A 72,089-nucleotide genomic window follows, 5' to 3' on the forward strand; every position below is an offset into this window, starting at 1 on the left:
TGGTTTTCATTTTTTATTATTTGTTGTTATTTAGCTTTTTATTCAGAAACTCTCCAGTTTGCATTTTCAGCAATCTGGTTGCTAGGGTCCAAATTACCCTAGCAACCATGCATTGATTTGAATAAGAGACATGATTATAGACAGGGGAGGGTCTGAATAGAAAGATGAGTACTAAAATGTAGCAATAGCAATACATTTGCAGCATTACAGAGCATTTGATTTTAGATGGGGTCAGTGATCCCCATTTGAAAGCTGGAAAGAGTCAGAAGAAGAAAGTGAATAATTAAAAAACTAAATAATGAAGACCAGAAGTTAACTTAAAGGTGAACCACCCCTATAAAGGGGTGTTTCACCTTCCAAACACTTTTTTTCAGTTCAATTGTTTTTAGATTGTTCCCCAGAAATAAAGACTTTTTTCAAATACTTTCAATTATTTATTTTTTTTAACCATTTTTTCAAAATCTAAGTTTAAAGTATAATGTTCGTGTCTCTTGTGTTTGAGTCTGGCAGCTCAGTAATTCAGGTGCAGACTCTGAACTGTGACAATTTTGCAACATTTAGATTATACATTTCTCAGCAGCACCTCTGGAATTTTAGCAACTATTGTATCAATTCCAACAGCTGCCTGTAATGAAACTCAGAGATTCTGCTCAGCAGGGACAAAAATAAGAAATGTATCAACTAAATATATCAATTTAGAACGGTTCACAGGGTCGGCGACCCCCCGAGCTGTTTTAGAAGGAGAAACATGACACTTTACGGTAGGACTACACGGACGTTTGCGGCGTGATCAGACTCACGCTGCAACAAAACGATTGCTACAAATGGCATGCGACGGAAATAAGGTAAGTGAATGCATTGTCGGATGAAGTCGCAGCATTGATCCGACGCTGCACGCTTGAATATTAGAAAAAACAGTCACACATATCAAAATAGAAAGTCATTATTTTGGGTGAACTATCTGAAAACAACTAGGTGTTTGAAGGTGAAAAGCCCCTTTAAGGAGTTTCCTGATTGGTTGCCATGCGTTACTACACTTATGCCCATTGGCTCCTTACATTTCTGTTTGGACAGCATGTGGCACTGTGCACTGGAGCCCACTGTTTGGTACTAGGCAGTGGCGTAACTATATGTTACTGGACCCCGCGGCACATTAATTTTAGGGCCCCAACATATCCAGAGGTTGTCCAGTTTTACCAATATATGTTGAAATTGCTTTTAATTAGGGCATCATGGGGCCCCCTATACCTCCTCCCCCACCCCTGCAGCCGCAGGGTCTGCTTCCTCTATAATTACAACCCTGGTACTAGGGCATGTACTCTATAAGTTTAATAGACAGTTTTGTATGAGTGTGAGTGTGAACTGTTCCAAAATGAAGAAAAACAATGAAAGGAATATTGCTTATATCTATAAAAGTGTTGCTTTGTATGTTCTGAGACTGTCTGTCTGTTACAATGAAGGCTGCCAGGTGATGCTGGGAGTTTTAGTTTAAAAGTGACACAATATCTTACCCCCGCCCAAAAAAAAAACATTCCTCCAATTAAAATGGGTTTGGCCAGAATTGTTGTTTTCTTTCTTTCCTATGCATTTTCTCTTCCCAGATTGGTCACTGTCCTTTTCAGAGGAAAGACATTCCTCAGCCCCTGCCCCCTCCTCCCCGTCATCTTCCCTTGAATCAAAGGTAGAGGAAGGGATCTGCAGAGTGTAGAGTTTCACTTCCGGGCTCCTCCTTTCTCCCAGTCACAGGTAGGGTGCACACCTGGCTGGCAGGTGAGGAGTTAAAGGAGGAGAGCTACTGGGAAGCAACACCCACTCCAGTTTCATCTGAAACTTTCCCAGAAGGACACAAAGGGGAAGTTGCCTTCATGTTCTTGGCTTTAAGTTTTAGGCAGGGAAAGAAAACAATGGACTCCTACTGATTCTGGGATCTGTTTTATAGTGGAGATTTCCTGGCTCATCCACTGATTCTAAGGGGCAGAGCAGCGACCCAAGGACCAAGGGAAAGGAAACACTCCTTCACAGTGCGACCAATGGACCTATTTCTTTGCATATTCCTGGGATTTATTTGGAAATTAAAAGATTATCAAGGAGGCGCAAGTATTTTCTGAACTGAGATAAAAAGAAAGAAAACAGACTCAAACCCCCAGCAGCCTTGCTGATCTAACAATTTCAGGGTGTCTATTTCCCCTTTTGTCTGTGGTTACGTCTCATCTGTAAACCACTTGTACACCATTTCCTCCAGCACAGATATATAGAAACCCCACTTAGTGTGAGCTGAGCACTGGACTCTCTAATTGGCAGAATGGGCCACCTCCAGTCTTTGCTGGCACTTCTCTTTGTAGCAGCACGACTGGTTTGGTCAGACTCCGAAGGGCAGACCTGTCTGGACAACTTTACAAAAGGCTTTTACAACTTTGTGTTGGACCTGGACTATTCTGTGAAAAGTGGGGCAACGTTTCTGTCCTCCCCTCCCTTGCACAGTGGCAGAGACTGTATGATCGCTTGCTGTAGGACCCAAGGGTGTAACCTAGCCCTGGCCCAGGAGACGGACAATGGGGAGGACGTGATCAACTCCTGCTTTCTCATCAACTGCATCTATGAGCAGGAGTTTGTCTGCAAATTCATCAGGAAGCCTGGCTTCGTCAACTTTGTAACCATGGATGTTTATAACAAATATCAAGCGACGATGGAAAAGGAAGGGGGTAAATAATAATCTAGCCTGAGAAAGTGATTTTAAATGTATCCATAGAGGGGCAGTTCACCTTTAAATGATCTGTATTTGCATGTTGTCAAATGACATAATCTAATCCCTGTTGTAGCTGGTCTTTATTTTAGTTTTCAAGCTCCAAAATGAAGGTTCTTTTAAATATTCTTAGCAGGCCCAACCCTATCTTAAAGCTATTCATTGGTTGCTAGGGTTTGTGAATCTAGCGGCATCCAATGACCTCTACAAGTTGTTAACATTAGAAACCGTAGCAATTTAAATGTTAAGTCTCTGAATGAAACAAAAGGGTAACTAATCCCATATGCAACCCAGTTGTGATTGTAAAGTAAAGTACGGCTATCTACATATTCTATGGGGGGGGGGGGGTTGCCCCTTTAATTGAAGGCTTGTCACAAGTTGTGTTTGTGTATGAACCAGGATATTTGCTTTGCAACTTATTTCTACATTGATGTGTTTAAATTGTGATGTTTGATAAGATTTCCCCTAGCAAACTATGGCTTAGCTGCTTCATCGTTATGTAAATCCTCAAAACCGTTGCTGCTTTGCAGTCGTTTGTAAATATCATGTGCGTTACTTTAGGGCTAATGGCACTTCTAGCAATGAAAATTATTTTCCTATGGTACTATTTTCCATGCTAAAAGCAAATTTTAAATATTCTACTGGTTGTTTCATATGATCCTCACAGATATCCCAAATGTAATTCTTGGCATGCAGGCAGAGTTTAACATATCTCCCAACTGTCCCGTTTTTCACAGGACAGTCCCGATTTTGACAGCTCATCCCGCAGTCTCAGATTGTTACTGAAATGTCCTGACCTTTTCTTTGATCTCCTGCACTGAACAGCCAGAAAAAGATACATTTCTAAAACGTACTTAGCTTTTGGCAGAGAGCCCAGAATAAGTGGGGATGCACTTAGATACATTCGTAACAATTTAAGATACACAAAGATACAATTGTAACTATTAAGTTAATCAGGTCTCTTGGGAAAACTGTGAGTTGCAGCTTAAAGGAGAAACAGACCCTTAATAATAAAAAAAAACCCTACCCCGCTACCCTACATAGACCCTCCCTCCCTCCTCCCCCCCCCAGCCTAGCTGCCCCCCTGGGCAAATGCCCCTAACTCTTTTCTTTCCCCTCAGTGCAGATTCTGGCCAGCGGAGTTCATGGGCATCTTCAGCCGATTCGGTAATCTTCAGAATGAGACCGGCGCTCCAGCAATCTTCGTGAGTTTCGGCACAACTGCAACATAATTACTCCAACTGCGCATACTCCGCTTCACCAGTCTCATTCCAAAGATTACTAAAGAGAAGAAGATGGCTGCCGTGAACTTTGCTGGACAAAATCTGCACAGAGGGGTAAGTAAAGAGTTAGGAGCTATTGCTGGGGGGGCAGCTAGGCTGTGGGGGGGAGGGTCTATGTAAGCTAGGGGGGGTATGGGTTTTTTTTATTAAGGGTTTGTTTCTCCTTTAAAGGGCAATTCACCTTCATTAGCAAATCTGTTATAACACCTAAAACCTGACACTAAAACCCCCAGAATTGTGTTCAAACTCTCCATAACCTGCCAAATTTTGTAAAATGGACATGGTAATTAGTGTGTGTGGCCATAAAATGGGTGTGGTCCAAATTTTTCGCAATGCTACAAAGCTTTTTCTCCCTCTCTCTATGTTGGGAAGTATGGTAAACTGGCCAAACATACCCAGATGGGGTTATATAGTGTGGCCTATTTCCATTGATTGGCTGAAATAAAGTAAAGAGAAGCCATAGCTCTACAACTCCTTGTTAATTTAAACTATTCTGTGTGGACCCTGGGCTGATCAGACTACTGTTAAGATTGGGCAGTATGTGGCCTACTTTAGGGCAATGGCGTGTACTTACTTCCATATTTCCACGTTTGACTCACGAGCGCACCGGCAGAGTCGAGGGGCTTAACAATGTAGGGCCTATGTATTCTGCTGTGTAAAACGAAATTATACAGAACAAAGGTGTAAAAAGCTGTGTTAAAGGAGAAGGAAAGGTTCAAACTAAGTAAGCCTTATCAGAAAGGCCAATCTAAATACACCAGTAAACCCCCAAAGTAATGTTCCTCTGAGTCCCCTGTCAAAAGAAACACAGCATTTCTTTCCTTCTATTGGGTACACACGGGCTTCTGTATCAGACTTCCTGCCCACAGCTTAAACCTTATTGCCCTGGGCAAGAGCATGCTCAGTTTGCTCCTCTCCCCCCCCCTCCTCCCTTCTCTACTGTAATCTGAGCCCAGAGCAGGGAGAGACTCAGGCAGGAAGTGATGTCACACCACATTAATACTGCAGCTCCTATCCTAAACAAACAGAGAGTTTCTAGAGCATTTTACTCAGGTATGGTAAAACATTCTACAGAATAAATATAGCATTCTAGCTTGCACTATTGCAGCTAATCTATTGGCAATAAAATGCCTCCGTAGCTTTCCTTCTCCTTTAAATAAATGGAGAATTTAATTTATGCCATGCGAACGCCAGATTTGCCGCCATTATTTTACACTGCTTCTGGTGGAAGTTGCTCAAAGAAAAAGCATGTTAAAGATGGCAGAATTTTTACACCATTTTTTATACAGCAATGCCTGGCGATGTGTGATGAATTATTCCTTAATTGTTTACACCACATAATAAATATGTCCCTAGTGTTTCGTTTGCTGTCCAGCAAGTTGGAAATTGCCATGTGTGCCATTGCCCAAATGGCTTGGAGATTAACATATCATCGAGCTGGTTTATTCATCTCAAGGTAATGAATTTCTACCCCCCATCTTTCCCCACTATATGCAGAAGAGTCTTGCCCATGTTTGGTTCCGGCAGACCTGAGCTAAACCTGGACCTGCTGACCAGTGGCCAATTTGTGAATCTGTATTTAGAGCAATATTTGATTAAATCGGCTTTAGTTGGCAAGTGGTTTAAAGTCTTGTGACATCACAAGGGAACTACTTGTCTTTTTTTTTCCTTTTTTAAATCTAATTATAAGCAACATTACAATATAAAGAAATTGAGTTATTTGCAAATGTAATGCTATTGTAAATCAGCTGAATTTTGCTATGTTATATCAAACAGAACCAGCAGTGCAGAGAATAAAAAGAGACAGACACATTTCATATTTCAGTAGCAGATTTACAAATAATTTATTTCCCTTTTACTGATGATGGGTGTTGTTCTATTGGTTGTTAGAGCTTACAGTATTGAGTAGAGCCTCTCTAATAGATTAAAAGCCATATCATTGCTTAAGCACATTTGTTAGTAACTTTTATCAAGGTGCGGGAATATTTACATAGATAATTTGCCAGTAGTTATAACATGCCCTTTCTCATATGAATGGTACATATTTATAGCTTGATGGTAGCATGCCATACTGGAAAAAATAATTGATAAATTTGTTTATTCTATTTCCCCTTTTCCCCCAGGCTTTTATATGTCGTAATTGATATAAGTGATTGGGCCAGGTTGCTGGTTCCTGCATGCAATGGCATCATTTTGCTTGTGTCTATACATGTGTGTTGTGTAACACACTCTTAGAAAGTATTGGTGCTAAATACCAATTAAAGAGGTGATTCACCTTTAGATTAACTTTTAGTGTGCTATAGATATTCATATTCCGAGACAATTTGCAATTGGTTTTCATTTCTAGATTTTTTTTTTTTTGTGGTTATTAAACTTTTTGTTAAGCAGGTCTCTGATTTGCTATTTCAGCAGTTATCTGGTTGCTAGGGTCTTATTTACCCTAGCAACAAGGCAGTGATTTGAATGAGATCCTGGAATATCAATAGGCAAAGGACTGTATAGGAAGATAAGCAATAAAAATAACATCAACAATAACATTGCAGCATCGGAGACAAATCGTTTTTTGTCTGCCAGGGGCTCCCACCCCATCTGAAAGCTGAGGCACAAAAAAGACACATAATTAGGGCAGAGACAGACAAAGCCTCTGCTTTGGGCGTCTAATCTCCCCATTGGCTTGAATCACAAGGAAATTTGGCCGACTTCGGAATACAAAACGCTCCGAGTGCCATCCTGCCAGCATTTTAGAATCTAGCCAGCAAGGAGGTAGTTCAGGGAGATTAGTCGCCCGAAGAAGAGGCGATTTGTTGTTGTAATCTCCTAAAATCTTCTCATCTGTCTCTGCCGTTAAACATACTATAAAAGATAAATAATGATGACCAGTTGCATAGGAAGGAATGGGATATTCTATAACATAATAATACAATTAAAGTGAACCAACCCTCTTTGGTTTTAGGCTTTTAGGACTACAATAATTACAAAAACAGAGATTTCTACTTGTTTAGCATAGGCATTTAACCTGGCATGCAGTAAAGATCCTTATGGCACTCTGTAAGTGAGACAAATGTTTTTTAAATGCAGGATATTTGCTTTGTCTTGGGCCCAACTGCTGACACACTTGTAGCCTTGCCCTGATCACCCAGTTATCCATATTGCTTTATCCTCAAGAAGCATACCACATCAGGCAGGAGGTCACTGAAGGGGACAACGAACCGACTGCTACTGGAACCTTTGGATTTCGTCTGACCAACAATGCCTAGCATTCCGAATCCGGGGAACTTGCACAAAGAAACACTGAGTGGATCAGAATAACAAGTTCCGTTTATTGAAGGTCAAACATAGTCTTATATAGGTTATAAGTAAAGACGTCCCAATATAGTGACGTATCAGCATAGTTATTAGCATAGTATATGTCTGTAATAGGTATATCCTTCAGGATGGACAAGATAGAAAAGAGACAAATATGTGCATGCACGTTAGCTAAGATATTTTGTCTGAGGCAAGCTGATAATATTGTTTATAGTACATGATGATACTTATGCAAGGTTGTCTAAGAAGAGACAGTACAGGGTCGTACAGAAAAACAAGTACAGAGGCCTACAAGGGTCGGCACCTAGGCATGTTAACCCTTCAGTCACCAGGCAACTTATTTGCCCATGTGCATCTAGCTTTAGCTCTCTTTTAATGAGGTTTCACATAAACATTTCTGTTGTACTCTGGGATTTCCTTAAATATTCATTTGAATGGGTTTGTTTTTGTGGGACTTGACCCAGAAAATATTTTCTATTGCACTGGTAATGGCGGCAATCGTGTCCAGATTTATTTACAGTAGCTTCGCAGGGAGTGACCAGGAGCAGCTTTCAAATCTCAAGCAAAGAAATGTGCTTCCCTGTTTAAAAAAATTGTTTAAAAAGCAACCGTTACAGTTTGACTTCTATAAATGGACATAATTATAGATTATACCTGTTTTTACATGAAGCTTCTGCTTGGTACACTAGAAAGTAGAGTTTGTGGCTGGAGTTGTGGTATCAATTCTGACTGCTTTGCAGCCCATATTGGGGTAGAGGTAGGTGAGCTGGCTCCAAGTTCCTGTTTACTATGACAAATATCTCTGGTGTGGTTATCTACCCTGTGGGCACTTCAAGCTGCATTTCACACACTTCCTGTATTGACAACATGTCTGTACCTGTTAATAATGGTCCCTGATTGAATCTTTGTGGGCTGCCCTTTAGATAGGGCTTAATCTCTACAGTGCGTGCATCACCCTATTATTGCAGTCACCACCTCCCCATCATCATGCTACCCTGTGGCTGTTAGCTAAATGTCACATTTGCCGTCATTTCAATTGGATTTCTGTGTTCTAAGAGATGCCCAGGTGTGCCTATGTTGCTGAGCCTGTACTTGGTCCTGTGGGCAGAGCTATTTGGTATTTGAGCCCAAAAAATAGATGCAGAAGGGATTTGGGTTCTCGCCACTTCTGAAACAGCTGATTTATTTCTACATGCACCAATAGAAGGCAAGAGTAAATTAGATCACGCAATGGTCCAATCTGGGGTTCTCAATAGACCCAAACAGCTGTGTAGTATGTCACAGAGCAAAGGTAAAATGACAGCTTCGGGTCCATTAAGATTCCAGGCCTCGAACAAGATGACTGGGAGGAGGCAATAGACAATGCTAACTCCTGTCTTATCTCACTTAAATATACAAGACAATACACCATCTCTATGTAACTCCCATCCAACTTAGGTAAACGGGACGAAATCCTGACAACTCTTGCCAGCAGCTGACTTCTTCCATTTGATATGGGAATGTCTTCTGGTTCCAGGTCATAGATTACCCGGCAGATAACTTGGACTTCCCACGGGTAATAGCCCCAACTACTTGCCTTCTAGCGATCATTGAGGCCATAATCCCTGCCAAACACACCAGGTTTTTTGAAGTCGTCCGAAGTTTTCTCGTCAGGCAACTACGGGCGACTTCAGAAAATGGATAGCTCTGAAGGCCATCCTGCCGACGATTTACATTTTAGCCGACGGGTAGCCAGGGGAGGCAGTTTGGGGAGATTAGTCGCCCTGAAGAAGAGGAGATTTGTCCCCTGGCGATTAATCGCCCCCAATCTACCTGTGTGCCCTGACCCTTGGGGTTGTAAAGGCGACTTCGGAAAATGAACTGCCGCGTGTGATTAGCGATGGCGTTTTTTCCTTTTAGCCGGAGCAAGAACAGGGAAGGCGTTTGGGGAGATTGGTCGCTGCAAAAACGAGGCGATTAGTCGCCAGGCGACCAAATCTCCCCAAAACGCCCTGTGTGGACTTACCCTTAGGGTATGAGAACAGTTAGTTAACAATGATGTCCCGCTCTTCAAACTCACATACAAAATCAGAGGCTCGCTCGAAAATTTGGTCTGGGGGCCATGGTGTGATATTGATCTCTTCTCTGAAGTAGGCTAGCCTGTGTACTTCCCATACACACAGTAAAAACGCCATTTACCCGATTCAACCTGGAATAAATGGTGACCTAAAGATTAGTGGGCAAAGACCACTTTTATTTGTGTCCATTTAACCCCCTCCCACATGAATTCAAGTGTTGCACTACTTTATGTGTTGACTTGTACTTCATATCTGACTTCACGTAATGCATATGGGTTGTTTTGTTGTGTGCTGTTTGTTTTATATGTTTAAAACAATAAAACTTCCCTTTAAAAAAAAAAATGACAGCTTCGGGGGTGGACATCATCATCATTTATTTATATAGCGCTGTCAAGATACGCAGTGCTTTACTGCAGTTATAGCAAACAGGGAATAAATGGTGGATAACAAACAAGGATTACAGAATACAATACGGTTAGAAGGACCTAGAGATTAGATTTTACAAGTTAAAAGGTTAGGGTACAATTGAGACATTAGGATTATATGAACATTTTGTCATTTTTGATACAACAATGATTAAGGTACATCGAATAAGCCTCTTTAAACAGATGGGTCTTTAAGGAGCGCTTGAAAGTTTGGAAAGAAGGAGAAAGTCTGACAGCCTGTGGCAGAGAGTTCCAGAGAAAAGCAGAAGCCAGAGAGAAGTCTTGTAGACGAGAATGGGCAGAAGTGATCAGATGAGAAGTGAGGCGAAGATCAGAAGCAGAGCGTAGGTTTCGTGAAGGAGTGTATTTGGAGATTAGAGATGAAATATAGGGAGGGGTTTCATTATTAAGGGCCTTAAATGTGAGTGTAAGTAATTTGAATTTGATTCTAGAAGAGATTGGGAGCCAGTGAAGGGACATACATATGGGAGCAGCTGATGTTGAGCGGCGAGCTAGATGAATGAGTCTAGCGGCCACGTTTAGAACAGATTGGAGTTGTGAAAGGTGACTTGTTGGAATACCTGTGAGAAGTAATTTGCAGTAATCAAGGCGGGAGATGATGAGAGACTGAATCTGTGTTTTAGTTGATTCTGAACTGAGATATGGTCGTATTCGAGCAACGTGGCGCAGTTGAATACGGCAAGATTTTGCAAGAGTTTGCATGTGTGGTGAAAAAGACAGATGAGAGTCTAAGATAACTCCTAGGCAGCGTGCCTGTGTGGTGGAATGAAAGGTGGTGTTGTTTACGGTGAGTGATATCTGAAGGACAGGGGAAGATCTTGGAGGAAATATAATGAGTTCTGTTTTAGAAAGGTTCAGTTTCAGGTGGCGCTGTGACATCCAGGAGGAGACAGCAGAGAGACAGTCTGTGACTTGGGAAAGGACAGAATTAGAAAGATCAGGAGTAGACAAGTAGAGTTGGGTGTCATCAGCATAAAGGTGATACTGAAGTCCAAATGACTGAATAAGTTTTCCTAGTGAAGTTGTATAGAGTGAGAACAGCAGGGGGCCAAGAACAGAGCCTTGAGGAACTCCAACAGAGAGTGGGAAAGTAGTAGAGTTAGAGAAGGAAACTTTAAAGGAACGGTCAAACAGATAAGATGTAAACCAACTGTGTCATAGGCTGCAGAGAGATCTAGAAGGATTAGAATGGAGTAGTGACCTTTAGACTTTGCCAATAGAAGATCATTGGTTACTTTGGTGAGTGCAGTTTCAGTCGAGTGTGATGGGCGGAATCCAGATTGCAAGGGGTCGAGGAGGGAGTTGTGAGTGAGATGCTGGATCAGGCTTTTGTAAACAAGCCTTTCTAGTAATTTGGATGCGAATGGAAGAAGGGAGACCGATCGATAGTTAGTGGGAGAGCTGTGATCAAGGGAAGGTTTTTTGAGGATAGGAGTGATTAGTGCTTTTTTGTATAATGATGGAAAGGTACCAGTAGAGAGTGAAAGATTAAATAGGTGGGTAAGTGCATCAGAGATTGGGTGGAGGAGGCGAGAGGGTATGGGGTCAAGGGAGCAGGTGGTGGGTATTGAGCAGGCTAGAAGTTTGCTAACTTCATCTAGAGTTGCAGGGGTGAAGGAGTGAAAAGTAGATGTGAGTGGACTGCACGTTGGCCTGAGATTGTTGTCGGGCGGTATGCTCAGCCTAATGAGATCGACTTTTTCATTAAAGAAATTAGCAAGGTCTTGGGCGGTAACATTAATAGGTGGAGGGGGGCATAGGAGTGAGTTAAATGTGGCAAACAGCTGCTGTGGTTTGGAGGACATAGTAGATATTAGATAAGAGAAGTATTGTTCTTTGGCTAATGATAGAGCTCGGTTATAGCAGGAGAGCATGAATTTGAAGTGGATGAAGTCAGGATCAGTTTGTGACTTTCTCCACCGTCGCTCAGCTGATCTACTACATCTTTCTCGATGCCGCATAGCTCTTTGAGATGTTTATCTATGACAATCTAGAAAGCAACATATAGTTAGATATCCAGATTATTTTCTGCTGTAAATGATGCCACTTCCTATTAAATATTTGGGTGATATTGTTAAATGCATTACAAGCCAGGTTAAATGGCATCATAATAAATTAAGATTATGGTACGGCTCAATATCTGGAGGTTGTACTTCTGTGTTGAAAGCCAGTAATTAATTTGATGTGAAAGAAAGGAATGTGTGAGAGATGAAGCGGGTTACTCAACTAAATGTGAGTCATGGCAGCAGGTGGCCTTACGCCAATGATGTGTGCCCTGCTTATGTGACGAGGAGGAGGGTGAGAAAGCCTTCTGTTTAAATAAAGGTTTGTTGGTTTCAAAATGGTATCAGGAACCTATGGTTTCTCTTATGATTTTTCCACAACTCAGGAACTAAGAGTATTTCTTAATCATTTCCTGTTGAGGTGGACTGACCTGGGATCTACCCTTGAGAGGGATCCTCTGGGGACACCTCCAATGTGATCCGGGCCATTCTTTACACAAAGCGAGTAATGGCAGGTTTTTCTTGTGTTTAGGCTCCATGGAAATGATCAGATTGCCTGTTGTGGCTCTTTGATTGAAGACCATGATTAAAAGAGTAATAATAATAAGGTAAGGAGGGCCCGGCCACGCCACACATCTGACTGACTTCAGGAAGGCATGGACATTTAAGGGGCCCCGGCCACCAATTTTCTCATAATGTGGGGGGGGGGGGGGCCTGGCCACTAACTTTGGCAACCAATTTTTTTTTCTCATGTGGGGTCCTAGCCACCAATATTTTTTAATGGGGGGGACCCTGGCCACAAATGTTTTTCTATGGGGGCCCTGACCACCAATATCTTTTTATTTTTTATTAACATGTGGGAACCCTAGCCACCAATATTTTTTTTTTGTTTTTTTACTGTGTGGTGGGGGGCGGACCTGTAGGTGGGGCTTGCGGCGGCAGCCCAGGGGGCCCAGGAAATGTTGTCGTATGGGGCCCTGCGATTTCTAATGGCAATCCTGAACACAATAGTCGGAACACTAATTCTTGCAGCTCTCTCTAAAGGAGGCCATAGACGCACCCATAATATTGTATGAAATACATTTTCGTACAATATTCAGTGCATGTATGGTGGGAGACAAGTCGACTGATATCCGCCGAAGACTGGATATCAATTGACTCGTTGATCAGGCTGGCCGGGAAATTTTGATTGGGCGCCTTTGAAGGCGCCCAAACATCGGCCACTGAATCGTCAGATTTAAGTAGAATTCTATTGTTTTTACCTGTTTATCTGACAACTCAGCTCTACACGTTCAGTGAGTTTGCGATTGATCCCTTTGCCACTACAACACAAGATACATGATTGCTTACCTTCACTGATACAGTAGGTGTGGTATATAGGAGCCCTGCAGTCTGTACCTGCAGGGTATTTTATTGATGTATAAGTATTGCCTTCAGGCAAGTGAACTGTAATGATCTGTAAACACACAGAACAATGGTCAGTGCACATTCCCTGGCTCTTGGTCTTGTTGTGCCTTGTCCCCTCCCCCCATTCCCTATTCCAAACTGTGACACTGGACACCAAGGGAAGACCAAAAAAGTGGCAGGGGGTATAGCCTATATAATATAGTGTGTTCTGGCTATAACTAGTGGAACTTTTTGTGAGAGTATTCTGTGTGTCTGTGATGCAATGACAGGTCTCTGGTTGGTAGGTGTGTTTGATCTGTTAAAGGGGAACTATTGTGAAAATGAAAATTTAATATAGGCTTCGTCATACTGAAATAAGAAAGTTCTAAATACAATCAGTTAAATATTCTGCATGGTTTCTGAAATAATCAAGTTTATCTTCGCTATTTTTCTCTCAGCATCTGTTTCTCTTCATTCTGTTTTTATGCAGGAGATTAGTGTGAGATATTCATTGACCATTAGATCCAATATATCTTATAGGGGGGCTCCTTTTGCCTAGAAGATGTATTAGAGCTCACTCAAATAACAGATTCCAGAACAAACAACATCTAACAAAATAACTGCCTTTTGCACAAATTATGCATGTAGAGAGACAGGATTTCTGGTGATTTTAATAGAGTGAGCTCTAATAGATCTTCTAGGCAAAAGAGCCCCCCTATAAGATATATTGGATCTAACTGTCAATGAATATCTGACACCCAACTCCTGCATGAAGACAGACTGAAGAGGAACAGATGCTGAGAGAGGGATAATAAAGATAAACTTGATTATTTTAGAAACGGTGCAGAATTTTTAATAGTGTATTTAGAAAGCGTATTATTTCAGTATGAAGCTTATATTATATTTTCATTTTTGCATTAGTTATTACTTTTTGTGTTTTGGACCTAGTTGACCTAGTTTCCAATTTAACTTTGTCCTATTTGTTTCCAGTTTAGATTTGTCCTTTATTTGGCTGGCTCTGGGCTGAGCATGCTGGGAAAATACAAGAGTCCTCTGCACTGAGCATGCTGGGAGCCAGCATTCAACAGCCGCTGGGAAATATGAGTCTAACAATAGCTTTATAATATCTATCCCAGCTGTCTTTGACTTTGTAATTATTTGCAAACATTTCACTTTATGTGTGTGTTTTGCACATCAATGGACAGTGTACAGGTTGTTTATAAATGTTAGACAGGTGAGTGAAAACACAGCATTAAACAGAAATATGCCCTTAAATTCTTCGCATAACAAACAAGTCACTGGGTGTCCCCCCCCCCCCCTCAGTTCTGCCTCGAAGGTAACATGTAGGGAATGTTGTAACAAGTGAGAGATTTGCACTAGGTCTTGCAACTCATAGGAACCAATGAGATGTTTGCTTTCAAACAACAGACCAGTGAACACTACCTTCTAATTCTGGTTGTTACGGGTTACTAGAACTGGGACAGACACTGGACCTGTGATTACATTGCGGCCCGTAGTTGCATAGCAATATATTCAACAAACCGGTTGTGGGTGGTCAGAACCACAGGCAAAGCTACAGTAAGCTGAATCTATGCAGCCTATCAGGTGCTTGCGGTGTGTTGGGAGGAGAGCCTGCTGCATGTTACTGCTGACTTAGTATGGCTGTATGGCACCCGTTTAGGTCCATTTCTATATGCAGAAGTTAGACATTGAAATTGCAGGGATTGGGAAAGGGTTAGGTCTGTAATTTTAGGACAAATACTTTACCTGTATCTGATGCTTTCATGTTTCAATATACAATGGCATAACTACTACCAAGTAGGCATGGGTGCTGGATGTCCACCAGGTCCTCCCCCTCCAAAAGCTTGGACAGCCTTCTTTGACGCATGTGCAGATTCGCTCGTGATGAGATGCCATTGCATCTCCTGTGGGCCCCAAGGGTATGTGGGCCCAGGTGCAGTTGCTCCCCTGGTAGTTATGCCACTGTCAAGATATTTGCAAGTGCAGATACAACTTGGCTAGAGCCCTCTACTATTTTTGTGAATCAAGAGGCCATTACAATTTGACTAAATCCGGTTTGTGGTTTTCCTTTATACATTAATCAGGTGAATCTATCTCTATTATTAAAGGTCTGACTGGTTGGAATGGAAATCTGTGGTGGTGCCATGTAGCACCTATATTCATAGATCTACCCCCTGTTTGAAAAACTTTTATAGGCAGTGGAGTTCCACGCTATCATTGAGCCCCCATGCAAAACATCTTTAGAGGGGCCCAGGTTGCACATAGTCTTCTGCGCTTTTTACATCCTGCGTCATCACAGCAACTGGATGCCATGGTTTCTCTGTCTGCTTGGTGAAAGCTCCCTTTATTGTGCATGCACCACTTCTTGTCAGGGCTACTGTACTTGGTCTTGAGTCTTGGTCGCAAATTTACTAAAGGGCAAAGTGCCCGTCACTAGCAAGAATTCGCCATAAATCCAATCGCCAATTTACTATCAGGCGTAGAGGACAATTGCTAGAGAGAGAGAGAGAGTACGCTGCTAACAAAGTTTCTCACTTTTATGCCAGACTAGCTTTTGCTCAGGCGAATGAGTTAGTTACATAGTTACATAGTTAAATTGGGTTGAAAAAAGACAAAGTCCATCAAGTTCAACCCGTCCAAATGAAAACCCAGCATCCATACACACACCCCTCCCTACTTTCACATAAATTCTATATATCCATACCTATACTAACTATAGAGTTTAGTATCACAATAGGCTTTGATATTATCTGTCCAAGAAATCATCCAAGCCATTCTTAAAGGCATTAACTGAATCAGCATCACAACATCACCCGGCAGTGCATTCCACAACCTCACTGTCCTGACTGTGAAGAACCCCCTACGTTGCTTCAAATGAAAGTTCTTTTCTTCTAGTCTAAAGGGGAGGCCTCTGGTACGGTGATCCACTTTATGGGTAAAAAGGTCCCCTGCTATTTGTCTATAATGTACTTGTAATGTGTAATCATGTCCCCTCGCAAGCACCTTTTTTCCAGAGAAAACAACCCCAACCTTGACAGTCTACCCTCATAATGTAAGTCTTCCATCCCTCTAACCAATTTAGTTGCACTTAGTCTCTGTACTCTCTCCAGCTCATTTATATCCCTCTTAAGGACTGGAGTCCAAAACTGCACTGCATACTCCAGATGAGGCCTTACCAGGGACCTATAAAGAGGCATAATTATGTTTTCATCCCTTGAGTTAATGCCCTTTTTTATGCAAGAACTTTATTTGCTTTAGTAGCCACAGAATGACACTGCCCAGAATTCGACAACTTGTTATCTACAAAAACCCCTAGATCCTTCTCATTTAAGGAAACTCCCAACACACTGCCATTTAGTGTATAACTTGCATTTATATTATTTTTGCCGAAGTGCATAACCTGCATTGATCAACATTGAACCTCATTTTCCAGTTTGCTACCCAGTTTTCCAATTTAGACAAATCACTCTGCAAAGTGGCAGCATCCTGCATGGAACCTATAGTTCTGCACAATTTAGTATCATCTGCAAAAATAGAAACAGTACTTTCAATGGCCACCTCCAGGTCATTAATAACCAAGTTGAAAAGCAAGGGACCTAGTACAGAGCCCTGCGGTACTCCACTAACAACACTGGTCCAATTAGAAAATGTTCCATTTACCACCACTCTTTGTAGTCTATCTAGCCAGTTCTCTATCCAGGTACAAATACTATGTTCCAGGCCAACATTCCTTAATTTAACCAGTAACCTTTTGTGTGGCACTGTATCAAATGCTTTAACAAAGTCTAAGTAAATCACATCCACTGCCATCCCAGAATAACTGATAAGATGAAGCAACATCCTCCTCAAGCTTTTGTCAGTGACATCATATCCTGTATGCTGAAAAGTCGTAAAAAGTTATAACTCTGGCTTTTTTTAATATTTTAATTTAAAAAAAAAAGGTTAACGTTTTAAAGTTAAAAGTTTAAAAAAAAAAAAAAAAAAAAAAATATATATATATATATATATATATATATATATATATATATATATATATATATATATATTTAACTAATAAAGACCTATATATGACCTATATGTAACCCGCCCTATTTAAATTGACCTAAGCGTGATTGTGTTAACAAAGTTTCGCTAGGCAGACGTCTGACAAAGTGGTGTGAAGTGTGGCGGAGCCTTTCCGAGGCGAAAATTTGCCCTTTAGTGAATTTCCCCCTTGGTCTGTGCAAGAGTAACAGTGGCAATTTTTAACTAATAGACTCACTTTTATGTTTTAGTTTTTTTTTTTAAAGTATTGTGCTGCCACTGTGCCACAAGTAAACTTTCAAAATAAGGCATTTTATGAGTACTGCTGAACTTATTGGAGATATGTTTTTCTACTGAATCCTGATGTTTAACTGACCTTTCTTGTCCTTTAATAAGAGATACTAGTGCGTACTCAATCTGCGTAATAAATTCTATTGTGTTTATGGAAAACTCTAAAATGATTGAAAACAAAGAGATACTAGTGAGAAAACTAGTAGAAACTAGTAACTTAGCAAGGAAATGGAAACTACACTATAGCAGTTTTAAAATAAGCATTATTTGATTATATCATATCATTAATATTTGATATTATTACTAGGGATGCACCGAATCCAGGATTCGGTTCGGGATTCGGCCTTTTTCAGCAGGATTCGGATTCAGCCAAATCCTTCTGCCCGGCTGAACCGAATCCAAATCCTAATTTGCATATGCAAATTAGGGGCAGGGAGGGAAATTGCGTGACTTTTTGTCAGAAAACAAGGAAGTAAAAAATGTTTTCCCCTCCCCACCCCTAATTTTCATATGCAAATTATTGCATATGCAAATTAGGGTTCGGATTCAGTTCGGTATTCAGCTGAATTTTTCGTGAAGGATTCGGGGGTTCGGCCGAATCCAAAAAGGTGGATTCGGTGCATCCCTAATTATAACTTGCTCTAGTTTTACATGAAATAATTAAGAAAAGTGCATTTTGGGTTGATCGTATCCCCAGAATTCTAATGTTTGGTAATCAACTTGTTATGTTGCAGGTCATGACTTCTGATTATTATAATTTTTTAAGACATATAAAAAGTGAAAATTAAAAAATAAAATGTAAAGTTGCCTTTCCGGACCTTTGGCCTCTTTAACTGAAAACAATCCTAGAAAGTGCAGAAAATAATCCAAAGGGTATTCTTGGTATTTTATATTGGAATGGGACCCACAAAGATCCCCAGTTCCTTGCTTTTCTATACAGTCTACAATTGCAGATGAAGTAATGTGTGAACATGAATATAATTGGAATGTATTGTAGTTTGCATTTACCTTGCCGCCCTAATGTACAACTGTGTGGGATATGTTGGCAGGAGAATAATAACTCCATTGTGTTCCTGTTGTTTTGTCTCTAGAGGACGATCCTCCTCCTATTGCAAGGGCAGGCCCTGATGTTAAAACCCAACCTTTACAGACAGTTTTCTTGACTGGCATTGAGAGCTTTGATAGGGAGGAGATTGTCAGCTATGAATGGAGCCTTCTTCATGGAGACCCTTCTGTGGTTTATGGGGTAAGTTTTGAGTGGCATTTGTGACCCTGCTTAAAAGGATTGGTAACATCAAAATAAAGTTATTAGTTTGCCCTCACGTGCTATTTTTCTATCCTGTACATTTAAAAATCTTTTCTGGACAGCCACAGTACTTTCTTTTTTTTTTTTTTTTTAGTTTAGTTATGTTTGACACTACTGTATGCAGTCATCTTTATATCTTGTTAATTCAGTTCATTCGGTTCACTAACCCACATATGTATGAACTGATTCCAAATGTCCTACCAGAAAAGCGAATAGCATAGGAGATAGCAATAATAGTCTCTAGGGACTGTGGGATCACAGGTATAGTAGGTAGCGATGGTGTCTATAGTAACAGTGCGGATAATAGTCTTTAGGGACTGTGGCTGTGGGATAGCAGGTATAGTAGGGAGAGATGGTGCCTATAGTAACAGTGGGGATAATAGTCTCTGGGAAGGGACCGTGACTGTGGGATAGCAGGTATAGTAGGGAGAGATGGTGCCTATAGTAACAGTGGGGATAATAGTCTCTGAGAATGGACCGTGACTGTGGGATACCAGGTATAGTAGGGAGAGATGGTGCCTATAGTAACAGTGGGGATAATAGTCTCTGGGAAGGGACCGTGACTGTGGGATACCAGGTATAGTAGGGAGAGATGGTGCCTAAAGTAGCAGCTGGATAATCGTCTCTGGGAAGGGACTGTGACTGTGGGATAGCAGGTATAGTAGGGAGAGATGGTGCCTATAGTAACAGTGGATAATAGTCTCTGGGAAGGGACTGTGACTGTGGGATAGCAGGTATAGTAGGGAGAGATGGTGTCTATAGTAACAAGTGGGATAATAGTCTCTGGGAAGGGACTGTGGGATAGCAGGTATAGTAGGGAGAGATGGTGCCTATAGTAGCAGTGGGATAATAGTCTCTGGGAAGGGAGTGTGACTGTGGGATAGCAGGTATAGTAGGGAGAGATGGTGCCTATAGTAGCAGTGGGATAATAGTCTCTGGGAAGGGACTGTGGGATAGCAGGTATAGTAGGGAGAGGTGGTCTCTATAGTAATAGTGGAGATTAGTGATGGGCGAATCTCTCCCGTTGCACCTCGCCGAAAAATTTGACAATTCCGATGCTGGCAACAATTCTCCCATTAAAGTCAATAGGCGCCTAGAATTGTCGCCGGTGAAGTTTTTTGCGGCAATGTAGCAAATCTATTCCCTGGCAGCGAAGCGAGTAAATTCGCAGCGAATTCGTTCCTGTTGAATAAATTCGCCCATCACTAGTGGGGATAATAGTCTCTGGGAAAGAACTGTGACTGTGGGATAGCAGGTATAGTAGAGAGAGAGGTGGTGCCTATAATAACGGTGGGGATAATAGTCTCTGGGAAGGGAGTGTGACTGTGGGATAGCAGGTATAGTAGGGAGAGATGGTGTCTATAGTAACAGTGGGATAATAATCTCTGGGAAGGGAGTGTGACTGTGGGATAGCAGGTATAGTAGAGAGAGGTGGTGCCTATAGTAGCATTGGGATAATAGTCTCTGGGAAGGGACTATGGCTGTGGGATAGCAGGTATAGTAGAGAGAGAGATGGTGCCTATAGTAGCAATCTGAATATTACCCTAAATCTCACTTTAACTGACTCTTAGCCTGAACTTGAGAAAGCTCTGTTTTAAGAGAATTTCTTAATGCCATCTGTGTTACTGTTACTGTAGGAGATACCAGCAGAAGATTCACAAGCAGATGTGTCACATTCCATAGAGGTCACAAACCTGTACCCTGGACAGTATACGTTCCAGTTGGTTGTCACAGACAACGCAAACCAGCAGAGCTCCACTACTGTCACCATCACAGTACTGTCAAAGCAAGAGACAGAGGGTGAGTGTGATCCTGGTTTCAATCTGGGAGAGGAAAATGTTTTCTCATAACTAGAGATAATGATCCCATACCATGAGTAATTCAGAGAACAGGGTGAGGTAGGGTCAGATGACAATATTAAGGAATGCAATGGGTATGGAACAGGGATTGTCACCATTCACTTTTGGATGTGGGCTTTAGGATGTGGGATTGGCGGTTTCTTAGCACCCTAAGCTGGCCCTATTGATTTCTGCCTGATGTGACCACTTACTGAGCTATATCAGGCTGATCTGATCATGGAACTGTAGGCCAACTATTGGATCATACAGAGGCACTCCTGAAGGCCAAGTTTGCATCTTATATCAAACTGTGTATGGCCACCTTTTGGTGCCAGAACATAAATGGATGGCACCTTGTGGCAGATGAATACCTCTTGATGGAGGGTAGTACCCGACTTAAGCTTGCAGGTGCCCAATGCAAACCTGTCTGCTCATCTCCTCAGATAGACTCAAAACCCTTCCACTCTGTGCATGACTCAAACATTGTATTCCCTTAACTTAGAGTTGGGCCGAAACTTAGAGTTGGGCTGAAACTAGGGAAGGCAGAAGTGTGTGCCCAACACCTTCTTACAATTGTGCATGCTTTTCTGCCCACCATTATTTCTGGCCCTGATGGAGGGCAGGTCTCTGTTGAGGATATTAAGTAATTGATCCTTTTCACCTTTGCCATGTCTTCTGTTTTGTTTCAGAACACTGCTTCGCTCCATACAAAGTGGGCCGATGTCGGGGTTCCTTTACTCGCTGGTATTATAATCCAGAGGCAAATGAATGCTTGGAATTTATATACGGAGGTTGCAAACCAAACAAGAATAACTACCTCAGAATAGAGGATTGCCGGCAAACCTGCATGAATAATTCGGCTGAGACACCTTTAACAGGAGGTATAATGGTCAGGGGGTCAGTTATAGTTAGCTAATAAAGAATTTGCAGTGGTACCCAGAGCACTGTTATGTAAACGCTTACACTCCCCAGCACTTGTATATAGTTATTGTCCATGAATGGAATGGAAACTAGTTCTTACATGGTAAATTTTAGAAAACTGCTTTACCAACATACAAATTTGTAGTATTGTGTCCCTGTCAAATCACAGATGGGGCATAGAACTGATACAGGCTGGAAGGCATTTAACACTTCTTTATAGTTAGGGCACAGTGGATAATAAGCCCAGGAGCACCAATAGTGTGGCAGAGGGGGGCCCTGAAAAAGCAAAGGATCATTCACTGGTCACATAAAGGAATGGAGAGTAGTGATGGGACCCATGGATCAGGCAGTTTTGGGTCGACTTCTGCACAAAGTTTGCTGGCTGCAGAAGGGTATGGGGTATGGGGTGGATGCAGGCTTAAGTGCACAACCTCCTAGTGCCCAAATTCCCCCAAATGTGCTCCTTTTTATATACTGGCGCAAACATGCCCTGACCCTTTCTGTGACATCAAAGCGGGGAGGGTCCAGTGCAGTTATATAAATAGGAGCTCACAGTGGGTTCTTGGGGGTCTAGGGTAGTTTGCGTGAAATCCTCAACCTGCACATCACTAATGGGGAGTGGACAGGGTTTGGGTGGATCTCAAAGAAGGGGCATTTATTTTCAAGGAGGCCCCCAAAAAAAACCCTAAAATCTTCAGGTTTGATGGTACTTTTATACTACTGTCATGAATCTTATGGCCGATGGAACTAGGTTGTAAATAATAATTTGCATTCAGTCTGTCCTATTTTATTGGCAGACAATCCAATACTTAATGGAAGAATTAAATCCCTGCTTTTCCTTTCTTTATACAGAACATTCTGGCAAGTCTGGCAGACGACTGCATCCAGGTATGTTCTATGAACCATTACAAACCCATTTTGTGGGTTTTTTTTGTGCATATTTTGAAACATATGTTTATGTCCAGCATTTGGTTAGATCACTGTCTAGTCCGATCCTTGTTCATAGCCATAACAATTGATAATATGTCAGCTCCATGTTATAGTGTTGGAATGGGATTGGAGATTTTAGATAGATTTTAGAATTAGAGATCTTTAAATGGCAAATCGACCCCAACATAAATATTTGCCTAATACATTTCCAATGTTTTTAAAAATTTTCAGTGCTTTTAAAGATTAAATTGCTATTGAAAGCAGCATTTGCTTAACCCCTGGTTGTTCTTTTAAACAATGTTGCAAATATCTTAGTTCCCCGCAAAATACAGGAGTGTCATCTTTTAAATTGTTTTAATTGATATCTACAGGTGTATTAAAACCCCTGAACTGTAGGAAAATTAAAGCTTAAAGGGGATGTAAAGGCAAAAAAATGAAATCGCATTTTTACTTTCTTTGATTTAAAAAAGAAATCTACAGTATCTCCAATATAATTTAATAAAAAATGTGTACTGTTTTTATAATAAACCCAGGGCCGCTTTTGTCATGAGGCAAGGTGAGACCCTTGCCTCAGGTGGCAGCGAGCGACCAGTTACAAGGAGCGGCAAAAAGCTGCCTCTTGTAACTTTAAGAGCTGAACTTCCATTGAGCTTAATGCACTAGCGATACTGCCCCCTTAGACCCGCTCCAAGCGCGGAGCGGGAGAGGAGGGTGGCGGCATCTTTTCTGCACAATGGTACAGTAATATTATATTACATGGTAGTACATCCCACCCCATAGTGAGGTAACAGAGCTACAGTTTCCAGTTAAATTGCATTCAAGGCAGTTAATGCACACATGGGGCAGACGTTGACCAAATTGTTGTGTGACAGGGGCAGACTCATAAGCCTCTTGTTGTAGTAAGGTTTCGTGACATGGAAACATTGCAGTTGTTGCTGAACTACTACTGCCCATTCGCTCAAGACCATGGGTAGCCTTTTGTCTTTGTTCTTAACATTTGTGTTTCATCTCCCTACAGTGTGTGATGGACACTGCTCTCCCAATCAGTTCCAGTGTGCCCAAGGCTGCTGCATTGATGCCACTTTGGAATGCGATGAGCACCAAGACTGCCCAGATAATTCAGACGAACAGTTTTGTGAAAATTGTAAGTGCAAAGCGACGCTCAACAGGGAAAATGAAAGAGCAGGAGTGCCCACACTAATTAGAGGTCTACTTTTAGTGATGTTGTCCCATTATGAACATTGTTAGCAATCTGTTCCTTTGAAAATATTCCTTAAATATTATATCGAAAGAAGCTATTGTATATCACTATATTTCAGAAACAACTATTTTATATGTAACCTTAACAGAATACATATCTGAATGAAAATCATCAAAAGAGGAGGGTGATATAGACAAATTGTTTGTTGACAGTGTCTTGAGATCTACTGACCACCAGCTAAAGGTCTTCTGGTAGATCCTAATGTACCTTTTGGACACCCCTGGGCTAAAGTGTATGAGAGACACCCATTTCCTGTGGTGCTATAAATAGCATTTCTCTGTATGGGTGGAAGGAATTAGTATTATCTAGATAGGAGACATTGTCATTAGAACAGATTTCACCCAGGTCACCCAGTGGAGCCCATCCTCCCCAAATACAGATGCCCATTAACCCAGAATAAATACCTGCATTCTTATTTGGCTGATTCATTTTGCCTTTTCCCAACTATAAGACCAAATGAAAAATATGAAATGATGACAGAAGGACATGTTTTCCAATGTTATTGATATTCTAATGATTTTTACTGTGTCCACTTTGGATTTTGGCCAATCCTTCTATTGATACGTTATGCCGTCCTGTAATATTACAATTGGCTTCCCAAAAATATGGAAGCCAGTAATATGGCACAAACCACTAAAAAACTAATTGCTGCAGTGTAGTTGTTGTCTTGCATTAAAGAGCCCAAATATAATTCCATGTTAATTTATTAAAGGGTTTGTATGAACATGTTTTGGTGTTGGGCTGTATTTTAGTTAACTAAAGGGGATCTGTCATTTTCTGAAAGCTTATGTATTAAAATGTTATTGTAGATACAATATTGTTTTTTAGATTATTGGTTGCAGAACTAGGTCTCACCAGTTTGCAGGGGTCAGTTCTTTCCATAGTGCTCCATATTATAGGGCCACAAATGATTTGCACATAGATAAGACCAGGAAATCAAAAAAGACAAACCTTATCTGTTGTATGGGATTTTTATGAGTTGATAAAACCCTATAAGATGCAGGATATATATTCTGTCTATAAATAGAAAGTAAAGGCTGAGACTTAACCTGCTGTGTTCTTAAATCATCATTTTTGAATTTCGATATATATTGTTCCGATGACAGGGAGGTACCATTTTGCTTGTAGGACAAATAAGTAAAGCCTAAAGTTCTCCATGGGACTATTATAATAACACCGTCCAACCTACAAACATGATGTATGAGATAATGAATTCTATGCTGTAAAGTGATAGGACAGTGTTGCCTTTCTAGAAAGGCATTTCCACAATGTACTGTGAATAATAAAAGGGCAACTAAACCCTGCACACTGATAGTGACAAGTGTGGTTTTATACATATACACCATTTACATTATCTACAGATTATATTGTGTATTTTGCATACATTTCTCAATTGTTGGGTTATTGATTTATATATTTTTAATTCTGTTTCCATCAGATGATAAAGGTTTTAAGAAGCTGCAAACATTTGATATTCCCAACAATAAAGGTAGGTGCTCACAACTTTTAAAATTTGCCCAGTGTTGATAAATGAGACCCGGTGTATCTGTAGCAACTGTGCTTTAAAATATGGATGGAACATTTCTTAAAGGGGGAGATACAGGTGTTCTAGTCAATACCAGATTTCACACATTGCTGTGAAACTCCTGGGTGCCATTCTAAGCTTTGTTGGAGGTCAGAAGATGTTGTCCTGTTGGCTGCTGGAGCAAAAACATTTTATTCTTATGCATTTAGACAAAATTACTGAGGCTACCCGGCTATATCTGTTTTGTATATTTATAGAAAATCTACATAAAGGAATAACCATAATTTCTCCTGTCCGATTTCAGTCCGCTGTGTTGACATGCCAGATACAGGTCCCTGTCGGGCCTCTTTCACTCGGTTCTACTATGACCCTAGAGTTCGGAAATGCTTGAGGTTTACTTATGGCGGCTGTGCTGGGAATGACAACAAATTTCACAGAGAATCTGATTGCATGCGGTATTGTGAAGGTGTTTCTGGTGAGTTTTATACAGCGATTTTTGATAGTCTGGTGTATGAGAAGTGTATTCAAATAAAGAACTCACTGGAGCGCATGGACTAATGCCGGTGGTTGGGATAATCGGAATGGGTGACCTTGTGTCAGCTGGAAAGACCTACTGGTAAATAAAGTATTAGGGAGGTTATTGTACAATCCCCTTATATATTTATACATAGTTATCATATCCCCCCTTAAACGCCTCTTCTCCAGCATGAACATCCCCAATTTGGCCAGCCTTTCCTCATAGCTAAGATTTTCCATACCTTTTACCAGCTTAGTTACCCTTCTCTGTACCCTCTCTAATACAATAATGTCCTGTTTGAGTGATGGAGAACAAAACTGTACAGCATATTCTAGATGGGGCCTTACAAGTGCTCTATACAGTGGAAGAATGACCCCCCTCCTCCCTTGACTCTATGCCCCTTTTCATACAGCTCAAGACCTTATTTGCCCTTGATGCTGCTGACTGGCATTGCTTGCTACAGCCAAGTTTATCATCTACAAGGACTCCAAGGTCCTTTTCCATAATGGATATGCCTACTGCAGTCCCATTAAGGGTATAAGTGACTTGCATATTTTTACATCCCAGGTGCACGACTTTACATTTATCGACACTGAATCAACACTATAATCTAGTGATTATAGAGAATTTTCCATTAACATCCACCTTCTGTACCCAATCCTGTTGCTTTCCATTTTTAATTTTCAACCATTTTTCTACAATTGAAGTTTTAATCTCTCTCTCTCTCTCTCTCTCTCTCTCTCTCTCTCTCTCTCTCTCTCTCTCTCTCTCTCTCTCTCTCTCTCTCTCTCTCTCTCTCTCTCTCTCTCTCTCTCTCTCTCTCTCTCTCTCTCTCTCTCTCTTTCTCTTTCTCTTTCTCTTTCTTTCTTTCTTTCTTTCTTTTTTCTCTCTCTCTCTCTTTCTTTTTTTTCTCTCTCTCTCTTTCTTTTTTCTCTCTCTCTCTCTCTTTCTTTTTTCTCTCTCTCTCTCTCTTTCTTTTTTCTCTCTCTCTCTCTTTCTTTCTTTCTTTTCTCTCTCTCTCTTTCTTTTTTCTCTCTCTCTCTCTCTCTCTCTTTCTTTCTTTCTTTCTTTTCTCTCTCTCTCTTTCTTTTCTCTCTCTCTCTCTCTCTCTCTCTCTCTCTCTCTCTCTCTCTCTCTCTCTCTCTCTCTCTCTCTCTCTCATATATTAGTCCAGGTTCCTAATCTGCAGGATTAACTGATACATTTTTCAGCAGCATCTCTGCAATGTTACCAACTACTGTATGAATTGTAGAAATTATGCCAAAATATTATTATTATTGCAAATTGCCAATATTATTATGACAAAATATTTTAGTAATATACCCCTAAACTGCTGTAATAAAAGGTGGAGTTTACTTCCACTTGGATTTTCTTTAACAGCTTCACTTACAAAATGCTTTGCAATAGCAGCAGAGAAGGGGCGACAGGCAGCCTGCATTCCTGTGTGCACTGAACTGGAAGTTATGTTGACAATGAGGACCTTCAGCACTGAAGCTTTTAATCAGTATCTACAGTTTAAAATTATGTTCACAATATTTAACAACAATACAACCAAAGCAGTCCGAAGGAAAACAAACATATTTGAACTGCAGACGCTAAAGAAAAGCTTGTCCTCCACTATGAAAGTTACAGTCCCTGACTCTCTCATGGAGCTGCTTTAGGGAAACATGAAAAGGAAAACTTTTAAACATCAATATTAGAAAAAAAGGAACAAAACAAAAATAAACAGCAATTTAAAAAAATGATTTCTTTCTGGCAAACTATCTTATACCAGCTAAACTGAACATGTCCTTTAATATACAGTGCCCTGAGTAAGTTTACACCAACTAATTTTTTTGTGTTTTGATCCCTTTTATAGAATTTGTAAACCTTAAAAACAAATGAATGTAACATTTATCAGGATGTCTTCTAAGCATTTTGCAATTTACATTAATTTTCAAAGCAATTATATGGTTTCTAAACAATGAATGAACTTTGTCACAAGAGCACTAGCTGCTGGTCATTTCTTCCGGCAGTATAATCAGGGAGAATGTTTCCAAGGCACATAACTGCTCTTATGTTGTTCTTTGTAAGAAACAGATCAGAGATCTTAAAGGGGTTGTTCACCTTCCAACACTTTCAGTTCAGTTAGTTTCAGATCACCAGAAATACAGAATTTTTTCAATTCCTTTCTATATTCTGTTTTTCTTATACTGAAGTTATAAATTCATTTTTTTTTTACCTTCTTCTGTTCTGAAGCAGCTCTGGAGGGGGGTCACTGATCTAAATTGATACAATTAGTTGATACATTTCTTAAGTAGTATATTTATTAACACCAGCCCAGTCGACCGTGGTTGTTTAGCTCTGATAAAATTCTTTGTTAAAAATAACTCGTGTCTTCAATTTCAGGTCTTGGCTCACTCCAATGATGTCAGGCTACACCCCTTTGCTTAGAACATGTCCCACCTTGTTTATTGTGACACCATCATACATGATTAATTTCATTAAATCTTTTTTTTTTTTTATTTAGAGCAAGACATTTTTGGGAGAAGATTAGGAGACACTGAAGCCCAAAAGGAAGGTTCAGGTGAGCTCATTACTTTTCTAAAATTACAATTTAAGGAGAACTTATTTTCAACAAAGAAGGAGGGTAGAAATGCTGTAACATATATACCAGAACACAGGTTCAGAAGTCTTCTGGGGTTCAACACTGAAGACTGGGAGATTCTGTCCCCCCCATGTTTAAATCTGTGCTACCATTGGCAACAAATATCCCCAGAATGTTTTCCCACCTGAAATAAAGTAAATCCCTGAGCAACTTTAGGCAACCTCAAAAAATTGAAGTGTCGTGTGTTTTCCTATTGCCGATTTATTTTATTACCAGTGGGAAAGCATGTAGGGGAAATTTGTCACCTGAGGTAGCGCAGACTTAAACGCAGGTGAGAAACCTCCCCTGTGTGCCAGAACCCTTAGGGAACATGGCACCTTTGAGCTACACATGTAGTACATAGTTACATATTTAAATCAGGTTGAAAAAAGACAAAGTCCATCAAGTTCAACCCCTCCAAATGAAAACCTAGCATCCATACTAGGGATGCACCGAATCCAGGATTCGGTTTGGGATTCGGCCAGGATTCGGCCTTTTTTAGCAGGATTCAGATTCGGCCGAATCCTTCTGCCCAGCCGAACCAAATCCGAATCCTAATTTGCATATGCAAATTAGGGGCGGGAGGGAAATTGCATGACTTTTTGTCAGAAAACAAGGAAGTAAAAAATGTTTTCCCCTTACCACCCCTAATTTGCATATGCAAATTAGGGTTCGGATTTGGTTCGGTATTCGGCCGGATCTTTCACGAAGGATTCGGGGGTTCGGCCGAATCCAAAAAAGTGGATTCGGTGCATCCCTAATCCATACACATACCCCTCCCTACTCTCACATAAATTCTATATACCCATACCTATACTAACTATAGAGTTTAGTATCACAATAGCCTTTGATATTATGTCTGTCCAAGAAATCATCCAAGCCATTCTTAAAGGCATTAACTGAATCAGCCATCACAACATCACCCGGCAGTGCATTCCACAACCTCACTGTCCTGACTGTGAAGAACCCCCTACGTTGCTTCAAATGAAAGTTCTTTTCCTCTAGTCTGAAGGGGTGGCCTCTGGTACGGTGATCCACTTTAGGGGTAAAAAGATCCCCTGCTATTTGTCTATAATGTCCTCTAATGTACTTGTAAAGTGTAATCATGTCCCCTCGCAAGCACCTTTTTTCCAGAGAAAACAACCCCAACCTTGACAGTCTACCAACATAATTAAGTCTTCCGTCCCTCTAACCAATTTAGTTGCACTTAGTCTCTGCACTCTCTCCAGCTCATTTATATTCCTCTTAAGGACTGGAGTCCAAAACTGCACTGCATACTCCAGATGAGGCCTCACCAGGGACCTATAAAGAGACATAATTATGTTTTCATCCCTTGAGTTAATGCCCTTTTTTATGCAAGACAGAACTTTATTTGCTTTAGTAGCCACAGAATGACACTGCCCAGAATTAGACAACTTGTTATCTACAAAAACCCCAAGATCCTTATGGTATCAAATAGCTTGCACCATGTAGCAGGGCTCTGAGCATGTGCCATGTCCTTGAATTGGTATAGAGGGTATTGAATGGTAGAGAGACCCAGAAGGTAAGTTCTAGCTGCACTTGTGGGGCTCTGCCACGTGAGATATAGAGCTGCTGGCTTATGGGGGTAATACAGTGGCCCATAACAGTAATAAAGGCAATATTAATTGGGGCATCAGAATTGCAGGATATTTGTTCAAGAATATATTAATTTCCTAATGAAATGCCTTGTGCATGATTCAGGCTCCGGAGAAGTGGCAGCAGCAGTTTTTCTGGGGATCTGTATCCTGGTCGTTGTGGCTATAATCGGTTACTGCGTCATCAAGAGGAGAAAGAGCAGGCGCCAACCAGTTGCCAACACCTCCACTCTTTTAACCACTGAAGATACAGAGCATTTGGTGTATAACCGGACCACCAAGCCGGTGTAACCCAGTATGGGCCTTCCCTTGTGAAGTGAATTCTGCCCTAAATCCAATATACTGTCATATCTCACAGATCACAGACTGATTTTGGGACATTTCCCCTTTAGGTTTACTGGTACCAGCCAACTGGGTCACCTTTAACAATTATAAGAAGATTCTGAAGGGGTTTAACTGGCAATGGACTGACATCTTTAACAGGTTATTTAAGAGGGACACTATAGCTTTCTTTTTTCCTTTAAATATTTGTAGATAAGTGTTGCATTGTCGTTGAACTTTTTTTTTATTCTTTGTTTTTTATTTTTACGTTCTCTCCGTAGATGCCAAATACCAGTCCTGAGCAGGAATCTGGATTTTAATAAACTGGCGTTTTATTATGAGTTAAATCACTGTAAAAATACAGATAGAAAAGTTGTATTATACAGTCAAGGTCCTACTTCTAGTCGTCCATGGTTACATTTTGTACAAGATTTATCACCCTGCCCCATCCCCAGATTTTTAATGAATTTTCTGCACAGCCATCTTTAATGGGCTACAGATTGAAAGATATGGCCACTGTAGGGCCGGTAGATCAAACCAAAGTTACAGATTTATGAAAAATAACCTTGGTCGCTCAGTCATTCAGCCACTAAAGGGCAGCAAAAACATATTTACCCCCAAATCTCAATCCTAATGATCTTCAAGTTGGGTTTCAGACATCACATAGAGGAGCCATCCCCACAGTTTGGGAACCACTGCTTTAGACTGTGATGGAAAAGGGCTAATCCGCTCCCAAGCAGATGTACTAGAGAAGGAATATTTTCTGCACACACTTTTACTCTCTTTGATGACGTAGGTCAGATCTCACCAATATTTATAATTACATATATGCAGAGGAGGGATGTTCCCTTTACAATCTATGCTATGCCCTAACAATCTGTTTTATTATAGGCGATAAATGGAATCTATTCACTCAGTAGAAAGGTATATTTTCCATTTAATATTGTTCTACAGTGAAGGCATTGTACATTCAGTAACTGACCTCGTGCTACCAAAGCATGGTCTATGGAATTGTATATTGTGTGATCTTATAATATACATTTGTTTTTTTTATTAATCTCCACCCCCCCTCCCTTTTTTTTTTTTTTTCTTTTGCTGTGCCACCCATATCAAATAAATGAAATGAAGTATGGTTTTTATCATTTATTGCCCCTGTACATTGATTTGTGGCAGCACAAAGTATATGTCTGTAAATAACTGAATTCAGAAGGAAAGAAAAACACCATGCATTCCACTTATTTTCTATTCGATTGTTGTTTCTTTCAAAAATAAATAAAATGCACCTTTGAAAAAAAATATTTATACATATGCTTTTGGGATCCACCAGGGGTAACACCAGGGGTGATGTGATTATTATGATCTTTACACAGTGTGGTTTACATCACTAAAAAAACAAATGGGCCCCATGGACCCGGACACATAGGGGCAAATTCACAAACCTCCGAAAATTAGCCATTGACGGCTTCGCTCACAGCGCAACACTTCGCCAGGCCTAGTTTCATCAGAACAACGCTAATTCACTAAAATCTGATGTTGTGTCCAGGGGGCGCCGAACGCTGGCGAAGTTGCGCTAGCATTACTGCGCCAGGCAAAGCGAAGTTGCGTTAGCATTGCCTAATTTGCATATGGCAGGTTCTATAGTCGCATATGTTGTAGCAAATACATTACATTACACAAGCCCAGGGAACCTAAATAAAATAAAATAGAGTTGTTATATTGCCCTACACATAAGGCCAGTGTATAGTTTATGTGCCATATGTTAGGAAATGTAGGGGGAAGCCTGTTACCCAAAAAAAAAAAATGTACTCTCTTTTTCAGCCTATCACCCTGAAAAAGGAAAAGACTCTAGCGTTTTTTGGGACATAGAAACATTTTCAACAAAGTCCTATCTACTCTATTGCACTTCGCCTGGTCTGAGGTGGCAAAGGCAAGTCTGGCGCAAGAGGTAACGTTCAGTAAAATCCGCATCTTCGTGAATTTGCGTAGTTACGTCCATTCGCCAGAGCGCAAACTCGCCAGGCTTTAGGGAGCGAAGTACCGCTAGGGTCTATCTCCTTCGCTAGCGACGTTACGCCAGTTACGACCGTTAGTATATTGGCAAAGTACTGAAATGACGTCACTGGTGAATTTTCGCCTGCTTTAGTCACTTCGCCCTTTAGTAAATATTCCCCATAGCTGGTTGGTGTGTTAGAGCACAAGGGGGACCAGATTGTGGCAGGTAGTAATCAGCAGCAGTTCTCATCAGTGGGCCCTTTAGTTGGGTTTTCTAGAGGGTCCTAGATGAGATAAGTCTGACACTATCTTTATCATTCAGTAAAACATTACAAGCGGGAGGCGTCTTAGATTTAGGAATAGTTCAGTGTGAAAATAAAAACTGGGTAAATAGATAGGCTGTGCAAAATAAAAAAAATTCTAATATAGTTAGTTAGCCAAAAATGTAATATATAAAGGCTGGAGTGAACAGATGTCTAATAAAACAGCCAGAATCCAACTTCCTGCTTTTCAGCTCTATAACTCTGAGTTAGTCAGTGACTTGAAGGGGGGCCACATGGTACATTTCTGTTCAGTGAGTTTGTAATTGACCCTCAGCATTCAGCTCAGATTCAAAAGCAACAGATATGACCCATGTGCCCCCCCCCTCAAGTCTCTGATTGGTTACTGCCTGGTAGCCAGGGTAACCAGTCAGTGTAAACCAAGAGAGCTGAAAACAGGAAGTAGTGTTCAGACTGACATGTTATACATCAAATCACTCCAGCCTTTATACATTACATTTTTGGCTAACTAACTATATTAGAAACATGTTTTATTTTGCACAGCCTATCTATTTACCCAGTTTTTATTTTTATACTGAACAATTCCTTTAACTATTTGCTGCTATGGAGTTATTTGTTCCAGCGCAAAAACAATTGGCCCAATCCTTTTCCTCCAATGTGATATACACTGGGGATAAATGTTTTAGACAGGTGATAGAGCTCAGTGTTATTGCTGAACATGGCGGAGCTCTATCACTTCACAGGATAGAATGGTGTTGACATTCTGAAGAAGTAAACAACTTTGAGGCAATAAACTTTTCTGACCGTTTTTGAAAAATGGCAAAATAAATCAAACTGCTGCAAATCCTTCTGTATTTCCCCAGTTTCATCAAATATAAATCTGCCCCAAGCTCACAAATGTGGGTTCTACTTTAAGGGGCAGATTTATCAAGGGTCGAATTCGAAATTCTAATTTTCGAGTTTTTTTTTATGGTCAAAAATGTCATTTGACTAGGAAGTTATTCAAATTCAATTCGACTTTTTTAAAAATAAAAAAAAATCAAATTCGACCCTTGATAAATGCGCCTCTAATTGTGTAATAATTTTGGATTTTTACCTGTAGTTTTCAGGAATGTTACTTCTTGCCATACCTAAACTGCCATTGTCTTAGGCTGGTCACCACAGCCATATTGCATTATAATCTCTTTACTAGAATATAGTCTTGGGGGGCCCCCATGCACATTTCTGCAATTGGGCAAATCCTCATAAAACCACGCCAGAATAGGTAATATGTAAAGTTCCGCAGTAAAACTCCAGATCTAGCGGCTCTTTTCTTGCCTTTTTTTTTCTCTTGATCTGCTTAGTCTTCTGTGAACCTATTTCAGATGCCTGCGACTGTACCTTTTATTAAAGGTATAGGTTAAATTTACGTTTGCACAAAGGCAGAAATAAATGTGAGCAATGTGGTACTCCTTTAAATTCAAAAATGTGGAGCCACAGAACACAAAGCAAAATGATTTCAATCAAACAATAAAAAAAAGAAATAAAAGACAATTATAATAATGTTGGGCACCGCTTTAAAAAATATTGCATCTTCTTTCTGGTAGGAAAATGCAACATAACGCATTTTGTGGCACACAGGACAGATTTACACATTGGGCACCCTTAAGCTGGGACCACTCGTCGCTCTCCACTTCCCCTTTGTTGGTTCACCTTTAAGATAATTATTAGTATATTATATGCAGGGCAGCCATCAGGGGGGGGCAGGGGGAGAGTTGTAGGGGGCCCGAGGGTAAGGGGGGCCCCGGAAGCACCACACTTACTTGATTAGCTGGGCCCCCCATCTTTCTGAGAGCTGCTGACTTCGGGAAGGCATGGACATTTAAGGGGCCCTGGCCACCAATTTTCTTATAATGTGTGTGTGGGGGGGCCTGGCCACCAATTTTGGCCACCAATTTTTTTTTCTCACGTGGGGTCCTAGCCACCAATATTTTTTAATGGGGGGGGGCCTGGTCACAAATGTTTTTTTTATGGGGGGCCCTAGCCGCCAATATTTTTTTGTTTTTTACTGTGTGGTGGGGGGCGGACCTGTGGGGTGGGGAGGGCGGACCTGTGGGGTGGGGCTTGCGATGGGCGCAGCCCAGGGGTCCCAGGAAATTTTGTCGTATGGGGCCCTACGATTTCTGATGGCGGTCCTGGTTATTGGAGTGGCATGCTGCCCAGCCTCATCTGAATGGGAACAAATAAAAAGTAGCAATAACAATATATTTTTAGCCTTACAGAGCATTTGTTTTTCGCAGAGGGTCAGCGACCACCATTCGAAAGCAATTAATTAAAAAACTTTTAAAAATAAATGATGAGTAATTGAACAGTTGCTTAGAATTAGCTATTGTATAACGTAAAGTTAACTTAAAGGTGAAGCACCCCATTAAGAGCCACCCCTTGGCACCAAATGATTTATGGTGCACACAACCATTATATTGTCATATCATATTTTTTCTAGTTAAGGGGCTGAATCAAACCATGATTTTAAACACTAGAATTTAGCAAAATCGATGACTTACCTTTTAAAACCCTGTGTCCGGTGCGCAAAGCTCAGAACTTTAGCTAAGGGATCGTGTTACGTGGTGTCCCGTGCTCCTTTAGGGATACTTATTATTTGGTGGTGACACGCTAAGATTCTGGGGGAGATTAGTTGCCCAGCGTCAGATCTCTTCTCAGGGAGACTAATCTTCCCGAAAAGCCTTCCTGCCAGGTAGAATCGCCGGCGGGATGGCATTTAGAGCACTTATTTTTCCAAATTCCCAAAAGTTGCCTCACGGGGAAACTTTGGGTGACTTTAGAAAATGAAGCATTCCAAGTGCCATCCCGCCGGCAATTTACATTCTAGCCAACGGGAAGGCTTTTCAGGGAGATTAGTCGCCCTAAAAAGAGGAGATTTGGCTCCCCGGCGGTGTCACGTGCTGTCCCTTTCTTTATCAAAGTGGTTCACTATAGAGTCCTGCATCAGGACATATTGGGGAAAGATCCACAAGTTTGGTGATAAAAGGAGCTGCTCTAATGCAATCTATTAATAATAATTTATTAATACATTTATAAATAAATAATCAATGTATAACGAGTGACTTATTTTTCAAATGATCTGGCAACCTTCATTTTTACAAATTTTACATTTTAAAGCCCTTTAGATTGTGATCAGGGCCCTCTGATCCCAAATGGATTATATAAGCCTTGTTTGTTAAATGATTCTTTAGAAATGTATGGAAAGTTCTGTGTAACATATTGGTGCTATATCAGTATATGATGATGATAGATAATGATCTGCAGAACCAAACCACCGAGTCAGATGTGTGCAAAATTCAGAAGTGGCCACTAGGTGGTGATATAACCTCTAAAAACTGAAAGTTGAAGGGCTATCACAGGGCACTTCGTTGATTGGGGTGTAAGAAGCATTGCATGTACCGCTGATTTCATTTTTTTACAAAGGTACAGGGTCTCTTACCATCTCTGCTCGATGGGTGTTCCAATGTGCACCCACTACACTAGGTGAACACAATGCTATCACCTCCATGCCAAAGAGTTGGAAGGATCTGCACACACAGATGACTTGGCACTAATCCCCTTGTGCTCCCACAGTCCCTATTTATTTAGGGGATCAGGAAAACCAAAAAAAAAAAATATTATTAAAATATAAATCTTAATAAAAATATTAACATGTTATTGAAATATGAATATACAGTATCATATTTAAATATTAACATTTTATACAATTCACTGTATATTCTCTACATTTGTAGAGTTTCCATAAAGTACAGAGCTTGGTTATTATGACCTCTGTAGGCAGAGACAATTCTCAGTATTGGCCATAGCCGGGTATTTCTGACGCGCACACACAAGTAACACCATGTGCCGTTGCCCTAAAGACAATGTCAGGCTGAGCTGCATTTTGAAATCTATAAAATACCCCAGTTTAACCTAACGTGAGAATTGCCTTTCAAGATGACAAATGGCTCCAGCTGACATTATCCTTTAAATTACTTCACTCTGATGATTATTTCAAACAGTACCATGTACTTGATGGTAACTAAGCTGCATGATTCCAATACGGGCGGCCAACAATCCTGTTGGGTTTATTTAATGTTTAATTGATTTCTTGGTAAACGTAATGTATGGTGATCCAAATTACAGAAAGACTACTTATCCAGAACACTATTTTACTGTTAGGGGCTTGCACACACAAAATAAATTACCGTAGAACCCCATTTTACGTTTTTGAGGGGAGCAGCAAAAAAATTATGTAAAATCCGGGGAAATGTAAAATCAGGGAAATGTGTAAAAGTAACTTTTTCTTCAAGTACTGAAAGGATATAAGCACAGGAGTCGGTTTTACTTTGAGATACAATATTTACTGTGTTAATAACAAGGGTTAAGCATTGCAGCGTTAATGTTACACTATGGGGGGGGGGGTGTACAAGGCCTCTCTGTCAGTCACATACACAACCTAAAGCAATAAGTGATTGGTGCAGGACTGTATAAGGGGCAGACTAATTGGAATTGACCATTTACAGGCAGAACCATGGCAAAATATACGTTTAGTATTTTAAACCTCTTTATTTCACAAATAATAACATTCATAGAGAAAAAAAGCAATTTTTGGGAACATCAGGACAAAATGTTGATAAAATCCAGGAAAACATTACTTAAAATCGCCTGCAACCATTGAAATGCATTATAAATTGGTGGGACCACAAATAAAAAATTAAAAATGCAGGAAATCAGGGGACTTAAAATCAAGGTTTCACTGAATATACCAACTCAGGTGGTATTATAAAATAAATCTCTTTATAGAGAATTCATTAGTAATACAAACAATGTGGTCTATACAATGAATTGTACATAAAAAATGTCAAATCAATAGTAATGTTTGAATACATACAACCAAATCGTAACCAGAATAACAAGAAATACAAGGAAGCAGACACCCTTGCCAGAGAATGGGAATTACCCCAACATTTCAGCGTAAAGCCTTTCTCAAGGGGAATTCTTATCCAGAACACCCCTGCTCCCAAGCATTCTGGATAACAGGTCCCATACCTGGCTCTGGTAAATCATAACAGAATCTGTGTAGACAATGACTTTAATTAGCCAACCCAAATACAAATTTCACCCTCTGTCTGTGTTGAACCCACATGTTCTGGAAAGGAATAAATCACCAGACACAGGAGTAGGTTGGATTTCACCAATACTATAACTAGTGAAGAAAGATAACACAGAAAGGAATGTTTTCCCCCAAAAAAGTGGCAACCCTACGTGTGGGCAGTCAGCTCTTTTATTAGAAAAGTCACAAAGCGGGAATCAAGCTGTTTGGAAGGAAATGACAACTTCCTAAACTTCCTCACAAAGCCACCTACATGCTAAAAGCTCTCTTAATAGACTTTTCTGTTTAACAGCTCTATATCCTTAAACCTCTATCGTTATCCACTAATTTTATTAGAGAGTTTCACACTCTTTAATGCTTTGTTGACCTTTGAGAAGTGTTTCACCAGCATCCAAACACTTTTGATTGCTGTGAATGAAAAAGGATATGTAAACCCTGAAAATAGCTCCATGTAAAATTCTGAGTGTTCTAAGCACTTTTGCAAGTTACATAATTTTTTGTTTTCAAAATATGGGCAATTTTAGATACAGGTATGGGACCTGTTTTCCAGAATGTTCAGGACCTGGGGTTTTCCGATAACAAATCTGTAACATACTTGTCAGATGGGAAGCTTAGAAGCCATGAGTATACTCAGATGCACAGGGCACCCCTGTGGATTCCGGTGTTCCCCAACGCCCTCACCCCCCAGGCTTTCTGCTGCGGAATCTACAAGGAGTAGTGCGTAAATAGTAACAAGTCCTAAATGAGGTACCGGCAAGGATTAAGCGAGGAGTAGTCGAAGATCAGGCGAAAAGGTTCAAGGCATGCGGCAGGAGTCAAAAATCAGGCAGGAGTAAAAACAACAGGAATTCAAACACAGTATAACGCTTATGCAGGATCTGTAAACAGAAGCCAGCTCTCTTTTAAGCAGAGATGCCGCATGATGACGTCATGACTCTCCATGACGTTCGCGGACGTTGGACACCTGCGACGACCGAGTCCGTGCATCAGATGCGCATGCGCAGTGGGACCTGAAAATGGATGCGCCGAAAGGTAAGGGAAGGCGCTGATCTCCCGGTGCGTCTTACAAAATTTTTCCATAATTTGGATCTCCATACCTTAAGTCTACTAGACAGTCATGTAAACATGAAATAAACCCTACTATCCAGAATACTTGGGACCTGGGGGTTAAATAAACCCAATAGGCTGTTTTTTGCTTCCAATAAGGATTCATGATATCTTAGTTGGGATCAAGTACAAGGTACTGTAGAAAAATAACATAATTTTTTTAAAAAAATCTGGATTATTTGAATGAAATGAATCCAGGTTTCTGGATAACGGATCCCATCCCATATTAGATATATAGTTATCATATAGGATCCGTAAGAGAATACCTGTTACACACCGGGCCCACAAGGGATTTCTCCAAGTACCACTGTTGCTGTATTTTGCTGTATCAACTCATCCTGATTAGACATTAGTTGCTCTGATGGCTGGTCCAAGGCCCAACACACAACCTCCCATGTGGTTAGTCTTACTTCAATTACAAAGAGACTGGATCACTTTTATAAATACAGTTTCTCTTCCGTTTATTTTCCATTTTGGATTAAATAGGTTATACACGGTGCCTTTCAAAAGGATTCATACCCATCACCAGTTATGAATACTACACTGAAACATTAATAAAAATGGTATAGTTGCCTACAGGGTTGTGTATCCATGGGGGGGGGGATACATGGTAGTTATCAGATACATTCTGAAGAATCCCATTGTATACTACAGAGCTTATCTGTTATCTGCTGTGTATCCTGTACCTTTTCTCCTTTATCAGCTTTGAATGACTGCCCCCATGACTACACAGCAGCTTGTTTATATAAACTATAGAAAATATTCTGAAGCAAACACCCCACTTTTTCAAGGCAACACTACATTATATTTTCATTAATTGAATACACTATCATTTATGTGTGTTACTGTTCCTTCAAACTACCACTTCTTATAGCCAGAAAAGCCCTCTGAGATTTTCGATCTCTTTCTCAAGCAGAACAACCTCAAATAAAGTCTTCCTTCTGAACATATTCTCTTTGTCTGTACAGTTGGAAGAACAGACCACTGGGTGATGCTGTTGTTACAAAATTCATCAGATTAGCAATTTATAGATCTGAAATGAATAGAAAAATCATAATTGGTGTACATTTTGCTTTGTTTTATGTCCTAAGTTTCCCTGACACTTTTGCTATGAACACTATGGACAACTTGTCCTACATGCAATTGTTTTTGCAATATGAAAACCCCTTATTTCTTAATTCTTTCTTTTCTTTAAGGTCAGGGCACAAGGCAGATTCGGGGAGATCAGTCGCCTGGCGACAAATCTTCTCTTCTTCGGGGGGACTAATCTCCCCAAACTGCCTCCCTTCCTTCGCACCGGCGATTTACATTTTAGCCAGTGGGAAGGCAGGAGAGGCAGTTCAGAGAGATTAGTCGCCCGAAGAAGAAGATATTTGTTGCCGGGCGACTAATATCCCCTAATTTGACTGTGTGCCCTGACCCTAAGCATAACTAGTCATTTAATATTACAGTGGTATCTATGTACAATATTTGTTTTTCTCCCTACTATAGACAATAACCCCCAATCTATACATAGAGGGGTTCATACTTACCCTAGAGATGCAGGAGTGCTAAGGGATGCAAGAATGTTGTTTAAAAATTCTCCCAGTATTCTGTGATCCCTGCTTCATTTATTATGATAATGTTAAAAATGTTATGTTTCACATTTTGTTATGTTTTGTGTTTTGTTTCAGGTTTTGCGTCATGTTTCATATTGTGTTTCCTGTTTTGTATTTCGCTTTATTCTTTACATTTTGTTTTATGACCTAGAAACATTACAACCTAAACGGCTGAAAGTGTTATATAACAACAGCGACAGGTGCTGGTCAGTTGGGTTGACTTTCTACAGTCAGGGAAAATAATTAAAAATTCAGGGAAATGAGCAAGTGAAGAGGCGGCACAGTTCCTTTTCATGTCGACGGCGACGGGGGGCCGGAGGGGGCCTTGAGGCAGCGGCCCCAGTGGGCCCCCCAGTCCAAACCTGTACTTGATCCAGACTAAGATATAATTAACCTTTATTGAAGGCAAAACAATCCTATTTGATTTACTCTGAGGAAGTGCTCAAGGTATAGGCATAAAACGCGCTAGTCTGCACACCCATTGCTGAGTTACAATTATTATGCGTGCTTCAATAAAGCCAAGTTGCTATTAATTTGACTGCTCTCCAAGAATGTTTAGATCAGCACTTACAAGCGAGTGAGACTGTGTAGTTATTTAATGTTTAAATGATTTTTTTTAGCAGACTTGGATCCAAATTATGGAAAGACCCCTTATCAGGAAAACTCCAGCTCCCGAACATTCAGGATAACAGGTCCCATACCTGTGCAATAAAACTGGGATGAACCAAAGGGGCTGCCAGGTGGTAGTGGGGTTTGTAGTTATACAGTACTAGAAGGGCTGCAGGTTACCAACCAGGGGCGTAACTACAGAGTAAGCAGACCCTGCGGCTGCAGGGGGGCCAGGAGGTTTAGGGGCCCCATGAGGCCCTAATTTGTATACAATTTCAGTAAATATTGGTAAAACATCTAGACATTTTGGGGGCCTGAAAAAGGATTTTCTGTGTAATATCTAGTTACGCTATTGTCACTAACTCTACACTAGACCTGCTCATACAATGACATATTTTTCCATAGCAATGACAAATGGAAATATTGTGACTCCCCGTCAGTGTGCTGCGGTTTTCTGGCGCCAGGTATAGCAAGTCAACTGGTCTGCACTGGAGTCTGTCTCTTGTACTTCTTTGTACCTGTAACTTTGCTCAAGTCTGGGGTGCAATGTATTCTTAGCAATGAGTCATGCGTTTCAGCTTTGTTTTTCTCCCTGTCAGTGTTTGTAACTCCTTTGTTTTGTACAGGCCTTCACATGGGACACGGCTTTTGTTCCTTCTGGCCCATAACATTACAGCATGAGTACAGTTCTACACTTCACTGCTTATGGCTTTGTAACATTCCTCAATACGGGTCATTTAAATGTTGCGGGACTAAATACAAAACTTGTAGCTACTTCCATTTTCAGCAGCAGACTTGCGGCTATTTGGCTTAATTGGGGGAAATAGGGAAAAAAAGCATTTTCCTGTGATTAATGATGTAGTTTGCCTATAACTTAAATTGTGCTATGATATACACAATGATATCCTCAGGCAATTTGCAATTGGTGATCATTTTTTATTTGTTATGGTTTACAGTTAACCCTAGCAACCAGGCAGTGGTTTGAACAAGAGACAGGAATATGAATAGAAAAGGGTCTGCACAGAAAGATAATACAAAGTAACAATAACAGTAAAATTGTAGCCCAGGGTCGGACTGGGGGGTCTGGGGCCCACTGCCCCCCGGGCCCCCTTCTCCCTCCTTCATTTCATCTTGTTGAGGCCACTATCAGGGCTGGGGGGTAAGGGTGCAGCACCCAGAGCGGGGAAATTTCCCGGTGCCCCACTGGCCCAGTCCGACCCTGTTGTAGCCTCACACAGCAATAGTTTTTGTCTGCCAGGGTCTAAAACTATAAAAAAATAAACAATGAAAATAAATTTCAAGGTTGCTAGGAATAGGGCATTCTATAACATACTAAAATTTAACTTAAAGGTGAACTACCCCTTTAAGCAGGATTGCATCAAGTAATATGTTTTCAGGAGTTTTTTCAGTTGTCGTACAGATATACTGCGGGTAACACATCTCCTTGTTTGCCAGTGCCTTATATGACAGGTGCCTTGTTTATCTCATATTGTTTGGGAATATTAAGCACAAATTCCACAAGGGGCACAGTTAAGGTGGCCATACACGGGCAGATAAAGCGGCCGATATTGGTCCTTTAGACCAATTTATCTGCCCATGTATGGGGGCTTCCCACGGGTCTTCCAAATCGATATATCTGGTCACAATATTGATCGGGAAGGTTTCATTTTTCCACCAACCGACCCGTCGGAGCTCATTGCTCTTCGTTGTAATCCGATCGTTCGGCCCTAGGGCCAGATGTTCGGATTACCCCAATATGGCCCTGCTGTTGGTGGGCATATCGGGGAAAGATCCGCTCGTTTGGCAATGTCGCCAGACAAGCGGATTTCCTTATGTATGGCCATCTTAACACCTGATATTGGACTCCCCGTCTGGCTATCCCATGCTTCCCAAGCGGTAGGGTTAGATCCTTTGTTGGGGCAGAGCAGTGGCTGCAGGCTCTAGTCTGACAGTCAGGATAAGGATACCTGGGACAGTTTTGGGTCACTGGTGCAGGGTGACTGTAATCACAAATTATTATGTATGTTTTTTAAGATAACCTGGGCATATTTATCAAACAGTGAAACTAGGGTTCACCACATTTTCCACTGATCCACTGCTCACTTGTATATGATTTTTAGAGACATGTTTATAAAGAGCTGAAACCAGAATGAGCATAAATCAACATACTGACAGCTCTGCACAGTCACCACCCATCAGAATACAGATAAATATACAGCAACTCCACCGTCACCCATGCAGATCAGCATACTAACCCAGACCTACACAAACATATACACCTTGCTACCTACTTACCTATTGTGACACACTCCCACTTTCATTCACAAGTATATAAATGCCCTAATCCTCCCACATAAAGAACAAGGAAATACAATGATTTTAGAATAAACTGATACTGATATACTGTGCAAACTTCCTTGTTGCTTCACCTGGCTCCAACTGCTCTGAGCAGAGGTTAACTATTTCTTCAATAAGCTTTTGTACCAAGCAGCTCCAGACTGAGATTTAAAATAGCTCCTGCCTTTTTAAGTACTCAGGGGCCCAATAAATAGTGACTGTCTACGACTTCTTACAGCAGCCCCTCTGACATTTGCCAGAACCCACAGATTGTTGCCTGCCATTAGACTTAAGGTGGCCATTCACATAGAGATCTGCTTGTTTGGTGATTTAGCCAAATGAGCGGATCTCTCCACAATATGCCCACATTGAGGTGGGCGATATCGGGCTGATCCAATCGTGGGCCCTAGGGCCCAACAATCAGATCATAATTTATGGATTACAGACAGACAGATGCGGCCCGCGTTCTGACGAGATTTTTAAGAGATTGGATCTTCATATCTTAAGTCTACTAGAAAATCATTAAATAAACCCAAATAGGCTGCTTTTTGCTTTCAATAAGGATTAATTATATCTTAGTTGGGATCAAGTACAAGCTACTGATGTTTAATTATTAAAGAGAAAAAGGAAATCTACTGTGGGGGCTGTTCCGTTTCCTCTGGATCAGAATTCTGATTCTGATTTGAATTCAGATTCTGTCAGATGACTAGCGAAATGTCTACAAATAAAAAGGAAAAACACAGCAAGTCCAGTTGATTTGACTTATTACTATAGATATAGCATGACCTGCATGAATGAGAACCTTCACAGACATATTTACCCAATTTACTATGTAGCAATCTAATTGTGACACAACAATTTCCTAGAGGCTGTAGGGAAACAGATGACTCTAAACAGCTGCTAGTGAGTAAATCAGGTCAGGCGGCACTTGCTGAAGGGTCTAAGTCTCACCTTGTGCAGCTGAATACACTATTCTGCCATTCTTATTGCTCCTACCTTGACCTTACGTGGCCCATGCAGCAGCTGCAGCGCAACACTCACACCCCCAGATGCTGCACAACATCAGACTCCAAACTCCATCCCAACCACCTGTCTCACTGCCTAATTGTTTCCTAATTCACTATTCCTGCCTAACAGACAGGGGACTATGTAGCACCTCAAAAAAAGGAAATGGGAATATAGTATAGACATCAATAGACATCATGTATTTTCTATTTATTTGCAGCAGGATCTCTAAATCTGAGACATTCATCTGTGTCTGAAGCAATGCATACTATTGAGAAATTTATATTTAGGTTACATGATCTGCCCACTGAAATACAATGAATATTTACTAGTCATTTCGCTTCCTCCCTGTCATAAAACCCTATTAAATAGATAAAGAAACTGGCCTGTTTTTTTTTTATTATAATTTTTATAATTAAATGAATTTGTTTACACCCACACATTTCCCATTGCTTATAAATCTCGAAACAATGAATACTGATTAACACTGGTTTGGAATAAAAAAAACAATATAATAACCACAAGTGTAGTGGTCTAAGTGCAATCACTATATATTTTACCCACCCCCCGCCAATTCCAGAGTAATAGCAGTTGCCAGGGGGTGATGCACCCAGCTTAATTGGGGCAATACATAAAAACCAACACATTTGTGTTGCACTTTGATATACATTAGATGCAATTGCACTACAAATTGTATAAGTCCAGTTAGTGTAATTATCAGTGTATAAAGTACAGAATGATATTTCATGACATTTTGCAACTTGTTTTCATTTTTATTTGTGGTTTTTGAATTATTTCGCTTTTTATTCAGCTGCTCTCCAGTTTGCAATTTCAGCAACCTCCAAATTACCTTAGCAACCATTGATTTGCATAAGAGAATGGAATATGAATAGGAGAGGGTCTGACTAGAAAGATGAGTAATAAAAAGTAGCAATAACGATTAGTATCTAAACCCTATGCGGTTACATAGGATGTTTCCATCTCAATCTAAAGCTTGCTTTAGAAATTGCAGAGGGAAGGAACAATGGCTCATATACTTTATGGTGGCAATGCTCTCAAGTGCAAAGGTACTGGTCAAGAATTTATGGAATGATTGACTCTATCACTCACATCCATATTTGAAAGGATCCCTTTATTTATTTAATCAATGGATACCTAACATTAACGGTAAATCTAGAAAACGAATTACATTTATATTTACAGCAGCCAAACAGTTGATTGCAAAATCGTGGCGGACTTTGTTCCTTTCAATTTAAGAATTAAAAGCTTGCATAACAGAAACAATGATAAGTGAAAAACTGACCTCCCTCTTATCAGGGATCCACAAATTGTTTTTACAAATATGGCAACCCTGGGCATCCCAGACCACCACCCATGGACTAGATATGTCCTTTGTCTCAGCGTAATGTCGATAGCAACTTCTGTACATAAAGTGAGAAACTAATAGGAAACATGATACTGAAAATGGAGGAGGATTGGAAAGGGAAAAACGTACTCATCTCCAATTTGGTTACTCATCTCCATGACCAAAACTATGAACAATTGTTATCAGATAAAAATCGTTCCTTAGTTGAATAACTGTTTACATAAATAGAGAATGTTAGACATGGGAAAAGAAGGATGGTCAAACAAATGAAGTTTAAAGTTGGTTTATGTTTGATTTGTATAAAAGAAACCACCAAGCCCGCATTGCATACCTTAAAGGAGACATAAAGTCTAAGAAAGACAGAATATGGTTACAAATATTGTGTGTTAAATACTGACTATATAGCGCACTGAGATGCTGTTGAGAAGCCAAGCATAAAAGTTGATACTAGAGGGCTGATTTTCAGTTCAGATGCAGAATGGACAGGTTTCTATACTGCCATGTAACGTGGATCTGAATTGTATTGTGAATCTAAATTGTGTATAAATATTATATTTTCTTTTGACCCCTGAGCTCAGGTAACTGATAGAAGCCTAGGGCAGGTGCTAATAAAAAATAAGCAGAAGAGAAGATGGGGAGAATCTTTGGAGACACGATCATCACTGCTAAAGGGCTTTGGTGGCCTTGGGACTTGTAACCATGCCTAAAATATAAGGTGCAACATGTCTAGCCTTATTCTTTGTTGAGCTTTGATTGTCCTAGACTTTTTTTGGAAGATTCTGCTTTGAGACAACTCATTTTGCAGTCTGCTGCTGAAAGTATCAATGAAGCTTAAAGAAATCATCTTGGACTAACATTAAAGCTTTTTTCCATGCCAAAATGTCATCTTTTTGTTTCACAGCAGCGGCGCCTAATGGAGGTGTATTTCCAGGCCATTGCCAAGCTAGCTACTTTCCTTTGGTATAGCACCGATTCATGCAAGTGAGTGCTAAGTGTAAAAGAGGCAATTTCCCATGTAGATTAAAGTCATGGGTAGACTGTGTTTTAATTTCGCTGATGCAGAAAGGACTTGCAGTGGAACATATACATGGGCTGTTAGGGATCAAAAGAATTACACGGCTTTTGTTGTTTTAAAGCTGCGGTTTACAATAGTCAGAAAACCATGTAAAATTATAGCAAGTCATTGGGGTTTCCTTTCCCAGAATCATCTTAGCTACGGTAAACATGATGAGTAGAGATGTTTCTGTGTGTAGAGATAGACAGTTCTCAGACACAATGCAAATGAGACCTTCCAGCTCTGTCCAACTCCTTATGCAGGTTGGTTATGGAAATTCACTTGCTTGAGGGAACCAGGAGGTGTCACTACATTATGTTACAGGTTGCAAGATATTATGTGCCCATCTGAGGCAGTTGCTAAGAGTCTAGATCCAAAAGGAAGAGTGTGAGGATCTCCAATAATCAAGAACAAATTTTGTTATTATATTTGGGGCTGGTGGGTGTAGTTAGGAAAGTGGAGTTTGGTGTAGCCGGTCACTTTAACATTGCACGTGGCATGGTACCATATACGTTGCTGCATTTGTGATTTTCTCATTTAGACTTTTTAAATCAACATATTGGGGAAAGACAGTGATATAGGCTAAGTCAGTGATCCCCAACCCCTTGGATGTTGCTCTCAGTGGCCTCAAAGCAGGTGGTTATTTTTGAATTCCAGGCTTGGAGACAAGTTTTAGTTGCATAAAACCAGATGTACTGCCAAACAGAGTCTCCTGTAGGCTTCCAGTCCACATAGGGACAAACAAATAAACAATCACAGCCCTTGTTTGGCACCCCAAGAACATTTTTCATGCTTGTGTTGCTCCCCAACTCTTTTTACATTTGAATGTGGCCTACGGATGAAATAGCATGGGGAACCCAGGGCTAAGTAATGCTGGAAAAGGCTAAATTCAGGACATTTCTGGATTCCCCACTTTAATAAGTCTGACTCTAATTATTAAATTTGTGTGAGTTTGTTTAAAACCTTGGAGTACCTAAACAGTTCCAGAGCCTATAAGACTGTAGAGACATCTCAGCTCACAAAGATTTTTTGCAAGTCGCCAAATAATATACCTCCCCGCCCCCATATCCAGTAGCAGTAACAGGCCAGTCACCACCTTCCTGTAATGAGCACCCAAATTAAGTTAAGCCCCGCCACATTGAAGGCCTAAAATATACCTCAATTACAATAGTGTAACTACACAGCACTGGGCCGCCTAGCAAAAAAGATCTTCTAAGGGGTCCGGTGCTCACCGCAACCTGTACCCACTCCGCGTTTGCTCACACGGTAGGGGGTGGGAGGAATTTATCCTATAGCTAAAGAGAAAGCAGACCTGGTCTGGGCCCCCTGTTCTCAGGACTGTAGGGTCTGCTTGTACTACTGTTAAGCACGGCCCAGCATTGTGCAGAGCTGGGAGTGTGATCAGGAGCATTGCCATCAGCATAACAGGGCATAGTTAAGATGAAAAGGGGCATAAACAAAATACACCTGAAACCCAACATCACTGAGTTGGTGTCTCTGGCTGTTTGATTCAGCTCTTACTGATACCAGTCTCCATTCAGCAGAACAGTTCAGGCTTATTGGTCCATGTATGGGGCCCTCAGAAAAGTCTGCCCAACCAAAAAACGGCCAGATATCTATTGGAAAATTCTGACCGGTTGTTCACCCTGGCTACCCTGATATTAGTCAAGGGGATTTCGTTTTTATGAACCAAAGCCTACATTTTCCTTTACAACTCAAGGCACACCCTTGGAACAATGAAAAGAACATTTCTACAAAGAGTTAACTTTTTTTTGCAAGCAGCAAAGGATTACTTAAGTTTTTTTGTGAATGGTCCGTACAGATTGACACAGACAAGCAGCCTTGGCAATGTTTTGAGCTGTCACTGCAGTCCTTTCAGAAAGAATTATCTGCACAGCACTGGCCAAACCCACCAACGTAAAGTCAACAGTACCAAAGAAATAATACCAGTTACACAAGCACTTGTTCAAACATCTTCCACTGTTAAGTGCCCCAGTAACCAACTCCTTGCAGATAATTCAACAAAAAAGACTAACAGCTAATCACTTTGGTTTTATCGGAAGACAATAGTTCACCTCTTTATCTCACCGGTATCCTTGAGTCTGTGTGGGTTATGGCCTATATGAGTTTGTGTTTTGATAGCATTGTTTGAACCAGCTTTTTAAAAAGCAATTAACCTGTAATAAAAAAAAAAAAAGAAAAATATTCACTGAGTTTTCAGATCTGGACAGATCTCTTATAGATCATTTCACAGCAGAGACATATGTGAGCAGTTTTTTTATTGTTATGGTTATAGCAATTGTCCATACCTGTGAGCTAAATAATGTACAGGCAATAAACATCATCCAACCACAGTATAGGTCATTTTGAAGAATCTCATTAAGATAGCTATCATGCAATAATTGCAACATTTAGGAGCTGAAAGGGAACAGGTATTGCTATATAGCCAGTCAGAGCATAAACATGGCTGTACAAAGGAGACATTTTAGAACTTGGTACAATGGAAACACTGATATCCTGTGCATTTGGAGGGATTGCAAGGGTAGTTAAAGTGAGTTCATTTTTGGCCACCATAACATACAGAAGGACTGCAATTTGCTTACTAGAATTAGATGTTACTACTGGCACTGAAGCAAAACCATTGTAGACTCCCACCTAGTCTCTGAACACTAGGGGAAGATGATCTGCTGTGCACCCAGACAGGTCCGGACTGAGAATTAAAATAGGCCCTGGCATTTCAGGTACACAGAGGCCCAATCAGCCGACATAGAGGCCCAAACAGCCCCCACCAGCCCACTAAATACTGACTTTCTATGGCACCTTATAGCAGCCCCTCTGGCATTTGCCAGAACCCACAGATTGCCAGTCCGGTCCTGCACCCAGATATACTGAAATTGGGCATCACTCAGGAATCCCTCTAGAGCCAATGAGCTCCCGGCCATTCAATAATTCCTGGGTCTGCTGCCTCCCTTATTACATTCCTGTAATCTATAAAAATGACCTGCTTCATACACTTCTGTTAACTGGGTCAGCTAGTACCACGAAATTCCCTGGTGGGCCTAGAACCTAGTGTGTCCCAGGCTAGAAGAATTCCCATTAGCCCATCTTAATATCCAACGTGTTGAGCCTATATAAAAACTTTTTTACAATTTGTCACAATCTATATCTCATTGATGTTACAATGGGCCCAGGGTGTCAATCTTTTCCATGGGCCCTAAGATACTCTCGGTTCTTCAACCATAGGCTGGCACAAACCTGATACTCACATGCAAGTTGATGCCATTAAAAAGTGAATTTATTTAAAGAAGAAACAACTCAAAAAAGTAGCTTTATGCATTTCATGCCTTGTGGCCACTTGGTTGTAGGTAGGGTTGCCACCTGGCCGGTATTTTACCGGCCTGGCCGGCAAAAATGATGGTTGAGCCCAATGTTATTAATAGGGAAAAAAGATAAATATATAGGAAGGCCGGTATTTTTTTCTGGAAAAGGTGGCAACCCTAGTTGTAGGCTAGGAGACCCAGTCCTACACTGGCTGCTAAGTACTCAGTAGATATTCATCCGTATTGTCTGTGTAGAGAAATGAAATATTAGTGCAAAATGTCTTTGCTGACTTTAGTAGCCTTGATCTACAGTAAGTTGAAGTAAGTAGTGGTTCTCATGTACAAGAGGAATTCAAATTCATGGAGCCAGCTTAATAGGATTGTTTAACACAAAAATATTTGGCCATTCTTGACTGTGTTAGCAACCCAGATGTGCCCAAAATGATTTCATTCCAACCTGTTGGTTGATGAAGATATCAATAATATAATGTGAGTGCACCTCCTGGGATGGTCCACCACTCCCAAAATTCACAATCTTCTAGATAGAACAGCAAGTTTTAGCTTTACAACCTCAATATATATCTTTATCTTTATATAGATCAAACGATTTATATAATATCTATATAATACACAAAAACCATGAATATCTTGTAAATTGTAGCCTTATAAACGGCAAGTTCTGATGTCATCAGTTATAAACGGTGAGTTCTGATGTCATTTCTGTCACATGACTCACTGAAACTTGTGTATTTTAATAAATAAAGTACCCCCAGTTACAAAATATGAGGATATTAGAAGTTACCTCGGAGTTCCATAACCTGTATAAGGTCATGAAACTCCTCGGTAACTTGTAAAATCCTTATATTTTACAAGAGGGGGTACTTTATTCACTATACAAAGTTATTCAGGTGCTGTCTCATCTGAAAGATGACTGAATGTGGTCCACGGTGCACTTTGGCATATGTATATGCATACATATTGAATTACATATGAGACATGGGAGCAGGGAATGTGCATTCATTAATTGGCCAAATCAGTTGCACTTCCATTGTATTTAAACACATTTTAACTTAGCCTTTGGGTGCTCCAACAACCCCCCTTTGTTTGTATATCCATTTATCTTTATTGATTTCTGGCGAAAGGGTGCCTTTCCTAATATTGATTACAACAACCTACACATCTGTGCATCACCTAACCCTCTAACTACACTCACCTATGTGACACACTAGCTGTCAGTCTATGTAGATATATTACTCACCAACCTCAGGTTTCTATTATCTTTGCTGTTTGAAATATTGACAGTGATCAGAAGGAAAACTGAAAACAGAATGTCCAGGTCAATCCTAAAGCACCCAGGTGGCCAGCCTAAGGCATCCAGAGGAGTAACTGAAAAGCTTGCCAGAAGGTGAAGGACCTTCTTACAATATTTGTAATTTCCTTTACTGTACGAATGAATTCAACGCTGCTTATGTTTTTAACTCTTCATTTAATTGCCACTAAAAAGAATTTAATTTGAAGCTTTCCAGGAATGAGACTTATATGCGTAGTAAGAATAGCAAAACAGAGAGCTCAAACACAAGTGCAAGTCTGCAAAAAATGCTTGCACATTTACAAAATCCATGCAACTGACTTGTATCTAGTAAATCACACCCTCGTGGTGTCATGCATTTCAGAGCTATTGACCAATTCACATGCAAATCTGCATCCACATTGGTAAATCACATGCAAGTTGGGTCAGCTGCTCAGTGGTGTAACTATAGAGGAAGCAGAGCCGCAGTTGTGAGGGGACCCAGGGAACGGGGGGGGGGGGTGATGCTCGTCCATGGGGTCTGCTTCCTCTATAGTTGTTAGAGACCACCCTCCCCAGCTGTTCACTTACCTACCCTAGCATGAGTGGGTGGGAAGTGGGGGATGCAAGTAGGCAGGTGGATGAGGGGAGGTCCGGGTCGGGGCTGCTGTGAACGCTGGGCAGCTCCAAAGATTTTTTTTTGTGAGGGGGTCGGAGCATTCTTATTACACTGCTGCAACTGCTATTATGCCAAATTTCTGCGGGCAAAATAAAATTGCATTGTGGGTAAAAAACATATTGCATTTGTAAATGATTCGTTTGGTCTGATTTGGTCTTTACTAAGTCGACTATGCAAAGTCAGGGACTAATATAGACTGACTGCAAATTATTTTGTTTTGTGATTTTTAGGGTGTTTAAATCCTGAATTTTTGGCATGCTAAATTATTTGTGCGTTTAATGTATAAAGCTCTTGCGGTTTTGCCAGTTGTAGCAGTTACATTGGTGCAATATCAACTAAATGATCAACACAACCAAGTGGCCATGAAAGAGGGGAATGTGAGGCAAGGCACAAACTGCAAAAAATGGGGGCACACTGCCTCTCTTTCAGTCTTTTAGGCAGTGATTCTGCCATAGGTCATCCATTTCTCATTAGACACCATGAGCACTCTTTTCCTAGAGAGCCTGTGGGGCACTGTCCTTGACATTGGTCTTATATATACTTCTAGTTGCTTATAATCCTGTGACAGGGTAGGTGGAACCTGCAAACACAGGTGACACCCACCTTTATACTCCCTGGCATCCTACCTATGTTTTCTAGAGAGTAGGTTCAATAAACTAGGATATCAGAGAGGTCCTCACTAGCTTGATAAGGTTTTGCTTAAGAGTATCCACTTTGTCAATCCACATTACCATTTTATATAAAAATATGGCCACCAGAGGGCACTGTTCCATTTGAGTTGCTGCAGGGTTGTTACAAGGATCAGAACAATGTTTTACTAAGTATTTATGAGAAAGAAATCCATTGTAGACTAAGCATATACAGCTCAGTGATCCAGTTGGTCTGTGATGATTGGTGCTTGATGAGAGCAAACCTATAAATGCAAAGAAGCTTGCTTGTGAAATCAACTGGCTGCAGTCCAGTGTGCTATGCTCACCATTGCAAGTAGCCAATCAAAAAGAACCAGATCAGGGTATCAGCTGTGACTTTCTAGGGCAGGGGTCCCCACAGTTTTTTACCCGTGAGTTACATTCAACTGTAAAAAGAGTTGGGAGCAACACAAGCATGAAAAAGGTCCCTGTGGTGTCAAATAAGGGCTGTGATTGGTTATTTGGTAGCCCCTGTATGGACTCTGTTTGGCAGCGCACCTGGTTTTTATACAACCAAATCTTGCCTCCAAGCCACTGGCAGCAACAGCCAAGGGGTTGGTGAGTAACATGTTGCTCATGAGCCAATGGTTGGGGATCACTGATCTAGGGGCTCACCTGCTGAACCAACCCCTGGCTTCCAGCATCAGCCATTAACATATTCCTTCAATATGGTTTCTGTTTGCTGTAAGCTGCAGTCTTCCTATACTGGGCATGTGACATTGTCCTAAAGCAGTTGAAATTCTGAAAAATATACTTATATACTTTGCATGCTGATCATGCACCAGTGTGTGATCACAGAAAAATAACACGTGATTACAGAGAAGTAGACTAAGAAAGTTCCCAGAATAATAGACTTAAATGTTATTTTGTTTGCAAGCCTTGTACATCTACTTCTGCTTGGTTTGTGGAGGACAAACAATCGGAGTTTGAAACCAATAACACAAAACCCAAAACAGGGCTGTTTTCATTAAACAAAGTGAAACACACATGAAAACACATAATTGAAAGTGACTCGGGCTAAAGGTACACAGGGCAGTGTGACCACAACTGGACTGGAAACATCAGCAGTCAGGCAGTGGGTATATGTTGGGGTCCCTGGTCTAGGTCCTTCATTTCTGAGGGTTTTGGGCAGTGGTGCAATTAGATGTTACTGAGGCCCACAGCAAATTAATTTCAGGTCCCCAACATATCTAGAGGTTGTCCTGTTTTACCAATATATGTTGAAATTACTCTTTATTTGGGACTCAGTGGGCCCCCCATACCTCCTGGGCTCACCTGCAGTCGCATGTTCTGTTTTTGGCACTGGGAAGTATCATGGAGCAGGGGGCTCAGTGATCAGATGACTTTTTAGCAAGTGAGGGAATACAGGGTTATGGAAGATAGCTCATAGTACAAGTTGATCCAGGGACTAGTCCGATTGGCCTTTTGACGTCAGGAAGGAATTTTTTCCCCCTCTGAGGCAAATTGTAGGCACTTCAGATGGGATTTTTGCCTTCCTCTGGATCAACTGGCAGTTAGGCAGGTTAGCTATAGACTTAAAAGGTTGAACTTGATGGTCATGTGTCTTTTTTCATCCTAACCTTACTATGTTAAATGACTAGTGCATTTTTTTGCGGTTTGTTTGAAGCAATATTTACTGCAATGATGGGAGATATCAGGGGTTATTTACTAAGTGCAGGGTGCAAAGTGCAAAATCTGACATTGTTTTGCATTCTTGCACCACCCGGCCCTTGTCTGAATTTCCATAATGAGTGCATTGACCCAGCTTCGGACTAGTATTCAACATAGGTCCAGGCATTCCAAGTACACAGAGGCCCAAACACCCCCACCAGCCGACTAAATAGTATGGCTTCTTACAGTAGCCCCTTTGGCATTTGCCAGAACTCACAGATTGCCAGTCTGGCCTGCAGTGACCTGCTTAGCCCCCGATACAGTTCTGCCTGAGTTTGGCAGTGCTGTATTCATGAGTGAGGGATATGGAGAAACATGTCGGTGCCCTCTCCCCATCAGTCCCCTAGTTTGCAAGTCATATTGTGTCTGGGTCATCGGGTCACCATGCCACACAATAATACCGTGAATAATGGTATGCCTCAGAGACAGTCACAGGAACAGAGAGACAGGTGACATCACAGCGTTAGTCACCTTTAGAGATAATGTTTCACAACTTTCTTCTCAGGCCTGAATGGAAGAAGTGATGGCGGGGACAAAACAGGCTCAGCAGGTTGCAAGACGTGACACAACATGCGCATAAGGGAAAGCTTCCCATGGTTTCTTCCAGCCTCCCCTCCTCCTGCCCTGTGTCTTCTCCCCTGTTCTCACACCCTGCCTCTCAGCTCGCACCCATCTGTGGAAATGACAAACTGGTCTCACAATACAGGAGTCACAAAGTTCCTCGAGTCCTCTGTTTAATGTCTGATATGTGAAATAGTCACAGAGATAAAGTCCATGATGCGAGGCAGCCTTGCAGACACCTTTTACTAGGCTTTACATTGGTGCTAAAAGGGCCATTATCATTTCGTATTTAGAATTAGTGCATAGGGGTTGCGGAAAATGATCACTTTATGCTCGGTAATAAATTCAGGGAAGCGTTATATGGGGTTATGTAATAGAAAGTGTGGTACAGGTCTAGTCACCTTTACCAACCTATCAGCAGATGGCATTTACTGGTCAGCCGTTTAAAAGCAAACATGTTATTAATGGTTATTGTATTATTGGTTGATATGAGTTACTGCCTGGGATAGAGAGGGAGCAATACATTGTAAAATAGCAACATAGTAAGTTAGGTTGACAAAAGATTATTGTGCATCAAGTTCAACCTTTTATAGCTAAGTGAAACCTGCCTAACAGCTAGTTGCTCCCAGGGGAAGGGAAAACAACATTTTGAAGCCTCTCTAATTTGCCTCAGTGGGAGAAATAATTCCTTCCTGAATTCAAGATGGCAATCAGTCCCTAGTTCCAATTTTCAATAACCCTGGATTTTCCCACTTGCTAAAAAGCCATCCAACCCCTTCTTAAATCTATCTAATGTATCAGCCTGTACCACTGATTCAGTGAGAGAATTCCACATCTTCACAGCTCTCACTGTAAAAAAATTGTTTCCAAATATTAATATGGGATAGAAGATGATATAGGAAGGATCTATATATATATTAAAAGGTAATTATTATCTTAATGAAGAAGAAAAGTATGGAAGGTCTATAAGGGACAAGTGAAAATGATAAAAGTGGTATAGCACATATTTGTGGGCCAAACTCCATACTAAGAATTCTATAGATTCTTGGGTTGGGTGCCATTTAAATCAATTATAAGGGCCTAAGCAGCTCACGGGCCTCTTGGTGGACAATTTTGTGGTAGATGATCATATCTCATAGGGATCACCGTGACACATCTTGTACAGAGGAAATTTAACAAAAACGTTTCAGAGATGGACAAATGAATTAAGGGGATGGGCATCAGAGTTGACATGATCAACATGGTCAAATAGAGGCAAATTACAAGTATTATGTACATTATTATGTTTCATTTTTATTCTTAAGCTGGTGTTAGTAACATAATTTAGACCACGCTGAGTTGTGGGGGTCATTAATATTGACACATACAGTATGTACATCATATACACATGACTCAATGTCAAAGTATGTTCTCCACACCTTAAAGGACAATGCAAGAGAAAATCAATGGGGGTGTTAATTTGTTACTCATTCCCCAAACGGTTATAATAATTATATCCATCCCAGGACTCATACTGTTGAGTGTGCCATGGCCATTCTACCTCTTATTCCCAATGCTCCTCTGCATTGCTCTGGGCAAGCAATTGTTGCTTCCAGGGGCGTAACTAAAGAGGAAGCAGACCCTGCGCCTGCAGGGGGGCCCAGGAGGTATAGGGGCCCCACGAGGCCCTAATTCATATACCGTTTCAATAAATATTGGTAAAACAAAGTCAACTGCTGAAAATTTGGGGGGCCTGAAAAATAATTTGCTGTGGGGCCCAGTAATATCTAGTTACGCCACTGGTTGAATCAAAGCCCAGGCCTATCTAGTAACCCATAACAACCAACCAGCAGTTAGCATTTACTAGTTACCTGTTTGAAAACAAACATCTGATTGGTAGCTCTGGGTTACTAGACCCTGGTGCAACTTATTTCAGGAGGAATAGCAGAAATATGCTATGTGGCAATATGTGCAAATGCTCACCCTAGAGCAGCTTTTATCATACCTCCCAACTGTCCGTTTTTCGTGGGACAGTCACTTTTTTGACAGCTCGACCCGCCGGTCCTGGATTGTTACTGAAATGTCCAGACTTTCTCTTTGATCTCCTGCACTGAACAGCCAGAAGAAGATACAACATTTCTAAACTTGATTGATTTTTTTGGCAGAGAGCCCAGAATATGTGGCAGGTGCACTTTGATACATTTGTTACAATTTAAAAATAAGCAAACAAGAAACAATTGTAATTATTTAAGATAAGCAAGTCTCTTGGGGAAACTGAGACTTGCAGCTAAAAGGGCCATTCCCCTTCATTAGCAAAACTGTAATAACACATAAAACCTGACCCTAAACCCCCCAGAAATGTGTTCAAACTTTCCATCACAAATTTTGTAAAACGAACATGGTAATTAGGGTGTGTGGCCATAACATTTAATCTTCCAACTGTTGTGAATGACAATTCCCTGTATCCTCAATCAGATAAAATGTCCCAAATGGTGTTATAATTATTTGTATTTTCTTCTTCCTATCCAAATACAAATCATTCATTTTCTGTTTTAGATCTTGGGCCCTTACAATAAATGACTGCAGAAGATGATGTTCCTGATGTCATCCCTGCAAGCCTGACCCCCACTTCCCACTTTTAGTATTTTATTAAATGGCTAATTCTAAGAATATTTTCAACTGACCTTGATTTTTGCTTTTTTATAGTTTTTTTTAATTATTTGCCTTCTTCTTCTGAATCTTTCCAGCTTTCAAATGGGGGTCACTGACTCCATCTAAGGCTACAAATGTATTGTTATTGCTACTTTTTATTACTCATATTTCTATTCAGGCCTCTCCTATTCATATTCCAAACTCTTATTCAAATCAATGCATGGTTGCTAGGGGAATTTGGATTCTAGCAACCAGATTGCTCAACCTGCAAATTGGAGAACTGCTGAATAAAAGGCTAAATAACTCAAAAATCATGATGAACCATGCAAATAAAACCCAATTGCAAATTATCTCAGAATATCACTCTCTACAGTCTACATCCTACTAAAAGTTCATTTAAAGGTAAACAACACCTTTAAGTCTCCCCTCTGGCTGGACTCTCCCCTGTCCCTGCATGATGTCAGCCTTGACTAACAGACTGCTACCAGTACACATGTACCCTCCCTTATTTATGAGAGTCTAATCTACAAGATGGAAATGCTATCTACTTCCTTCCAGCCATATTTGTCACTAGTATGTAACATACAGAATTGTTCAAGTTCACTGGTTTCAGTTGGTTCATTTCCATGTGACTCAACCCAAACTAGACTGAGGCTGGTCTCAGTCTGGTAAACAACATGGAACAGTTACTTACCAATTAGAAGTCATTCATGTGATTAAAGGAGAAGGAAAGTCATTTAGCACTTGGGGGTGCCAAATGTTAGACACCCCCAAGTGACTGTATTTAGTTACCTGAAACCCCGAGCCGTTGCTCCTATCAGCAGAAAACTGCACCGGCCTGGGGTTATTCCAGCAAGCACCATGGATGGAACCTCTTCCGGCTTCTTCTTTCTAAATACATTCACTTGGGGTGCCTAACATTTGGCACCCCAAGTGTAAAATGACTTTCCTTCTCCTTTAACCCAAGATGCCTCTGTTTACCACTTCCCCACCCAAACATTAATGCTGTGGCTGTGGCACGGAGAAGCTGGCACTCAGTTTACATGGCCAAAGTTCTTACACAGGGTGACCCTGAAACTTTGCACTGTGTTGGCTATTAACATCAGATCCAATGACAACTCTCAATTGGAAATGACCTATGGTGATGCGCAGTGTTTCAGTAAATATCAGTAATTTAACACCTTGTGTGCAATGAACCTCCATTCGGGTTATCTGTCCGAAATTAGATACAGTAGAAAACAGGTATAGCAAATGGAGCATAAGTAATATGAAAGTGAAGCAGCCTGAGGCTTCAGCCAATGATCACAGCAGTCTCCACTGAATTCATTAAACTGACACCTGCAATAATGCACCTTTTTAAATTGCACGCAAATCTGTCTATATCGCAATTTTAGCAATTCCCTGGTAATTGTGCTGAATGCAGATATCAAGTGCAGGGGTGCATCTCCACTCAAAACCACCATTGTGAGGGTTCTCAAGCAGAAAAACAAGTTGACATCTCCACTTCTACACAGTTCCCATTTGGCAGTTGACACTGTGGCTTTATTTATTATTAGTCGTAATTTTATTAATTGACATTGAAGATAAACATCACCGGTGATCTTGTACATAGCCACCAATCAGATCTTTGCATTTGTTTTCTAACTGGTAGGTGACTGTTAATTTCTGATTGGTGGCTATGGACTCTCCATTGTTAACAAATACTCCCCGTATGTGTGACATTAGCCTTAGGTTTAGGACACACAGGGCCAGGGGTATTTCACCCAATAATGCCTGGAGCAGCTGCAACAACACAGCCCTGGATCAGGGTGCTTCTCCAGTGTAGAGAGCACAATTGCACTAGAAGACTTGAAATTCAGGTTAAATAGATTTATGGCTCCTATTTCCTGGGGGGACTTTCACCCTGTCTTTTTTGGTAATAAGGGTATGGGGCCAGTTATCCAGAATGCTCCATATCCAGAATGCTCGGGACCTGGGGTTTTCCCGTATAATCTGTCTTTCTATGATTTATACTTATGTCTACTAAAAAATAATTTAAACATAAATTAAACCCAATAGGATTGTTTTGTCCCCAATGAGGATTAATTATATTTTAGTTAGGAGCAAGTACAAGGTTCTGTTTTATTATTACAGAGTACAAGCTAATAATTTCTAAACATTTGAAATATTTGATTAAGATGAAGTCTACTGGAGATGGCCTTCAGAGCTTTCTGGATAATGGATTTCCCGATAATGGACCCTATACCTGTATTGATCTTTAATCCATGTTGTTATATCCATATTGTTCAGGTCTATATTTCCAAACATGGTGTTCCTAATTATATATATGGGAATCTAGCATTCTGGTGGAATAATTTCATTTTTAATGGACTATTAGTTAAACGGGTTTCTGAATAACAGATCCCATACCTGCAGTTACCCGGAAATGAATCTGTACACTTTTTTCCAGCTGACAAGTACTGGAAATATGTGGCGGGAATTCCAGTTTTTTTGCCCTATATTTTGGGGCTTCTTAAAGGAGAACTAACCCCTAAAAATTAATATGGCTAAAATGGTCTTATTTTATATATTGAACTTATTGCACCAACATAAAGTTTCAGCTTGTCAATAGCAGTAATGATCCAGGACTTGTCACAGGGGGTCACCATCTTGGAAAGTGTCTGTGACATTCACATGCTCAGTGGGCTCTGAGCAGCTGTTGAGAAGCTAAGCTTAGGGGTCGTCACTAATTATCAAGCAGAAAATGAGGTTGGTCTGTAATATAAGCTAATGCTACAAGGCTGATTATTAAATTATGATGCTAATTGCACTGGTTTCTGGCCATGTAGTAATTATCTGTATTAATTACAAATCAGCCTTCAATTGACATTTCTATTCTATGTGTACTGTATATTGTGAGTGGGTCCCTAAACTCAGTAAGTGACAGCAGCACAGAGCATGTGCAGTGAATCATCAGAAAAGAAGATGGGGAGCTACTAGGGCATCTTTGGAGACACAGATCTTTACTGCTAAAGGGTTGTGGTTGCCTTGGGCTGGCACAGAAGCACAAAACATAATGTACAACATGTCTAACTTCTTCTTTAGTTGAGTTTTAGTTCTCCTTTAAGATAAAGCAATAAAGACACTTGCCTGGGTGTCCCTAGTTCTATTACACACTGTGTTTTTGGCTGCTTCTGTTTTGTGCCAGAAGTCAGGGGCAATCAAGATACCCCATGTTCCACGAGCCTTAGACCCAATTATTGTTCCTGATGCTTTGTTTTTGTTGAATTCAGTACATGAGCAATAGGAGAGAGCCAACCCACCAGTGTTTATTTATACTACAACACTGCCTTGCTTTCTCAGCACACAACCTTACGTGACCAACAGAATTACTTCACTAATTAAAAAAATCTAAATAAGCACGCAAAGGAAGAATCTAACATTATGTCTTCTTCCAGTACAATGTCTGCTATATTTAATATAGACGTTATAGCAGAAGTACAGGGAAAGTTGTTTTTTTTAGGTAACCGAAATGGAAAACTACTTGTGTCATAACTGTCTGACAGATATCTCTTGCTGCTGAGCTAGATATTTATTCCTAATTAAATATGTAAACCGGCACAGAAATTTCCTTGCTTTTAATAGCAAACCCTGAGGTGAAGTTGCTAAAAGAGTCACATGCTCCAGGAAGATAAAAAAAATGCTATGTTTTTAAATACGGTTTCCTAAACGTAATGAATTTCTTTTACATATTTCCATTTGAAAGCACTGGTGACTTTTATACTACTTTTACTTGTTCTGTGGATATGCAGCAGTGGTAATGTGTCCCCATGGTGGGACAGAACCTCCATATATTATAGGAAAAGTAACTTCCTTTTTATTCACTGTCAATTAATTGTAAAGGCTTAAGTAGGGCAGTCAGACCAGGGCATTCTGAGTTTAAGGGGGTTATTTACTAAACTCTGAATGCAAAAATCCCGATAAATTTGTGATTTTCTTTTTATAAAATCGGACTTTTAAAAGATTACAATTTTTTCAGAATTTATTAAAGCCCAAGGATGGAAAAGTCTGAATTAGAAAATCCGGGATCTCAGACCTGTCAAGGTTGCATATAAGTCAATGGGAGAAGACCCAAAGATTCTTTGATGTGCGCTGGGATTCATGCAATACACCTACGTTTTTGGAGTTTTCCGGCAAAAAAGCATAAGAAATCTGAGTTTTTGGGTGAAAAATCCCAAAAAATCTTGAAAATCTGATTTTTTCCCATAAATTTTTGAGAAAATGTAATAATAAATAAGCATAAAAAAACCAGAGCGGATTTGCTCGGAGTTTGTTGCAAAAAACTAGATAAAATCCGACTTTGATAAATAACCCCCTATATGTGCTCCATATGCTCACCACACTTCAAAACATATGGCAGGTTCATTGGGCTCCATATGAAATTGATCCCAGTATTTACATGCATTTAGCATGAATCATAAACACTCTGTGCTGGCTCTATATAAAAGATAATTTAAATAAAACAAATTATGGTTATAATGTTCATCCCTGTAAGCCTAAGGTAGTCATATACAGGTCAACCTGTGAGTAGTCTCACCAATCAGCTCAAGGGTTGAACGGATGTTTCTCATTACAAAGGGCCAAACTTGTATATCGCCACCCTGTATGATTCCATTAATTCAGGTCAAAGTGGGCAGAGCTATGGCTCCTTTTCACTTCCTGGTGGACAGATGGAAATTTTCCATGCATTTGTTCATCATAATATGAAAATACTACTGCTCCATTGGCTTCCTGTGGTTAATGCCTTTTCTAGGGCCGGAACTAGAGGTAGGCAAAAGAGACACATGCTTGGGGACGCCAGGCACTTTACTTTATAAGCAGCCTACCCCACTGAAGAAGGTTATAGGCGGGTGCTGCTCTCTAACATCAAAGCATGCTGACGCAGGCTCGTGCGGGGTGTGACATGGCCCTCGGGCACCCAGCCGGCATTGCCCGGCACTGGCCTTTTCTGAGACACCAATCTTTCAGATATATTCAGTGTCGAACTGCCCCCCCCCAGTCGCGAGGTCAGGTCCTCCAAAGAATATCCGCCCTGCTACAACCCACCCTCCCAGCCTCCACTGCACATACCTTGTTATCTCCTTTGTAGCTTTGATCAGGAGGGGAAGTCAGAGGGGAGCAGTTCTGGGTCAGAGCCCATCTTGTATTACATGTCCTACCAGCCCAGTTTGACACTGGATAAATTATTTGGCTAAATAGGTGAAACGGCAAGCTAACTTCAGCCATAGGACATATGTTTCTTCATGGTAGTTCTAGTCTGCCCTAGAGATGCTTAAAGCAGGACATGTGAGTGCACATTTGGGAAGTTCCTTTATTTGTTGTCCTATACAGCACAGTTTCTAGGGCTGTAGCCCCAATACAGCCCTCCCTCTGACGCTCCTCACTAAAAACTTTAGCCTCGGAGTGGGTCAAAGGGGCTGCATTGCTAACGCAGAGAGCGCTATCAGAGCACTAGCAGAGCCAAATTTCCAGTTTTAAAACCAGAAATGCAGCTCCTAAAGTTACAGCTCCTAAAGTTGCCAACCATGGTGACTGGCCGCTCACTGCTGCCTGAGGCAAGGTTCTCATCTTGTTTCATAGCAGGAGTGGCCCTGGTCCTATATATTACTAAAAAGCCCGGACTGAAAACCAGTTAGGGTGAGATTTTTAGTAGATGCTTATTTGCTGTCCAATAATTCTAGTAACGACTCCCTTGTTATGATGTAAAATAAGAAGGAATTGACCTCCGCACAGCAGGGGTGAAGCTAGGGTTGGCACCTTTTCTGGAAAAAAATACCGGCCTTCCTATATATTTATCTTTTTTCCCTATTAATAACTTTGGGATCAGCCATCATTTTTACCGGCCAGGCTGGCAAAATACCGGGCAGGTGGCAACCCTAGGTGAAGCCTAAGTCTGAAGGCCACTACCATAGAGAAATACAGCAGGATAGAGAATTTCTCTCATGAAAGTTTCCTTTCTGCCCCCAGATCTAACATTTACCCCTTGGCTGTTTGAGACAAAAAGTAACCCTTTTAAATATAAAGAAACTTTATTTTTAATTTCCATTATTTTCCAAGCCCTTGGCCCACAGCAGAAACACAGCTACCTCTGGGGCAGTTCCATACACCAACAACAGCAATGGAAAACTTCTTTTGTCATGAATTTCCAACAGATCTCTCTCCAGGCTTATTTCTATATATGTTATAAGTTAAATATTGCAGAATAAAAGTTCAAAACTGCATAAGGACATTTTGTGTGTTTTTAACCTCGGCCTTTAGGCTATTGCTAAAAGTGAAATAAACTCCATGAATAATACAGAAGGCTGGCATTGTTTTTTTAACATTTCCATTTCTATTTCTTTCCGCACATTTCTTCTGCTTGGTGCACCAGTCCCTTCAGCCAATGGAAAACTTTCTGTGCTTGTTGTACCTCTGATTATGGTTATGGCAAATATATTCAGTCTGTGTGAGAGGCGCTGAAAAAGATTTTTTGCAGTACCCCCAATGAGGGTAGAAAATGTATAAATTAGGGATATTAAAGGGGTTGTGCAACCTTTGAGTTACCTTTTAGTATGATAGTAGAGAACGATATTCTGAGACAAATTACAATTGGTTTTCAACTGGAACATGAATAGGAAAGGCCTCAACAGAAAGAGGAATAATAAAAAGTAGCAATAACAATATATGTGTAGCCTTAAGGTGGCCATAGACGTAACAATTACGATCGTTCTTGGAAAAGATCTTTCCAAGAAAGATCGTTCGTTTCAATACACACGTGTAGAGCTGAATCGTCAGATGTACAGGTAGATATACGGGAAGAAACAATAGAATTCTACCTGTATCTGACGATTCAGCACTAACAATGGCCGATATTTGGGTCCCTTCAAAGGCACCCGATCAAAATTTTCTGTCCAGCCCGATCGACAAGCCGACCGATATCCAAGTCTTCTGCCGATATCGGCCGGCTCTTTTTCCACCATACACGCACCGAAAATCGGACGAAAATTTGTTTCGTACAATATTATCTGTTCGTCTATGGCCACCTTTACAGAGCATCTGGTTTTAGATTGGGTCAGTGACCCCTATTTAAAAAGTTTGAAAGAGTCAGAAGAAGAAGGCAAATAATTAAAAAAAACCTATAACAAATAAATAAAGGCCAATTGAAAAGTTGTTAAGAATTGACTGTTCTAGAACATACTAAAAGTTAACTTAAAGGTGAACCACCCTTTTAATGATATCCAGAGCTGCAAATAAGTGTACACTCAACACACGCTGCAAGCGGGGGCTGAGAGTTTCTAGCAGAGCAAATATGCATTCTCTCTAAAGCTGGCCATAGACGCAACGATTTGATCATACTAATCTCTGTTTCGGGCCGTGTGTGCAGTGTCCCGACATTTTTTGTGATCGGTCGTTCAGTTGATCGGACAGCTTAGAAAATTTCTGTCGGCTACTGATAATATCTCTGCATGTATTGCCAATCTGACGATAGTGGGAGACAGCAGCTTTTGTCAGACATAACTATCGTACGATTGCTGTCAGGGGCACAACATTGTCTGATCTGTTCTTTTACTACTTTAGTTGATCTGAATGGTTAGTGGCAGGTCAGGAGGTGGCACCGTACGATCGTTCATCCGATATGAAGGTAAATCTGCACGTCTATGGCCAGCTTAAATCAAAAACATGGGAACCATTGTATACAATTAAGCTCTAATCCTGAAAACTTGTGGATCAGTTGGCATTGTGATCCTTTACAAGAAATGGGATTTCCAACCCTTTCTTGGATTTTAATAGCCTGGCTAGTATAAAGTATGCCAATTTTATTAAAAGGAAGATAAGGAAAGCTGGTATTTTTTCAGAAGAAGTAGTAATCCTAGGCATGGGTTAACAGCTGGATATCATAGTGTGCAATATATATTGAAGCTACTGTAAATAACACTGAATGAGACCAATAACTACTAGACCACTTTCTATGTGTGCCCTCAGAACCCCATAGAAATGTACTGTACATACAATGTCATTGTATTATTGGTAAGCTAGTGGTGGCCTTGGGAGAATTTACACAATTTGTGACTATTACTGTAGTTTAATTTCCAGTGCTTAATTTCCTAGTGAAAAGTGATATGCCTTGCTAACCTTGCAAAGGATTGGATATATGTGTATTTCCTCCCAACTGCACCAGCGGCTTTACACACTATGAAGTAGGCCCAATAGCATGGTCTTTTAAAGGCTTCCCAAAGCCACCCCCCAGCAAGATGATTAGTTTTGCCCTCAGATATCCCAATACATCATTGGCTTTGCTATGCTATAACTTCTACCTGCTGTGCTATTACTATGTAATATTGCAAAAGGAAAGGACTCAAGGAAATGTGACTTATCACTTAAAGGAAAACTATACCCCCGAAACAATGGAGGTCTCTATAAAAGGATATGTAAAACCCTCCTTCATGTAAATAAAACAATTTCATAATAATTTACTTTACTGTATGTGCCATTGGGTAATCATAAATAGAAAATTACCATTTGAAAAAATAAGGGCCTCCCCCTGAGATCGTAGGATTTACGGTGCACACAAACAAACCATACACGTTAAGTCACATGAGCCAATTAACAGACAGAGTTGTGTCTTTTGCTCTCACACTTCTTCCTGTTACAGTTAGAGCTGCAGTATTTGTGGTCAGGTGATCTCTGAGGCAGCACACAGACCATCAAAAAAAGGTGGTTCAAGGCAAGAGATTTTAAAGAGCAAAATTTAATTAAATATATATTCCAGCCAATTAACAGACAGAGTTCTGTATTTTGCTCTCACACTTCTTCCTGTTACAGTTAGAGCTGCAGTATTTGTGGTCAGGTGATCTCTGAGGCAGCACACAGACCATCAAAAAAAGGTGGTTCAAGGCAAGAGATTTTAAAGAGCAAAATTTAATTAAATATATATTCCAGCTTGGTAAGATTCTTTAATATTTTGTAAAAAGAATGATAGGACAGTCTGCCTTAATTATTTCAAATCTTGAATTTTGGGATTTTAAATCCAAGGAATAATTAATTTGTAATTAATGTATCAAGTGATTAATTTAATTGATTAAATTCTATTTATTAAATCACTATTGCACTTTAATTGATTGCACATAAAACCTGTTAGCACATTATTAATGAATTTTAACTCTATGCACTGCACTTTACTTTTGTAAAAAACCTTTTTAAAAATCCTTTCGGACTAAGAAGGTATTTTCTCAACAGTGTTTATCAATGAATTAAACTTGAAATATTTTGTGGTTTGTTACTGGTGGGGTGTGGATCGTCATGTAATAGGGACACTGAATGTCTAATACCAATCGTATTAATTAAATACATTTTAGTGGTTTGAAGTAATTTAAAATTTTAGAGTGACCTTTGATTATTTATTAGTTATTGCGGGGTACTTTATTCTTTTTTTTTCTTTCTATAGAAAATATTTTTTCCTATTTTAAGATTCTTTAATATGTCACTTAATATGATATAAACTATCTGTTGCTTAAGTATTTTGGGAGGTAAAGTTTTCCTTGAAGTGATATTCTGTATCTTACAGAAACAATACTCTTTCCTCCCTCCTCTTGGCAAGGACTTGGCTTCTGTATACACAGTGTGTGGGACCTTGATTGTGAAAGTGCATTAAATGCAGGCAGGGTGAGTCTCTCCAGAGCACTTTCCCAGACAGGGCTGAGGCATTAAGATGTCATCAATATGCCTATGGTAGATTTACAGTAGACAATTCGAAAATACTGATTACAAAAAGACACAGACATTCACTTAAAGGAACTGTAACACCAAAAAGAAACACTATTATAATTCATATAAACAAGCTGCTGTGTAGCAATGGCAGAAATTTAAAAAATGCTATATGGCACAGGTTAAATAGTGGATAACAGATAACATTATGTTCTACAGCCTTGTCTCCTTTGACTGGCTGCCCCCATTGCTACACAGCAGCTTATTTATATAAACAATAGTAGTGTTTCTGAAGCAAACACAGCATTTTTACCAGTGCAGGGCAACACAGTGTTATATTTCTATTACATTTTTAAACACTTTGATTTTTTTGATGTTACCAACATTGTCCAACATGTTACCAAATGATTTTACATTTCACCGTTTTTTTCTGGTCCCCTGGAAAGTGTAAAATGGGGGTTCTACTGTTATCTTGGGATTTGCAAGTCCTGCAAGAGCTGGGTAATTATTCCCAGTATTGTCAAAGAGTGGCCTAGCGTAATAAGCCTGCTTCCAACTTGCTCCTCACTAAACTATTAAAGGGCTATGAGTCTTCTGGTGGTTCCAACAGTATGTATGGGCCCCTATTTGCATCTGGTGCAGCTAGGGTTGCCACCGTTTCTTAAAATGTTACCGGCCGGTGGGGGGGCAGGAACAAAAGGGGCGGGCCGTGATGCAAAAGGGAGCGGAGTCATGCACCGTGATGCCAAAGAGGGTGGAGCAACGTGCGTGATGGCCAGAAGGCTTTTTTTAAGGGTATTACAAATTACCGGCAACTACATTGCCAGTAAATTTGTAATACCGGCCTCTACATTGCCGGTAAAATAGTGGCCGGGTGGCAACCCTAGATGCAGCCAGGTGCTTTCTGTATGAAACAATCTGAGTTGCATCTGAAAGTGTATTCTACTGTATGTGTGCATGTGGATGCCAAGTGATTGACACACATGTTCTCCCCACTGCTGCTATAGGCACCTTCTTATTCTACTATAGCTGCTATTCCACAGCCACAGTCCCTTCCCAGAGACTATTATCCCACTGTTACTATAGGCACCATCTCTCCCTACTATACCTGCTATCCCACAGTCACACTCCCTTCCCAGAGACTATTATCCCACTGTTACTATAGGCACCATCTCTCCCTACTATACCTGCTATCCCACAGCCACTGTCCCTTCCCAGAGACTATTATCCAACTGTTACTATAGACACCATCTCTCCCTACTATACCTGCTATCCCACAGTCACACTCCCTTCCCAGAGACTATTATCCCACTGTTACTATAGGCACCATCTCTCCCTACTATACCTGCTATCCCACAGTCACAGTCCCTTCCCAGAGACTATTATCCCACTGTTACTAAAGGCACCATCTCTCCCTACTATACCTGCTATCCCACAGCCACACTCCCTTCCCAGAGACTATTATCCCACTGTTACTATAGGCACCATCTCTCCCTACTATACCTGCTATACCACAGTCCCTTCCCAGAGACTATTATCTCCACTGCTACTATAGACACCATCTCTCCATACTATACCTGCTATCCCACAGTCACACTCACTTCCCAGAGACTATTATCCCATTGTTACTATAGGCACCATCTCTCCCTACTATACCTGCTATACCACAGTCCCTTCCCAGAGACTATTATCGCCACTGTTACTATAGGCACCATCTCTCCCTACTATACCTGCTATACCACAGTCCCTTCCCAGAGACTATTATCTCCACTGCTACTATAGGCACCATCTCTCCATACTATACCTGCTATCCCACAGTCACACTCACTTCCCAGAGACTATTATCCCACTGTTACTATAGGCACCATCTCTCCCTACTATACCTGCTATCCCACAGTCACACTCCCTTCCCAGAGACTATTATCCCACTATTACTATAGGCACCATGTCTCCCTACTATACCTGCTATCCCACAGTCACACTCCCTTCCCAGAGACTATTATCCCACTGTTACTATAGACACCATCTCTCCCTACTATACCTGCTATCTCACAGTCACACTCCCTTCCCAGAGACTATTATCCCACTGTTACTATAGACACCATCTCTCCCTACTATACCTGCTATCCCACAGCCACAGTCCCGTCCCAGAGACTATTATCCCACTGCTACTATAGGCACCATCTCTCCCTACTATACCTGCTAATTAATTAATTAACTGAATTAGTTGTTAAATAATATATTTACACCTGTAAGAACAAAATAATGAAAAACAATTTGTGAATCCTATTTATTCATCATCATAATGGTATAATGAAAGCAGGAGTCCAAGTCTGACAAATATTGGTGCAAAACAAACCACAAAATAATAATAAAGTGCATGCATTTTCACAAACAAATTAAATCCAATTTGTCCAATTTTGGATAAAAATTCAAGGAACACCGTAAATTGGAAACCTATACACTGTACCTAAATCTCATGTAATCTACTGTCTGGTTATAAAATGCTGCGTTGGAAAGTGGCATTTATTCTGTTCATGTTGGCTTCTTTTATTCTCACAAGCCTTTCCTTATAATTATATAAACTCCCAATTTATGTGGCTTAACAAAAGGACATGCTTAAAGCACCTTATCTGTGGCTTAAAGCAAATTAACTTGTTTTGTGCTCTCTGTTGCTTTCTTTTCATGTCCTTTTTTATTACCCTTCCCTGTCTTAAAAAAAAAACACAATATAAATCAACTTTCCCTTAATCTGATTGTGTTTGCAGCACTGGAGACATGTGAAAGGTGGAGCCTAATTTTGTTCGCAGAACCGATCATTTAATTTCAAAAATTGGCCTCATGCCTACAGCCAAATAAAACCAATCACCTGTAGATCAGTTATGGGAAACAAACCTCCTGCCTTGTGTATTATTAAAAAATACAGGCCTGCCCCACCCAGAATTAAGTCATGGGAAAGAAAACTGGTTGACTTGCGGTTACATTTGGCAAGCGACCAAGAGCAGCAGTGCACAGGTGTAAAAAGACAGCTCTATACAGAGATACCCGAGACAGAAACTCTGGGTAGATTTGGGGTGGGGAGGTGTGCTGCACCCAAACAGTTCTAAAGAAAAGTGCTGAAATGAAATTCTGGGATGTAGGAGAAGTGTTGGTGCAAGAGCACTATATAACTGTGGGCGGCCACAGTCAGCAGAGTTTGAACTCTTACTCAGCTCTTTTCAATATACCCTGAACCACCATTATTGCAATAACATATGTTTGTTTATTTCTGTTACTCCAACACTAGAACAAATTGCAAGGGGAGCTCCTTTTTGTTAAAGCTATTAGGATGTGGTAACGCTGTATAGTCTTGAAAGGGTCACTATACACTTACACTGTCCTGCAGAATTATCTATCTCTCAAACCTATGTTGCTATTATATATATATATATTTAAATGTTTAATTTTTTTTTTTTTTTACTGTTTTGGCCTTTTGCTGCTTGTGGACTGCTGGGAAATATAGTTTGAACATATGTGTATGGACCATAGGTAGAAAACTGCAGATAAATTTCATATGGTACAATATCTTCTAGGCAACCCAGCCGCCCACAACACCCTCCCTCCACATGTGCATGCACACGTAAGAGCACACACCAAAGCACATGCTCACATGCTTGCTTGATAAATTTAGGGAGCACTTAACCAGCATTTGGTGGGGGGACAAGGGCCCGGACTAGGAGTAGGCCACAGGAGGAGTACGTGCATTGCGCCATCTAACAGTCTCTAACAAGTCTCTTCTGCCTACCCCTAGTTCCGGCCCTGCAGGTGGGGGATGCAGGTAGGTATCTGTAGTGTCTGCATGTTTTAGTTACATTGTACCTTTAAGGCAGAGAGGCAGGCTGGGTAGGAGGCAGCAACAATAAGTTAGAGGAATAGCATGAAGGAGAAAGCAGAAGAAGGAATGAGAACTGTACAAAAAAACACTTGGATCTCCACTGCAGGCTGGATGTGTAATCCTTGCATTAAAGGACCAGTAACATCAAAAAAAGTAATTGTTTTAATGCAATAGATATATAATGCAGTGTTGCCCTGCACTGGTAAAACTGCTGTGCTTGCTTCAGAAACACTACTATTGTTTATATAAATAAGATGCTGTGTAGCAATGGGGGCAGCCATTCAAAGGAGAAAAGGCTCAGGTTACACAGCAGATAAGCTCTGTACAAAATAATGTTATCTGTTTTCCACTATTTAACCTGTGCCATATAGACTTTTTTCAATTTCTACCATTGCTACACAGCAGCTTATTTATATGAACTATAGTAGTGTTTCTGAAGCAAACACATCAGTTTTACCAGTGCAGGGCAACATGATATTTTCATTACTTTAAAACACTTTCATTTTTTGGTGTTACTGTTCCTTTAAGCACCCACTGACTGATGCAGACATAACAGCATCCTCCCCTCCTGCCCCCTACCAGCCCTTAACTTGCATGTAATTTGTACGTTAGGGAGCGGAAGGAAGCATAGCCCACATTGTGGCCCTGTACTTATTACAATATTTTCTTGCTGCACACCACTTACTTATTCATGTCCAGTGCACTCAGATCCCAGGCTGCTTCCAAGTCAAACATATCATCCAGACT

The 72,089-nt window shown here is 40.6% G+C and overlaps 1 protein-coding gene across 1 annotated transcript; it reads left to right on the forward strand.

Moving 5' to 3' along the window:
• Positions 1 to 1,703: 1,703 nt before the first annotated feature.
• spint1.L (serine peptidase inhibitor, Kunitz type 1 L homeolog) lies at positions 1,704 to 31,716 on the forward strand. Its single transcript, XM_018231249.2, has 10 exons — positions 1,704 to 2,702; positions 18,651 to 18,805; positions 20,503 to 20,665; positions 21,393 to 21,584; positions 22,477 to 22,512; positions 23,573 to 23,698; positions 25,254 to 25,304; positions 25,645 to 25,815; positions 28,367 to 28,423; positions 30,206 to 31,716. The coding sequence occupies exons 1-10, from the start codon at positions 2,303 to 2,305 to the stop codon at positions 30,388 to 30,390; spliced, it is 1,536 nt and encodes a 511-aa protein (XP_018086738.1). The 5' UTR covers positions 1,704 to 2,302; the 3' UTR covers positions 30,391 to 31,716.
• Positions 31,717 to 72,089: the final 40,373 nt, after the last annotated feature.

The sequence above is a fragment of the Xenopus laevis genome, chromosome 8L, assembly GCF_017654675.1.
Source record: "Xenopus laevis strain J_2021 chromosome 8L, Xenopus_laevis_v10.1, whole genome shotgun sequence".
Lineage (NCBI taxonomy): Eukaryota > Metazoa > Chordata > Amphibia > Anura > Pipidae > Xenopus > Xenopus laevis.

Coding starts and splice junctions, on each gene's coding strand:
- spint1.L (XM_018231249.2), top strand. CDS start 2,303: ATGGGCCACCTCCAGTCTTTGCTGGCACTTCTCTTTGTAGCAGCACGA. Junction 22,513..23,572: donor TGGCAGACGACTGCATCCAG/GTATGTTCTATG, acceptor ATCTCCCTACAG/TGTGTGATGGACACTGCTCT. Junction 23,699..25,253: donor CGAACAGTTTTGTGAAAATT/GTAAGTGCAAAG, acceptor TGTTTCCATCAG/ATGATAAAGGTTTTAAGAAG.